Raw genomic sequence first — 72,089 nt, forward strand, 5'->3', positions numbered from 1 at the left:
TGATCTTTCTAAGCTAGCACTTCTTTACCAAGGCTCTCTGGTGGTGCTGGTTCTCAGTCGTGTCTGACTCTTTGCAACCCCAAAGACTGTAGCCCACCAGGCTTTTCTGTCCATGGGATTCCCCAGGCAAGAATACTGGAGCAGATTGCCATTTCCTTCTCCAGAGGATCTTCCAACCCAGGGATCGAACCCATGTCTCTTGTGTTGGAAGGTGGATTCTTTACCTCTGCACTCACCGGGGAAACCCTGGCTCTCTGGGTATGGTACATATTAGGCAACTATTTTAAAATAAGTGAATGAAGGAACATATGATATATAAACAGGATTTTAAAAATATTTCTCACAGCATTTCAGATCCAATGTTAAAATCATTGGTTAAGCCTGTCCTAGTGCTATCAATTGCCTTTCCTTAAAAAACCCCAGTAAAATATAGTAGAATTCTAAAATAGACAAGCTATAGAGTAATCCTTTTCAAGATGGGCCTAATGTTTCAGAAATAAGTTCATTCAGTATGTTTCAGTTGGAACATGACCAAATGTTGTTTAATGCAGTAGAAGTTGAAGTGACAAGCCATACATAGAGTTAAATATCCAAGCTAGAACGGATTCCCTCATGGCTCAGACAGTAAGGAATCTGCTTGCAGTGCAGGAGACCTGGGTTTGATTCCTGGTTTGGGACAATCCCCTGGAGAAGGGAATGGCTACCCACTCCGGTATTCTTGCCTGGAAAGTCCCATGGACAGAGGAGCCTGGAGAGTTACAGTCCATGGGGTTGCAAAGAGCCGCACACGACTGAGCGACTAACCCTAGGACGGATTAATGGGAAAAACATATCAGGGCTGGTGAGTTAGCGAACGTATTGTCAGACACTTATTTTATTAAAAATCAGTGTTATGTGCTATTTTGAAGACTAAATTAATAGAGAGAGATATGTATACATCAGAGGGTGTCCTATATATCCTCAGCCTTACACATATAAACAAACATGTACTTTCTGGGAGGATTCAGGAGAAATAATTAAAAGTGGCTAAAACTCAGAAGAGGTATTTAAAATGGGGTGAACGGAGTCAAATTAATATCCTTTTATATTTGAAATGTTAATATGTGTATGTTTTATTCTTTTGATAAGAACACAATGCATTAAAACTTTTTCTGAGCCTACCCAGAGCCTAACATAAAACTAAGTGTGTAAGAGGTACCTAATGAATATTCGATATCTTGCTACACGTGTGAAATAACTTTTAAAATGTCAAATAGGATAATGATAAGCTCAAATTAAAACTGTACAGAATAAGAATGGAGTGAAGGATGAGTAGGAGAAGCTGATTAAATGGCAAGAGTTGCTTCAGTTGCAGGATCCTGGTGATAGTTTTTGTTTTGGCAAGGAGGGTATTGCAGATAAACAAATTTGTAAACCCATTTTGTAAATGCTTCCCTAGGGGCTTTGGTGTGCCTGTCAGCAAGAGGTGGATCCTGTGGAGAACTCCAGAGAAGAAAGCTAAACAGCAATTCACTTTAATCTTGTGCTTTGCATTCAGATAAATATGCAAATGGGTTCAGTGAAGTGAACCTGGTTACAATATCACTTTGAAACTCATGTTAAATTATTTTAAATGGGCAGAATACAGACCAGCTCATGAGTTTAATTTATCTCCTTTTTGAATCATGTGGTTTTTGCCTTCATTTTAAAGTGTTCCTGATTAGTCCCTTCTAAGGACATACATGAGGGATAAAAATATTTGCTTTCTTACGCATATTTCCTATGATATATACATATATATTTACATGCATATATGTATATTTATGGGATTCCCTGGTGGTTCAGATGGTAAAGAATCTGCCCACAATGCAGGGGTCCTAGGTTCCATCTCTGGGTTGGGAAGATCCCCTGGAGAAGGCTATGGCAACCCACTCCAGTGTTCTTGCCTGAAGAATTCCATGGACAGAGAAGCCTGAGGAGCTGGAGTCCAAGAGGGTCGCAGAGTCAGACAAGGCAGAGTGACTCTGTCACACACACACACAAATGGGCTTCCCTGGTAGCTCAGACGGTAAAGCGTCTGCCTACAATGCGGGAGACCCAGGTTCGATCCCTGGGTTGGGAAGATCTCTGGAGAAGAAAATGGCAACCCACTCCAGTATTCTTGCCTGGAAAATCCCATGGACTGAGGATCCTGGTAGGCTACAGCCCATGGGGTCGCAAAGAGTCGGACATGACTGAGCAACTTCACTTTACTTTACTTTATATGTACATCTATATACATCTATATGTGTATGTACCTACATATGTACATCTGTATTTCCTATGATATATACACATCTATTATATACACTTTGCACAAATTTAAACCTAACATATGATACTGAATAGTAAGAAACATATTTGTATGTGTGTATATGTATGCATATTTATGTGTGTTTCTTCTGCTGGGTTTCACAGAGGAGAATAACATTATTCAACCTTTGGACCTCATATGGGAATCTCATTTATTTGTCTATACCTTTATTCATTCTTTTATCCTTTCTTTTATGCATGAGGTGCCAAGGGGTTTATGAAAAATAAGAAGAAAGAAGAACATAAAAAGTTACACAACTACCAGGCTGGTAGCCACCTATTTGTCAAGTTAACTGTAGCTGCCATTTGCTAAATTATAGCAATGCAGGTCTGGCGGCCCAGATGGTAAAGAATCTGCCTTCAAGGAAGGAAACCTGGGTTCAATTCCTGGGTCAGGAAGATCCCCTGGGGAAGGGAATGGCTGCCCACTCCAGTTTTCTTGCCTGGAGAATTCATGAACAGAGGAGCCTGGCAAGCTACAGTCCCTGGGGTCACAAAAATTCGGACGTGACTGAGCAACCAAAACGCACACACACAGGTCTGAGAAAGACAGTGAATTGATTGGTGAGTTGTCATTCACATACATCCAGGATCCTTCTACATAGTTTCCCAGAATTCACTTCTATAATCACATGGTGAGTTATAATCTTTCAGGATAAAGTCAGCAAATTTGTAGAGATAGAGAAAGAAGTTCTATATAGCTTGCTTTGCCAATCCAAACAAGAACATAATTGCAAGATCAGAGCAGATACTGACTGGACACAAAATGTTCCTTCGTAGGGTAGTGTGTGGAGAGTTGAATAGTCATACCCTCTCCAGCAACGCAGGCAATGATGGTTACCTGTGTCAGAAATAAGACCAAATACAAATAATTTGCTTCACTTTGTGCCACTCAAATGAGTTTTTAGCAAAAGAGGCATTAAATAAGTCATTATTTATTATAGAAATGAAGTGAGGTAGCTAGCTTATAGAAAAAAGAATTTTGTGGTATCTCACAGGGGCTGGGAAAAATTGAAGAGCTGTGCTTTGAGATGACTGGGAACTAGGGATAGTTAATGGGTTCCTGCAGTAGAAGCTTGGAGGCCTTCCTTCTGGATTGTGGACACTACAGTGTTTCCACTCCCACCATTATCTATCACAAGCCAGGAACTGACTGGACACCTCAGAACTCCGCCCAGATTTCTGAAGGTGCACACTTACTTGGTCCAGCTTCCTTCAGATGCCAACTTCTGGCCAATCAGTTACAGCCACATCACAGCACTATGATGCTGTCATCATTATGGGGAATAAAAGAAAAAAGATACTCTCAGGGGAATGTCCCAAAGAAAGCAGGATCATTGTGAGTGAACAGACCCTAAAATGCATAGAATGTACTACAAACACCTTTTAGTCTGGTTTTTTTGGTGAGTCATGACAAGGGTAGTTTTTGTTTTCCTTTCCCCAGGATGTAAAGCTTTTAGTGAAATGGGGATTATCTTCATAAAGAAACTTGTTCATCATAAGGTTTCAACCTCATGACCTACTTAATGGTATCGATCTCTTTAGTACTTAACAGTGGGAATGAGGATGAACAGTGGGAGGGGGGTAAAAGTGCCTGTGGGGAGACCCTTTCAAAGAACAGGTGGTTAGGCTTCCCTATAAAGTCAGGCAGAGTAAACAAGGGGTTGTCTACAGGGGCTCCTCACCCCTTCAGGGAGACTCTCAGAGCTCACCTTTCCTACCCTCGCGTGCTCTGTTGATAATGATGACAGTGGAACAAAAACCAATGCTCCATGATAAACGTTTTGGGTAAGGAAACTCCTTTGGGGTAAATGTTTCTTTCTTTCTTTTTTAAGATTTGCTTTTTTTAAAGAGTACTTTTAGATTTACAGGGAAATTTAGAGAGAGGTATAGAAGTTTTCTATATACTCCCTGCCCCTCACATGTACAGCTTCCCCCATTATCAACATCCCTCATCAGAGTGGTGCATTTGTTACAACTGGTGAAGCTACCTTGACAGGTCGTAATCACTCAAGGACCATCATTTACCTAAAGGTTCACTCTTAGTGTCATGAGGACTTGGACAAATGTATAAGGACATGTATCTACCATTATAATATCATACATAGTGTTTTTATCTTATTTTTTTATGTCATCAAAGTATAGTTGACTTACAATATTATATTAGTTTCAGGTGTAACAACATAGTGATTTGATTTTTTTATACCATACACATCATTATTGACTATATTCCCTGTGCTGTATGTTACAACCCTGTGACTTGTTTATTTTATATCTAGTAATTTGAACCTCTCAATCCATTCACCTACTCTGTCCATTGCCTCCACCCCTTCTGGCAACCACCAGTTTGTTCTATGTATCTGTGGATCTATTTCTGTTTTGTTAGATTTGTTCATTTGTTTTTTGTTTTTTTTGGCTTCACAGTACAGTATGTTTTCACTCATATGGGGTTATTTTTAAAGGCATTCTTGACTTAAATTCTCTTCTAAGAGAAGGAACATAACCTGCTTTGGTTTCTAGGACCAAAAATACTTCACAAGAAGAAAAGTCATTGGAAAACAGAAGAGGGCTGGTCAAGGTATTAGACCAAAGGAGCAATTCCTCACAGCCTGTGCACACAATTCTGGTAGGAGCCCCGTTAAGGCTTTGGTGATGGATTAACAGAAGTCAGAAATTCATTTTGATATATTTAGAGAGAAATCCTATTTTCTAGGCTCCTGAGAGATTAACTGATTTTTTTTTTAAACAATCACCTCTCTGTTCTTCTTCTTTTTTTTTTTTACTTTATTATTATTTTTTTCATTTATTTTTATTAGTTGGAGGCTAATTACTTTACAATATTGTAGTGGTTGGTTGGGAGGGTTCTATCTAGCTACTGTTTTGATTGCTGGAAGCTGAACTCAGATGGGCCATCAAAGGGACATTCAGATGTTTGAAGAGGAAGAGCAAATTGAGAAGATGCATCCAGTTTTAGGACAGTTGCTTTATGGTCCTCATGGTGAGTGAGATTGTGTGCTGAATAGATTAGTTGGTAAATGCTGTGAGGATTAAGGGTTAACGTGGGCCCATTTATAGTTACATAATTAGTTTCCAGTTCACAGATCATGCAGAGCAGACAGACTGGTGTTGACTGAGCAGTTCAGGTCCACTCCTACAAGTAATTTCATTATTTTTGATTATGGGGTTGCTCTAGATCCATAATCAAAGGTATTTAATAAAGAGAAATATGTCTTCTCTCTTATGCTCTATTTTGTTTCTTGTGGTTCGGGGCACTAATTATAAAATCTATTATAAAAGTTAAAGAGGTTGATGAGATGATTTACAGTAATTCTGAACCCAAATGATAATAACTGAGACTTGTGAGATTTTACGCATACTTGTCCGATCCAGGACTGACTTTTGGAGAGGTTTGGAAATGCTAACCAGGCTAGCAGTTTTGGGGGCCTGTCCACAGAGTCCTTCTGAGTTTGGTGATCATATATAAACTGGGACCATTTTAACCCTTCTATCAGAATCCCATTGCTTATAAGGTTCACAACTCACATAAATAAAATTTATGCTTAAATTGTAGTAAGTCCTGTGAAGGAAAGTTCATGGTGTTCTGAGAAAAGTGAACTAAGAACTGTGATTTGGCTGATAGGGGTTTCAGGAAGACAATCCAGTGTCTTCGGGAAGCTGGAACTTTCCTGTGGCTCAGAGCATAGCAGTTCTGTGGTCTAGGGTTTCCCGGAGGTTTAAGTTGGCCTCAGAACCTACACATGAGGACACAGTGTGCTTGGAGGGGCTGGGCTGAACACTAATTCCTCCCTCTCCTTCCCACATTGTACTCTGCTTCTGCCACCTGATTCAGACTCTCAAATCTGCCCCAGTTAAACCCCACCTTCCCACTTTCAGTGTCACTGCCCCGCCCCTGGGCAGTCCCTCTCCGTCTGTCTTCCTGGCTAATCCTGAACATGGCTTTTCTCTCTGATTCTGTAGTACTACCATAGAGGCAGACCTGAAAAGATCGATTACTTTGCTTGGTTATAGTAGCATTTTAATTGATTAGTTTCAGACAGAAAAGTGTTATATTAATTACTGACTGTGCTTTTAATTTTAAAAGTTCTTAGTCTTAAAAACATGTGATGGAGAGCAGGAGGAAGGACAGATAGAGTGTGTGGACTGGGGTGATACATAAAGACATCTGGGAAAACAGGAGGAATGCTTTGCGAGTATATAGTCTGCCACTGTTTGCATGTAGCAAGGTACGTGTGTGCTACCTGGAGACAGTACCAGGGAGAGAGGAGGGGAGTTCTACCCTCTTGGGTAGGTAAAATGATAAACATGGATGTCAATTTCCACGTCCCACAGAATTACCTGTTGCTTTGAATTCATTTAAGATAATGCTTTTACCCCTAATAAAGATCATTTTGGTGATATGTTGTTAACATATACAAGAATAAAAAGAAGGAAAAAATGATAGATAATCTCACCATCCATAGATAATCACGCATACATTTTAGGTGCTTCTGTACAAAAGTAGCTTGTTGAGAAGCTCTTTGAGAAGGAATTTCATCTTCAGTTGGACAAATGTTAAAGTGTCATATTTCTATCATACTTTTACTCTCTATATGTTTATTTAAAGTGGGATTTCTGTGAAGTGAAAGTGAAAGTCACTCAGTCATGTCCGACTCTTTGCGACCCATGGACTATACAGTTCATGGAAGTCTCCAGGCCAGAATGGGCCTGGAGTGGGTAGCCTTTCCCTTCTCCAGGGGATCGTCCCAACCCAGGGATCAAATCTAGGTCTCCCGCATTGCAGGTGGATTCTTTACCAGCTGAGCCACAAGGGAAACCTGGGATTTCTATACGTGACATTTTTAATTAAATTATTTGATTTTGTTAACTGTTGTAATTCTTGTGTTTATTTAAGTCCAGGAACTTGGAAGATCTCTTGTTAACTCTTCAGTTGATTTGAGATAATTCTTAAGTAAATTATTTAAATTTCATGAAAGTTTTTTTTACTTGAATAATGCAATTATGAGTTCAGAGAAGATGCTTGATAAGTATGAGAGGAGATTGACACAGATGATAAATATGAAAAAAACTTAAAAACAATTCAAATATATGCTGATTTACCTAGTATTCAGAGATGTACTTTATTAATATTGATTTAATCATTGAAAGGTCTCAGTATTATTTTTAACTTTACTTATAATAAAAATGGATACTTTACATTTTAAAAAGCACATGTGGATGTATTACTTCATTTAATTAATACCACAACCCATCTTGGAAGGTAACGCTCACATAATTGATGGACTCTGGGACTTTCAGAAATTAACTCCCAAATTTACATGGTTATGTGATGGACAACCCAGGACTCAGACTTGGGACTCTTTAACCAAGTCTTGTGTGCTGTTTATGCGGTATCACAGATAAGAATAAAGACATAAATCACTTGAAATGGTGCCCCCATCACACAAAAATCCCCAATAGTTGTAGATCTGATTCTTCTCCCAGGAAAAGGAACTTGCAACCAGAGTGTTTCTCCACTAGAGGGCACCACTCTGAATTCACCGTTCTGCATAGAGCCCAGGGAGATGATAAAGTGTCATCGAACGCTCTAAGCTCTCTTTCATGAGCTTTATGGCACCTGGTTGAAACTCTAAAGCTGTAGGCATAAAATGCAATGAAAAACACTTTTAATTCCAAGTGGAAAAAATTAAAGTTTTGCTTTTCCCTGCTTGGCAATGCTTTCCCTGTGATGTATATTGTACATTGTGGCACCAGTTAGAACATGTTGTTTCACTCTGAAGCAAAGCTTTTTCTTGTCTCTGATGTTTGTTGAATTGGCATGAAGAAGGAACATACCATTTCTATTTTTCAACCACATTATTTTTGTTGACCTAACAGACTCCAAGCAAATTAATATACCTTGAATGAGTCAATGGTTCTCATTTACTAGAGTTGATGCAAATTAAAGCATGAAATAATAATTTATAGAAATTCCCTGAGTCACAGATCAACCCTGGAAAAGACACATTCCTCACTTTATAGGTAATTAAACCAAGTCACAGAATAGGAAATGACATGTGCTTAATTACCCAGCTAACCTGAACCAAGGCTGACCGGGAACCCATATCCTAGGCTTTCAGGGTCCCAGGGTATTCACACACATGAGCATAAAGTGTTTCGGTGACACTGGTCCCAGAATCCTTTGGTGCTCTGATTTGGTCCCAGAATCCTTTGGTGCTCTGATTCTGTCAAAATATGTCCTTCTCCTCTTCCCCTTCTCATTTGCTTTCCCACCTGGGAAACTTCCTCTCTGGCTTTCCCTTGCTGAAATTAAATTTCTTTGTGGTAGGAGAGTTTAGAAGCTGAGGAAGGATTTCAGGAAGGAACTTAGCCTTAGCTTCATGAAGCAAAAAAAAAAGTGTGGTATTTTAAGTTACAGCAGCAGAGGCCTGCACAACATAGCGAATCAAAAGATTCTGAAAGACTACACCTCCAAGAGAAGAACAGTATACATACACTGGCATATGTGTGTGTACCTGGACTGAACAGCCACGAGGTTCCTGATGTGACTTGCCCCATATTCCTCGTCCCCTGGGGAACCGGCCAGCATTGTGCAACGTCCTTTCTCACCTCGTCTTGTCATGCTGCGTTGTCTCTGAACATTTATATTCCACCTCCTTTTATTTGTGGTTATTTTATATATGACAGCTACTAACAAACTAAGGGAAAATGATAAAGGGTCTTATTTAAATGAAAAATGCTAGACTGTAGTATAAATAAGTAAGTAGTACAGCATTCTCAGCTAAAAATGTAAAGTAGCAGGTATTTAATAATAAGGATTTTTAAAACATAAGAAACTGGGACTTCATCTCATTTTGAATTCCTCATGAACACCACTTAGAGATTCATTCAGTCACATTTTTGAATTTATATACCAGACATTTCCTCCACCCTCTACCATATATAAGAGATGATGAGAGGATTTTTCTGATTTTCCCCTAGTGCAGAAATTTGCAACAATTCTGAGGTCATGCAGTAATGCATTCATTCAATGTAGAGGTATTACATTGCTCCCAGAGTATAACACCTTGGTAGGTTTTGTGGCTGGAGATCCACAGATGGTTGATAACAGAGTCCTGTTCTCTATAACCTTGCATTGAGGGGAGGGTGTTTTTCTGGGAAACTTACATGCAAAAAAATATGCCCATGGTGTGTTACATGTTATAATTTAGAAGCACGTGGAAGGTGCTATTGGACTAGGGTGAGAGAAAACTGAACACTGCATACGACAAGTGAAGCAGACTTCCTGGAGAAGATGAGCCTGGCACTCGCAGAGACTCCAGTGTGAAGGAGGCAGGTGATGCCACTCAGGGAAAGGGGTAGCATGGGCTAGAGTACTGGGCTTCTTTAAGTTTGGCCTTGGCCCCCACGTGGAGGCCCTGAGGGTGGGATCTGATCGGCCATGGTTTCTTAAGGGGAAATTTTGGAAACATTGATGCACTTAAGGAAGCTGACCAGACAGGTACTTTAATGTTATCGAGGTCACATTCTCTGCAAGTTATTTATTAGCCTCTTTTAAAGTATTTGTTATTGTTATGTTATTTGATCTTAATTATTAAATATAAATTGGCAGGGGATCAGTCTGTTTGGTCAGGTAACAGATCATTGTTGTATCCAGTTGAAAGAAAATCTGCCTTAGCATTATGCTGGGTATTTGCCTTATGTGACATCAGGACTGGTTGAAGATAGAGATGTGAAAGAAAAGAAAGCTCAACAAAATTTAAATGTCCCTTGAATATGCTTGCATCATCAGCTGTGATGAAACACTAAAGCTAAAATATTTCTCATGTGATAGAGATCTTGACCACAGAAGTATGAGTTCAAGAAAACACAGAACACTCCTTTTGTCAGTCAGTTTTAGAGTTGTGTGTGTGTTGAAGCTCCCTAAAGGCTATTTCATGTCCAAGCAGAGCAAGACTGCTTGGAACACCTTTGGTGAAATACCATGACCTAAAAGTCAGTTTGTGACTTGCAACTCAGGAAGTAGAAGTTTATTTGGATACCTGTTAAATAGAAGTCTGCTTATGAGATTTTGTTGTTGTTTTGTTTGTTTTTTGTTTACTAAAGTAGTTTACCACATGCCAGAGAGTTTTTGATGATACAATGGCACTAAAATAAGACTTGTTTCTTGACATAATCATATTGATTAAAGAGGAAATAACTTGCTATGGGAGTTGATGCTATTTAATGTCTATATGCCTTTTGAAACCATTTGTGGAACCTCTGAAAGCATGCATTGTGTTTTTCAGGAGACATTGGCCCTGCCTATACGTAGTATGTACCCAGTCCAATTTAGGAATCTTATTGATTCCAAATATCTATGCTGGATCCTTCTCTTAGAGCTGTCCCAAAATACATGCCATAGGTCAATTTTATAATGAGGTTTTCAGGTGTCAATATCAGATTAATCTTTTCACAAGGATTGTGAAATGCCTTATGTTGATGCTTGTTCAGCCCTATCTGTCTATCTATCTGTAAATCAGTTTATTGATTTACAGGGAATTGACTTGCAAGATTTACCTTGTCTTTCTGTATATTGTTGGGAGCCACTCACCCTTCCTTCCATCTGCTTCTATTCATTGTATTCTCTTATGGGTAGATCTATGAGTTAAAAAAAAAAAAAAACTAGCTTATTTCTTATTTCTTTGTTTAAAATATGACATATAGATGTTTGTTTCTAGGCAGATGTAAAATATTAGAAATTTAGTGTTTAAAGCACTTTAAAAACTGTAGTCTTCTACCATTGCAAAGTGGTTTAACTAATGCTTTTCCAGCAAAAAGAAAAAAAGGAAAAATGGGGAAAAAGGTATAAATATGACTGTTTAATTGAATCTTTAAAAACCTCTAAAAGACTTTCCCTTATTTCACTATTTGCACCCTCATATTCCTGTCTACAGATAATTTTTAAAATAAAACTATGAAATTTAAGTATTTGACATTTGAAGAATTAACATTCAAATAATTAAAATACTAGAATTCACAAAATAGGTTTAATTAGAGTTTTAAGTAATTAAGAATGTTTACATTACATAGTACATTCTGGTTTTCTCCTTTCTTGGAGGCCAGTGATTGGTTATTGCCCTATAAGTGACTACACATTATTTTTTTTTTTTAGAATGGAAGCAGTTTACAATGGCCAATTGGTTCATTTTGGAGTGGACATTATATTATATTTTGATTGCTGTTACTCTAGTTTATATGCATGGTGCAGAATTCTAGGTGGATGTAAAATACTTGAAAAATAGTGGAAAAAAACTTATATAGCTGGATAGTTACCAATACATTGTATCATGGAAGCATAATGAACACTTTACATTTTTCAGTGGGGCCTTGCAAAATGAAAACATTTATTTGTTTGCATATATACAAGACAGTATTCCTTGAGAAAAATCTCTCTCTCCCTCTCTTTTCCTCTCCCATAGTAGAATGGTTTGTAAGCTGGTGAAATGGCTGCTCTGTAGACTTTTGGCAGCAAATTGATCCACTGTGTATAAAAATTGGAAAAATAACATATGTCCATGACAGATATATTCAGACATTGTATAGCACACCTAAGTCAACTATTCTGTCATTAATTTCTGTTTCAGCTATCGTGATCGACAGTGGACAAATAATGAAGCAGATAACTGCCCAGTTTATCTGACTTTGCTTTTATAATGATAGGAATAATTCTCTCAGATATCTCATGGTTTAGCTTTTTCAGTAACCCTCAAGAACAAATCAAATCCTCCATATTTCAATCCAAGTGATGTTGCAAGAAGCAGTGATTATTTCAGTAAAGAAAATGAATTGACTGTGACTCAGGACTGTCACTCTTTACCTATCATTCTAGAATAATTTAGCTGTTCCTCCATGGATTGTCATGAAATCAAAGAGAAGACAAGTATAATTAAGGGTAGAAGATTTGGAAAATGATCCAAGGCAGATTCAATGACTCCGAATCATTCTGATACCCTCAGCTCATGACACATAAGGTAGTGATTTTGATTTGCTCCTCCAAGGATTTGAGGAAGTTTTGGAGTATGCTAAAATTTTTATCCATTTTGAATGATGAAATACAAGTGAATGCCAAGGAAGTGCAATAGAGTGAAAAAGTCTCTGCAAAGTTGTCTTGTTCACACCCCCAAATCAGGGCTTCTGGCATTTCAGAGCTCTCCAGCCAAACTCAACCCATTGGAGCCATTTTGTTGCTGAAGGACATTTTCGTCCAAATGGGCTAACAGCTGATCCAGAATAATTGAGTTACCATTCGTCTTTTGAATATGTAATGAACAACTGATAATCTAAGGATATTTTTCCTTCCCACCCTTTTAATTTCTAACTGTGTTCTCCTGAGATACTGATTTGAGAAAGGTGAAGGTATCTCAAATGAGGGTGACTGGCAGTATCTTCAATAATTCAGTTCAAAGTAATATAGCCACACGTGTGGTCTTCCTTTGTGGCTCAGCTGGTAAAGAATCCACCTGCAATGTGGGAGACCTGGGTTCTATATCTGGGTTGGGAAGATTACCCTGGAGAAGGGAAAGGTTACGCACTCCAGTATTCTGGCCTGGAGAATTCCCAGTCCTGGGATTGAACCCATGTCTCCTGTATTGGCAGGTGGTTTTTTTTTTTTTTTTTTTAATCACTGAGCCACAAAAAAAGGTAAATAGTATAGTAAAAATTAATACCCCTGTCAGTTTAACTGAGACTCGTTAACCCGTTCCATGGTTAAAACACCACTCCATGCTGTGCTCTGACTTCTCATAAGTTAATTTCCACATCCATATCCAGGGGAAGGAAGGCACAAACTGATTTTAATTTTAAACTAATGGTGGGTAGTGGTAGGCATGGAAGGAGGAGTGAAAGAAGAGGTGTAAGCAAGTACATTGATAGAATTTTCTGAGCAGGTGTGTGATGACTGTCCATACGGCTCACCCCAGGGTATTTTCTCAAGGGAGGTAAAGAGGTTATGTGCCTTCTCTCAGCTCAGCATGCTCATGTCCCTAGGAGGCATAGGTTCGTGAAAAAGTAATTGCAGTTTTGGACTGTGAATTTTAAATCATTGTGACTAGGCCCAGTTACATCTTTACTAATCAAAATAGGAACCATCACAGTCTACACATTTTTTCCAATGAGAGATAAGTTTGCTTATTCCTGTAGTGTTAAAATCCATGGTTTGGGATTTGATGAGGACTTGGGAAGCATGTTCTGCCTCCTGCTGGCCGTGGAAGCATTTTCCTTGCAAAAAGTCGAGATGCTTGAAGAAGTGGTAGTCAGGTGGTGAGAAGTTATGTGAATATAGCAGATGAGGCAAAACTTTGTATCCCAGTTCCTTCAACTTTTGAAGCACTGGTTGTGCTGTGTGCGGTCGGGCATTGTCATGGAGAACTGGGCCCTTTCTGTTGATGAGTGCTGGCTGCCTGCATTGTCATTTTCAGTGCATCTCATCAATTTGCTGAGCATATTTCTCATGTGTAATGAGTTCACCAGGATTCAGAAAGCTGTAGTGGATCAGATGGGCAGCAGACCATCAAACAGTGACCATGACCTTTTTTTGGTGCAAATTTGGCTTTCAGAAGTGCTATGGAGCTTAGGTCTAACCACTGAGCTGGTTGTCACTGGTTATTGTATAAAATCCACTTTTTGTCACACATCACAATCTGATAGAGAAATGGTTCATTGTTGTTCTGCAGAATAAGAGAAGATGACTTCAAAAACAACAGTTTTTTTTAATTTTCTGTCAGCTTATGAGGCACCCATTTATCAAGTTTTTTCACCTCTCCAGTTTGCTTCAAATGTTGAATGACTGTAGAATGATTGATGTTGAGTTCTTTGGCAACTTCTTGTGTAGCTGTAAGAGGACCAGTTTCATTGATCCTCTCAATTGGTCGTTATCAAATTCCTATGGCTGGACACTGCACTTCTCATCTTCAATGCTCTTGTCTCTTGCAAAACTTCTTGAACCACCACTGCACTGTATGTTTGTTAGCAGTTCCTGGGCCAAATGCATTCTTGTTGTGAGTTGTCTCTGGTGCTTTACAACTCATTTTGAACTCGAATAGGAAAATTGCTAAAATTTGCTTTTTGTATAACATCATTTCTCTAGTCTAAAATAAATGTAAAATGAACAGCTAGTAATAAGTCACTAGCAAAATAAAATGAAGCGAGAAGTATGTGTTAAAATGATGTATAACATAACCACATTTATTTAAGAATATATTCCAATATCAAACAGCAAAGTTCAACAATGCAAAACCAAAATTATGTTTGCACCAACCTTTTAGATTCTTCCAAACCTTTCTCTGTAAAGGCAATGCCTTCATAGAAGGTGGGAGAAAGAGGAGGTTGCTTTTGAATGGTTGGAGCCCCACTTCTCTCTTGCAATGGCAGGACTCATAGCCTCTCCTCCCACCTGAGAGAGTGCTACTTCAAAAGTTGGCTCCTCCAAGGGTGGGTATCTCTCCCTGCCCCACAGCTGGGGTGGCTTCCTGTGGGCTAAGGCTGAATCTCTGACAGACTCTTATGGACCTCCTAGAAACTGAGGTGAATTCAAACCCTGCTTCTGCCCCTGCTGGCCACTCTCATTGCCCAGGCTAATTTTTTTTTTTTTTTTTTTGGTAATACAATTATAAACTATATCTTGGCCTGAGTCTGGGGGAGTATAAAGCAGACTTTTATCATTATGGTCATAATGTCACCACAAGGCAGTTGGGCAACCCGCCTCTTCTGGTGCTGTCCTACTCCCGGACCAGCACATTCGCTTATCCTCTGCTCTAGGTCTCCTGGTTTATAAAGGTGCTGGCAGCGGCAGAGGCCAGCCACATATAGTCTCAGTACACATTTACAGTTCTCTACAGAACAGAATTCTCTCTTCAGTAGGATGTAAATCCTCATGGCTCTCTAACAACTTGCCATCAGTCTTAGGCACCAGTGTCTCCTGGAGCATATAGTCATGGGTTTGCAAATCTATTTTTTTGGAATTGTCTTTTACAACCATCCCCTCCCCCTTTTACCTAAATAAACTCAAGAAAAAAAGCTTCACCAGCCTTACACTCTCACCAGTAAATAGCTCAGTAGATGACTTCATAGACACAACAGGATATAGGTTTATGCCTGATTCCTACTACCCTAGTTGTAATGCATGTGTGCTCAATCGTGTCGAACTCTTTTGTGACCCCATGGACTGTATGTAGTCTGCCAGGTTCCTCTGTCCATGGGAATTTTCCAAGCAAGAATACTGGAGAGGGTTGCCATTTCCTACTCCAGGGGGTCTTCCTAACACAGGATTGAACCTGTATCTCCTGCATTGGCAGGTGGATTCTTTACCACTGAACCACCTGGGAAGCCCACCAGTTAATCTATGTTGAAATGCCACCTCTAATCCCACCAGTTATGTTAGAGTTGTAATGCCACCTCTAATCCCGCCAGTTATGTTTGAGTAATCTATGTTGAAAATCTATGTTATAGAGCAATATTTCTCAAACTTTAATATAATTATGAATCACCTAGGGGAACTTGTTAAAAATGTAGCTTATGACTCAGTAAGTAAGTTTCAGATTTATCTTTCAAGCAAGCTCCCAGGTGATGCCAAGGCTGATGGCCCATGTGCCAAACTCTGAGTAGCAAGAGTTTAGAGGATGATAAAGTCTTATCCTTAATCTGGCATTTCTAGCTTTTAGGATATATTCATGTATTGACATTTCCATCTTTATATATGTAGTATTTGGGCATATTCAAAATTGTCATTCATATTTCATTGTTCCTGCATTCTGCAGGCTAGCCCTTATATAGGAATCTTATTGTCATCACTATCCTTAGTTACCATCCAGAAGAAAACATCCACACAAGCTATCTGGTCATGAACTTTTATCTCCATTTCACTATCTGCTTTTTTTTTCATTCAGTCAAGACCTTTCCCATTGTGTTTTCTATAAGCATTAAATTATTATTTAAGAACAAATACACTACCTGGCACGTAGTTGTTGTTCAGTCACTAAATCATGTCCGACTCTTTGCAACCCCATGGATTACAGCATGCCAGGTTTCCCTGTCTGTCACTATCTCCCAGAGTTTGCTCAAACTCATGTCCAAGGAGTCAGTGATGCTATTCAACCATCTCATCACCATTCTCATCCCCCTTCTTCTCCTGCACTCAGTCTTTCCCAGCAACAGGGTCTTTTCCAATGAGCCAGCTCTTCACATGGTGGCCAAAGTATTGGCGCTTCAGCATCAGTCCTCCTAATGAATATTCAGGGTTGGATTCCTTTAGGATTGACTGGTTTAATACCTTGCAGACCAAGGGACTCTCAAGAGTCTTTTCCAGCATCACAACTTGAAAGCAACAATTCTTTGGCACTAAGCCTTCTTTATGATCCAACTTTCACATCCAAATGTGACTACTAGAAAAACCATAGTTTGACTATATGGACCTTTGTCAGCAAAGCGATGTCTCTGTTTGTAAAATACTGTTTAGGTTTATCATAGCTTTCCTTCTAAGGAGCAAATGTCTTGATTTCGGGGCAGCAGTAACTGTCCTCAGTGATTTTGGGGCTCAACAAAATAAAATCCGTCACTTTTTAAACTTTTCCCCCTTCTATTTACCATGAAGTGATGGGACTGGATGCCATAACCTTCATGTTTTGAATGTTGAGTTTTAAGTGAACTTTTTTACTCTCCTTTTTCAACCCTCATCAAGAGGCCCTTTAGTTCCTCTTCACTTTCTGCCATTAGGGTGATATCATCTGTGTGTGTATCTGAGGTTGCAGATATTTCTCCTGGAAATCTTAATTCCAGTTTGTACTTCATCCAGCCTGGCATTTAGCATGGTGTACTCTGCATATAAGTTAAATAAGCAGGATGACAATATATAGCCTTGACGTACTCTTTACCCAGTTTTGAACCTATCCATTGTTTCATGTCTGGTTCTAACTGTTGCTTCTTGACCTGTATATAGGTTTCCCAGGAGACAGGTAATGTGGTCTGGCATTTCCATCTCTTTAATAAGTTTCCATAGTTTGTTGTAATCTGCACAGTCAAAGGCTTTAGCTTGGTCAATAAAGCAGAAGTAAATGTTTTTTCTGGAATTCTCTTGCTTTTTCTATGATCCAACGGATGTTGACAATTTGATCTCTGGTTCCTGTGCCTTTTCTAAATCCAGCTTATACATCTAGAAGTTCCTGTTTCATGTACCGTTGAAGCCTAGCTTGAAGGATTTTGAGCATTACCTTGCAAAATGAGTGCAACTATATGGTATTTTGAATGTTCTTTGGCACTGCCCTTTAGGATTTGAGTAAAAATTACCCTTTTCCAGTCCTGTGGCCATTGCTCAGTTTTCCAAATTTGTTGACATATTAAGTGTAGCTCTTTAACAGCATCATCTTTTAGGCTTTGAAATAGCTCAGCTGGAATTCCATCACCTCTACTAGCTTTGTTCATAGTAATGCTTCCTAAGGCCCACTTGACTCCACACTCCAGGAGGTCTGGCTCTGGGTGAGTCACCGCACCATCATGGTTATCTGGGTCATTAAGATCTTTTTTGTGTAGTTCTGTGTATTCTTGCCACCTCTTCTTAATTAATAACTTCTGTTTCTATTAGGTCATTACTGTTTCTGTCCTTTATCGTGCCCACCTTTGCTTGAAATGTTCCCTTGATAACCCCGATTTTCTTGAAGAGATTTCTAGTCTTTCCCATTCTATTGTTTTCCTGTTTCTTTGCATTGTTCACTTAAGAAGTCTTTCTTATAACTTCTTGCTATTCTCTGGAACTCTGCATTCAGTTAGGTAAATCTTTCCTTTTCTCTCTTGCCTTTCACTTCTCTTCTTTTCTCAGATATTTGTAAAGCCTCCTTAGATAACCACTTTGCCTTCTTTCATTTCTTTTTCTTTAGGATGGTTTTGTTTACCACCTCCTGTACAATATTATGAACCTCTGCCCATAGTTCTTCGGTACTGTGTCTACCAGATCTAATCCCTTGCATCACCTCCATTATAAAATCATAGGGGATTTGATTTAGGTCATACCTGAATGGCCTAGTGATTTTCCCTACTTTCTTCAATTTAAGCCTGAATTTTTCAATGAAAGCTCATGATCTGAGCCACAGTCAGCTCCATGTCTTGTTTTTGCTGACCATATAGAGCTTCTCCATCTTCAGCTGCAAAGAATATAATCAATCTGATTTTGGTATTGACCATCTGGTGATGTCCATGTGTAGAGTCATCCTGTGTGTTGTTGGAAGAGAGTGTTTGCTATGATCCATGCGTTCTCTTGAAAAAACTCTATTAGCCTTTGCCCTTCTTCATTTTCTACTCTCAGGCCATACTTTCCTGTTACTTCAGGTGTCTCTTGAATTCCTACTTTTACATTCCAATCTCCTATGATGAAAAGGACTTTTTTTTTTTTTTTTAGTGTTAGTTCTAGGTCTTATAGATCTGCATACAACTGGTCAACTTCAGCTTTTTCTTTGGCAATAATGGTTGAGGCATAGTCCAGGATCACTGTGATGTTGAATGTTTTGCTTTGGAAATGAACAGATCATTCTGTTGTTTTTGAGACTGCACCCAAGTAGTGCATTTCAGACTCTCTTGTTGACTTTGAGGGCTACTCCATTTCTTCTAAGGGACTCTGGCCCATGGTGGTAGATGTAATGGTCGTCTGGATTAAATTCGCCCATTCCCATCCATTTTAGTTCACTGATTCCTAAGATGCCGATGTTCACTCTTGTCATCTCCTACTTGACCATGTCCAATTTACCTTGATTTGTGGACCTTACATTCCAGGTTCCTAGATGATATTCCTTATGTAATGGATATTTCACAGGACCTTGCTTTCACCACCAGACACAACCACAACTGAGTGTCATTTCTACTTTGGCCCAGCCTCTTCATTCTTTCTGGAGCTAGTAGTAAAAGAAGTGAAAACTTCTATATAATGCTGGCTAGATGTAATTAATAGTTAAAAACACACCCTTCTAGACTTTTCCATAGATTTTTTTTTATGTACCTAAATGAAAACATAAGTATAGTATAGCATAGTGTTTTTTGTTTGTTTTTAGCAGTGGTGCATGGCTGGTGGGATCTTAACTCCCTAACCAAAAATCAAACCCTGGCTCATGGCAGTGAAAGCACCGAGTCCTAACCACTGGACTACCAAGGAATCCCCTGCATAGCACATTGTATACATATTTCAATCTTATTTTCACTTGGTAATATATAATGGGATACTAATGAATTATGATGCTTTCATCCTTTTAAGCAATTACCTAGTATTTCATTTTAGGAATAAGTTTGTCATTTATTTACTTCAGTTTCCTCTTAGTAGGTAAATTGTACCATAGTACACATTTTCATACTTGCTTCTTTATACTCTTTCCTAATCTCCTTAGAATATTTTTCTAGAAGTGAAATTACTGAACTGATAGACGACAACATTAATTTAATTTCATTAGATCTGAAGTTTTACAGAGTTTCATACGTATACTGGCCATTTGGATATACAGGTTTTTGACTAAAACCATATCTTCCTTTATAAAAATGACAAGAGTTTGGGCTGTTTGACCTCCTGCCCCAAGCTTTAGGGATATACAGATTCTTTGGCCTTTGTAGGTAAGTCCAGCTTCTGGAATTTTAAGTTCATAGGGTGTAATATGCAGGCTAAAATGAAAGTGTGATGTCTATGACTTTACAAACATCTAACCCATTATAACAGCAACAACAGCAACCCATTATAAAGATATTTAAAAGCCACATTTCTGTAACATAAATATTTAATGAATCTCTTGCTCCTTATTTTTTGATTCTCTCTCTCAGTGCTGCGTTTGGATTTATATTTTAATCAGACTGAGTCAACATTTAATTTTCATTCGCTTTAACTATAGTGCTCAATGAAGCAGAGAATCCATCCATCTTAACAAATACAGAGAAACACAAAGAGAGCAAATAAAAGAACCTCAGATATGCTTGTGCTGTCTCTCTCTCACTCAGAACAAACATCAGCTTGCAGATTCTTGAGTGCCTTGAGTTTCTTCTGTGGGTAGAGAAGGATCAACTCAAAAGATCAAGCCTTCCTCATACATTGTCTTTTTTCTTCCAGTTGTTGCTGTGTTTGTTGATAGTATTCCATTGTCCACAAATTCTTTATCATCCCATCAGTTGCTGCATTCTCTTAATTTCCCCCTGCACATACAAATAAGAGTTCAACACTGAATTTATCAAAATTGAGCTAAAATTTGTTTGATGATAACTCTACTTTATCTTTTTGGTCTTTTTCTCTCAATACTCTCCCCACTTTTGTTTCTTCCTTCTCTTTTCCTTCTTAATCTCATGGGCAGTATCTGCCCATGAATTACCTCCTTTTATTAATGATGTGAACAAGGAAGCAAGGCGTTCAACTCTAAAACATATTTGAAAGCAACATCTTCTAGCTTTGGCTCAGAATAGTCAACTATCAAATCACCTGCCATAATTTTAAGGTTTTCCTTAATTACCCAGGCTGTTTAGGGCACTATTTCTTAATGAGAACACTGCATTTTAGCCAGGTTAGTGTCTTGTGACATGCTGCACTATTTTATTCTCCTTTTTAAAATGTTGGCAGCATCATTGCATCAATACATATGCTATCTTTTCCCTCCTACTTTCCACCATCCCCTCCACCCTTTTTTCTTTGCCTCTCCAGATATTTTCCATCAGTAAGGTTGCAATGAATTCTGCCTATGGCATTTTCTAATCACTGACATCTGTCTTACTTTTCACTTAATGGTAGGATTCTTATTATAATATCTCTGTAATTTGATTGTGTATCCTTTGCACAATTACACCTTGCATGGTACATCAAGAGATAGTCCAGACTTATGAACTAGCTGCCATATTTGACTTCTTTTTTATTTTAAGGTATTTCTACCTCTGTAACTTACATTGAACTTTAGTTTTTTGTTGGGGTTTTGTTGCTTTACAATGCTGTGTTAATTTCTGATGTATGATCTTAAATTTTTAAAGCATACATTTTCTGTTCCTCTTCCTCTTGCGTGTTGTGATGCTGCAAATATTTGGAAACTATTATGCCTCTTTTCACTTTAGGCTTGTAATTTGTGACATGTTTTGGAGAATCTCCCATCAGATTGTCTTTCATAGGCAACTTCTTTATAACCTGATACTCATGGTTGAATATATTTTAGATATGGTTTGACCAGTACAAAACTCAGTGAGGCTCTTATTTACAATGTTCTGTCTGAATGTTTACTCCCCTTCATGTAGTCTAATATTGCATGAAATTTTTAGTAGTTATTCGACAATCTGGTTTGATCATTTTTAAATAAGTTATAATATTCCCTAACTCCAAAGTTCCTAAATGCTCTTTTACTGTTAATAGCATCTCTACCTCTGACCCCAGGCAACCAATGATCTTTATGTCACTATAAATTAGTTTGCATTTTCTGAAGCTTTGTATAAATGAAATCATACACACCTGGACAATCCATTACAAAGGATTTTTCTCCTTCGGATAATTTTTTATTTAAAGGAAGCCAGATTATCCAAAATCTGTTTGCATAATTGAATTTTTAAACCCACCTTGAGATATTTGTCCTTTAAAATTTCTTCTTGTTGGTTTCAGTCCAGTGTTTCTGTATATCAAAATGATTTTGAATCCTGAAGCTGTCATCCAAAGTATCAGATAGCTATCCTTTCTAGCTGTAAGGTTTCTGTATGTTTGACAAATGAATTTCAATACATTATTGCAGAACAAAGAATCATAAAATATTAGTGCTGAAAGAATATAAAGTCATGAATTTTACAGTTGATCAGAACAACCAACGTGCACTGGTGATGTTTTATCCACTTAATTTAGAGATAAAGGACTGACTTTGACCTTTCCTTTCTACTTCACCTACAGTGCCGTGGCAATTATTGCATCTACAACTAACTCTGACATGTTTTCAAAGACAAATAGCATATTATTTTTCAAAGGCAAATAAAGCTGGTTCTAATTCTCTCACCATCCTCTTCATTTTTCTTAAATACTTTCTGTGTGTGTATATGTGTTTAGAAACCTTTAAAATTTTTTTGAGGTATAATTCATATTCAACAAAATTCACCCATTTTGAGTGTAAACGTTGATGAGTTGTGATAAGTGTAAACATTTTTGTAAGTATTATAACAATCATTGTGCAGAATATTTTCATCACTCGAAAATTCCCTAATGCTTTTTTGCTTTCCATTTTTCTTCATGTCTGACTCCGGGCAACCACCAATCTACTTCATATCTCTATAGACTAGTTTGCATTTCCTAGAGTGTCATATGAATGTAGTCATGCAGTATGTACTCTTCATATCTAGCTTCTAGACTCTTTTTGAGATATATCCATGAGTTCTTGCATGTTCCACTAGTTTGTTTCTTTTTATTAATGTGTATCTTGTTTATTCATTCCTCTGTTCCTGGCTATTTGAGTTGTTCCCCTTTTAAGCTATTATGAATAAGGTGCTATGACCATTAGCGTACAAGTCTTTCTGCGGCAGTATATTTTCATTTCTCTTGGGTGCATTCCTACAAGTGGAACTACTGAGTCACATGTTTAATTTCGTATGAAACTGTCAAAGCGCTTTTCAGTGACTGTACCGTTCTCCAGTCCCATCAGCAGTGTATAAGAGATCTAGATAAACATCCTCACCAACACTTAGTTTTCCTTTAAATCATTCTGTGGATATACAGAAGTAACTTACTGTGGTCTCTATTAGCATTTCCTGATGACTATGGTGAGACTCTCTTGATGTGTTTTTTTTTTTTTTTTTCTTGCCATCTATTTTCTTCCTTTGTGAAGTACCTGTTCAAATTTTATCCCAGGAACTATCAATAATCTCTTTCTCTCTCCTCCTTCCCTTCTGTTCTCTTTCACCAAGTTGCGATTACATCTTGCTCTCAATTCCTTTTTTTCTTGGGGTGTGTGTGTGTTTAGAATGGCATCCACCTGCTCAAAAATGTCTTTGCTGAACATAAGAATAGTCCTAGTTGTTTCCAGTAACTGCAAGTCAGGGGTTCTACCAGTTGAAAATATTTACTGCTGGGAGAGAAGAAGCATTCTATGAAAATGTGTACAAAAAGCTTACTCATTGAACCACCGTCTTAGCATAATTTCTCATGTAAAACCAAATAAACCAAAATTTAAGAAGCAATTGAAAATTTCTGCCACATAAATATTGGTGCTTTGAATCAAAGTAAGTCAATAAAGCTGAATTAAGGGGGAAAAAATCTCTCCTGTGATTTCTTGAGCTGATTTCATTAAACTTGTTAGTAAGATGCAGTGTTCAATGTAGAGATTCTCAGGCTCTTTTAATGAATTCATCCTTTTGTTCCTAAAAGCTGAAACTCATCTTGACAGTAAACCATATTCAACATTTTCTTTGATCAGATTAGGAAGTTTAAATTTGTTAGAGATTTGTTTTGCCAACTATCTCAACTACTTGGAACAATCTAAAACATATTTTTCTTGGGAATTGCAGTATTAAAGCATAGCAGAAAGATAAGGAGGTTGGATAAGTGAGGAAAATGGTTAACCAGTTCAAGATCAAATCATTGCATTCCATATCTATAAACTTGCCAGATGACAGGATAGTAATCTCCTACCTAGTCATATGGTCTAATTTTGTTGTTGTTCAGTCACTAAATTGTGTCTGATTCTTTGTGACCCCATGGACTGCAACACTCCAGCCTTCTCAGTCCGTCACTATCTCCCGGAGTTTGCTCAAACTCATGTTCTTAGAGTCGGTGATGCCATCTAATCATCTCATCCTCTGCTACCCGCTTCTCCTTTTGCCTTCAATCTTTCCCAGCATCAGAACCTTTTCTAATGAGTCAGCTCTTCGTATTAGGTGGCCAAAGTATTGGAGCTTCAGCTTTAGAATCAGTCCTTCCAATGAATATCAGGGTTGATTTCCTTTAGGATTGACTGGTTTGATCTCCTTGCAGACCAGGGTACTCTCAAGAGTCTTCTCCAGTACCACAGTTCAAAAGCATCAATTCTTCGGCACTCAGCCTTCTTTATGATCCAACTCTCACATCTGTGAGACTTCACATCTCACACCTTAGAGACCCTGATGCTGGGAAAGATTGAAGGCAGGAGGAGAAGGGAACAACAGAGGATGAGATGCTTGGATGGCATCACTGACTCGATGGACATGTGTTTGAGTGGACTCCAGGAGTTGGTGATGGACAGGGAGGCCTGGCGTGCTGCAGTTCATGGGGTTGCAAAGAGTCAGACACGACTGAGCAACTGAACTGAACTGAACTTACATCTGTACATAGCTACTGGAGAAACCTTAGCTTTGAGTATACGGATCCTTGTTGGCAAAGTGATATCTCTGCTTTTCGATACTCTATCTAGGTTTGTCATAGCTTTCCTTCCAAGGAGCAAGCGTCTTTTGATTTCATGGCTGCAGTAATAGTCCACAGTGGTTTTGAAGCCCAAGAAAATAAAACCTGTCACTGTTTCCACTTACCACCCTTTTATTTGCCATGAAGTGATGGGACTGGATGCTGTGATCTTAGTTTTATGAACGTTGAGTTTTAAGCCAGCTTTTTCACTCTCCTCTTTCACTTCCATCAAGAGGCTCTTTTGTTGCTCTTCACTTTCTGTCATTAGAGTGGTGTCATCTGATTATCTGAGATTATTGGTATTTCTCCTGGCACTCTTGATTCCAGCTTGTGATTTATCCAGCTGGCTTTATGCATGATGTTCTCTGCATCAAGTTGAATAATCAGGGTGACAATATAAAGCCTTATACTACTTTCCCAATTTTCAACTAATCTGTTGTTCCATGTCCAGTTTTAACTGTTCTTTCTATGGTCTGATGATTGAACATTATCTAGGAGTTGCACAAATCCTGTATTGAGCATGTTCCCTGCAGTGGCTTTCCTCTCCTCATCCGGAGCCCTTCTGCCTCCCTGGTCATCTTCTGTCTTCCTACTTCTCCTGAGATACTTGGGCCTCACAAAAATGTAATTCCATCCAGGGCTGCTCTTTTAGTGATTCTGGTCTGAATAACCACATGTCTAGATTTAGGAGTAAGGGGACTAATACCACCCCCTCTTTCAGTAGACTTAAAATTTATTGAAATATATCAGCTCAGCTTTTCTCGGTTTCTCTTTGTTTCTTATTTTAAATGTAAGCAAGTCATATTCTTTTTTATTTCATTTGTTACATTCCATATAGACCACATTAAATTGAGTATCTGTATTAGTTTGGTTTGCAGTTTGTATCTTTGTATTTTTGTCTCTTGTATTAACTTCTTTTTTCCCCCTAAATCCAAACCCTTCTCAGTCCATTTGGATTGCTATACTGCATTGGACTGGGTGACTAATAAACAACAGACATTTATTTCTTGTAGTTCTGGAGGCTAGAAGTTCAGTATCAAGGCACCAGCATGGTAGCCTTTTGATGACGGTTCCCTTCCTAGTTCATAGCTGGTGCCTTGTTGCTATGTGCTCATGTGGTGGAAGGAGCAAGGGAATCTCTTAGAAGCCTGTTTTATAAAGACATGAATCCCATTCATGAAGGGTAAAACCCTCATGGCCAAATCCGTCATCTTTGGAAGTTAGGATTTCAACATATGAATTTGGTGGGGCAAGTCAGACACAGACATTCAGACTAGAGCAGTCCCTTTCCTCCTACTATATTTGGCATTTGTTCTGTTATTTTAACTTTTTAAATTGAATTAATAGTTCAGTACTTTTTCAGTTTTTTTTTTTATTTCAAAAATGTGTTCAAAGACTAAATTTTTCCTTTAAGGACAATTTTAACTACCTTGATACATTTTAAAATATGCAGTTTTTAAATTGTTATTCACTTTTAGGTTCTTTATAGTTTCTATTATGATTACTTCCTTAAATTTTTTTCTTTAATTTAAGCAGAAGTTTTTTCTGGTGTATTTTAAGTTAATTTCATTGTGCTTCTAAAACTTTTTTTCCAGTTCTTAGGCTCTGTGTGTGTGTGTGTGTGTGTGTGAGAGAGAGAGAGAGAGAGAGAGAGAGAGAAAGAGAGAGGGAGAAAGTCTTGTTTCATAAAACATAGCTTAGCATACGGACAATCTCCATAGATACCCCTTTATGCTAAAGAAAAATGTAGTTTACAACACTGAACATGTGGTTCTATACAAGTCCATTGATCAATCTGGCTAATGTATGGTTCAGATTTTCTCTATATTAACTGATCTCTTTTTTATTTGGTTGACCTACTGATTACTGAGATCTGCCCACCATGATGATAGATTTATCAATTTCCTTCTATATTTATGGTGGTATTTGCTTTATTTATTTCAAAGCTATATTATTCAGTAGCAACAGATTTCAAATTGATATACCTTTTTGGTAAACTGGATTCTTTATTAATGCCTTTGGCTTTAGGTTTTATTTGTCTGAAGGAAACTGTAGCTTCATTTTGGATAGTATTTGCCTGGCACATAATTTCTCATCCTTTTTCTTTTTATGATATGTATATGTAACTTGTAAGCAGTCTAGCACCAGAAATGTAAAAACTTTTGAGACTAATTTCCTTTTAATGAATAAGCTTAATTCATTTAAATTATTTGGATTACTAAATTTAATTTTACCCACATCACCATATTCATGTTCTCCATTTATAGTACATTTTTTGTTTTGTTTTTCTTGTTTAAGATTAAATAACTGTTGTATTTTTCCTTTTTTATTTTCTATGTGTTTGGTAGTTTTATACTTTTATTTTCAAGTTGTTAATGGCACTGTTAAAATCTCAATGTACATATTAATTATAAGACTAATCAATGTCTTGACCCCATCTTATATCAAAATAAGTAGCTTAAAAGGCTTTAACTCAAATAATCCATTTCCCAAATATCATTGTACTATCTGGTATTTTAATATGACTTTTATAATCCTATAAATTATATATTATCTATCTATCTACCTGTGTTGACACATTTATCCACATGTTTACAATCACATTTTGCTTGTCAGTGTAACTTTCATGGTAGACCTTTCTCTTGGGACCATTTTCTTTCTTCTCTTAGTACATCCTTTAGGCTTTCATTTAATGAAGATCTATTACGTGGTGAAATTCCTCAGGATCATTCTTTCCTTCTTTTTTTTTAAGCCTGAAGTACTTTTATTTTGCCTGCATTTTGGAAGAACAGCTTTTTCTGGATATACAATTTTAGGTTGACAGTTGTTTTCTGTCAACTCTTTAAATATAGTTTGCTGTTAGTTTCTGTTGGTGCTATTGAGAAAGTAGCTGTCAGTGTAAATGTAGTCTTTTTGCAGGTCTTTTCTTTCTTTCCTCTTGGTCTCCTTGGAAAACTTTGTCTTTGCTGTCTATAATTTACCATCATCATCTAGCAAAGGATTTCTTTTGATTAAACTGTGTGGTATCTGTGTACTGACTCTGATGATTCAAGTCTTTCATCCCTTTTGAATATTCTCAGCCATTAACTCTCCAAGTATTGCTTTTTACCCAGACTCTTCTTGTCTTTGTAACTCTTATCACAAATGTAATTTTCCCATCTGTTCTCTATGTTTTTTATTCATTCTTTCATATTTTTCATTTCTTTGGTTCTTGTTGTATTCCATAATATTTTATTATTCTTTATCAAAACAGATATTTAAAAAATGTAAAAAGAAACATGTGCTTTTCACTGAAACTTTCACTAAAGCATTGTTGTAATGGTAAAAGGATCAAAACAGACCAAATGCTATCACTAGAGCACTGGTTGTCTAGCATAAGTTCATATAACAGAGTACCAAGTAGTTTTATAAAAAGAATGTCAAATAGCTCTCTCTATTGCTATGAAGTTGTAAGTCCAAATAAAAGTAAAAAAATTTTAACTGTGATGAACTTATATCAGTATAATATTTTAAGGATTATATGTTGTTTCATTAAAAAAACAAAATTTAGTGTCTTAAACCAAGAATTATGCATTATTTTCTTATGTTCCAGTGGGCTTACTGGGTGATTCTTTTACTCATTTTGTCTGTGAATTGTTACATGGCAACAGCTTTGAGCTCACTCACATGTATCAGCCTCAGCTGGTATGGCTAAAAGCAAGGAAGCTTTACTTTAAAGTGAAGAAATTAAAAAGAAAGAAAAATGAAAAAGTAAAAAATGATTTTCTTTTAAGAAGCAAGAAAGATTTACAAGATTATTAGGACCAAAAAGACTCAAGAGTCAACTTGAAAAAGTTATCACTGGCCAAAGTTAGGACAATTTGATAATAAGAAAAATAAATGTGGTAAATTAAAATATAGCAAATATTTTTAAATCTATTAGTCAATAATAATAATAATTTATAAAATAATAGTGTCTTTGGTTACCTTTGGAGATCCAGTGCATTGTTTTGAAAACTGGTGAATAAAGGAATAGAATCAACCTTTTATGCTGCATTTCCTTTGTGGATTACACCTCAAGGTTATCAAATGTTGATGAGAGCATTCTCTTTATAGATGCTTTTTAGCAAATAAATGAAGAAAGAATGATTCAATTGAGAATCGTCATGTTTCAACCTCTACTGAAATAAAGTATCCAGGCAATAGTTATTAATTATTCAGACACGACCAGAAGCGATTTAGCAGCAGCAGCATTCACATCAAGAAAGAGACAAACAGATATTACATATCTGTTGGTAGAAGTGTGTGATATCACCCATAAAACATTATTGCCAAAACAAAAATGAAGTTTTGAATTGATAGTTTAGATCTAACTACTGATGTACAGCATATACAAGATATAGTAGAAACATTAAGTAACACCACAGAGGGTCAATCAATAATATTCAGTTTGTAATAAACTATATGAGATAAATGGCCCAGTTGCTTCAATAAACAGATTATAAGGAAAAGGAAAAAATGGTGAAAGAGCAATCTGTCAATTAAAATTAACTTAGCAAATGTAAAAACAAGTGGAGTGTATGGCTCTCATTAGAATCCTGATAAAAACAAATCGTAAAACATTATGAAACAATTGAAAAAAGAGGAAATATTTTTAATGGTGATAATGATATTGTGGTTATATATTTCAAGGACTATCTTTAGAGTTAAATACAGAAATGTTTATAGATTAAATGATACCTGAAATTTACTTCAAAATCCAGTAGGAATATTGGGAGTTTTGGGGAGGAGCTGTAGATAAGAGTGGATATCAGTTGATCACAGATGAATATTATTGCTGGGCAAATGGAGATTTATCATTATTTGTCATATTAGTCTCTCTACTTTTGTATATGTTTGAAGATTTTGATTAAAAAAAAAAAGTGATGGTGAGAAGAGGAAAATAGTTTTCCCTGGTGAATTTGGGCTCTGAACAGAGATATGAATAAAAACACTGTAGAGCAGAAAAGGGAAAAAAAATAAATTTTTATGGTTTCATCTCTCTATTACCAGCTCATATTTTGATTGCCTATTTCATGTCTTCAAACATATTAAATCTTAATCACACTCTGTTGTTGATAAACTGTAATAAATGTAACATGGGGAGTCTAAGTCCACTCTGTTGTTTTGGTGACCTAAGCTCTTCAAAGCCTCACTTGTTTTTAAAAATCACTTAATCAGGAAAAGAAGTTAGCATTATACCAGGTTATAGAAAAATATTGAAAACAAAATAAGGTGGCTTTAAAGTCAGAAAAAATGAGGCTAAATATTCATCACTTACCACTTGAACATATTCGTTTTCTTACACCTGAGTTTCCTCATCTGTAAAACATAGTAGTAATGCCTAGTTCAGAGAATTCCTATGAGAGTTAGTAAATAATTCATGGAAAATAACACCATACCTGCCATGCTTAAGCGCTCTAAACATGGTAGCTTTATATATATATATCTGTTTCCTGAATTGGGGAATAACATAGATAAATATCATCTTTGGGTGTAAAACCATCAAAGAATTTTTTCTTCATTTACACCCATCTCACACCTAACATGTGGACTTGGAAATCAGATAATAATGGTACATTTAAAACTGGGCTTGGATTATACAACTGACAACAAATGTTCTTAAAAACCATATCTAACATTGTGGACCAAAAACATTGAGTAGCAGAAATGAAATATACTTGTTCTTCTCATTAACCTTTCTTAAGTAGATCACTTAATTTTGGGGGGAGAACTGTAAGTCATGGGTTTGCAAAAAAGTACTAATGAATTGTCCATGAGTGTTTTCATCCTTGCTACAACTGATTTAATTCAGGGCATGGGTAGAGTATATTGTTGGTTTCTGAAAGATCATCTTACTTATAGTCATCAGAAGTTAAATCATTGTGTAGTTTTATTTAAAATTAGGGCTTTATGTTATATTCCTGGGTCGGGAAGATCCCCTGGAGAAAGGAATGGCTACAACTCCAGTATTCTTGCTTGGAGAATTCCATGGACAGAGGAGTCAGAGTGCCTTGACTCAGTCATGTCTGGATATGACTGACATGACTTCATTCTTACACTAAAGGACTACAGAGAAAAATGATTCAGTTATTAACTCTTTTAGTACACCAAAGTTGGTTCCCCAATGCTGCCTTGGCATCCAAAGAAACATTTCTGCATATATTCCATAGAAACAGCACAGGAAGAATTTACTACTTTGAAATCTACTTTGTATGAGACACACCACTGACTCCAAAGACTATTTTTTAAGACTCTCAAGGGCAGGTCTCTTTATTTTTGGTTAAATCAAAGGTTTCATCTACAAAGAAGAAAATATGAAGAATGGCAGTGCCTTTCCATTTGTCGTGCTCAGTAACAATTTTGCTGAAGGATTCATGCAACAGAATCTAGCAAATCATAAATCAAGTTTTGTCAGAAGACTTGCAAGATATCTTACTCTTGTGAGTAAGAATATTGAAACTGGAATGACTCTAAGTGAAACAGTAATTCGAGTTCAGACATACTGTTGTATGTGTTACTAACATAAAAATTCATTCTACCCACCAGCTGTTTTGCCCTTTTTTCCTTTAGAAGCCTCAGATTCTGTACTATGCTGTGCTTAGTCACTCAGTTGTGTCTGACTCTTTGTGGACTGCAGCCCGCTGACTTCTCTGTCCATGGGGATTCTCCAGGCAAGAATACTGGAGGCGGTTGCCTGCCCACCTCCAGGGGAGCTTCCTGACCCAGGGATTGAACCCAGGTCTCCTGCATCGCAGGCAGATTCTTTACTATCTGAGTCACCAGGGAAGCCCAAGAATACTGCAGTGGGTAGCCTGTCCCTTCTCCAGGGGATCTTCCTGACCCAGGAATCGAACTGGAGTCTCTTGCATTGCAGGTGGATTCTTTATCCCCTGAGCTACCAGGGAAGCCCAAGATTTGGATCCAAATAATTTTTACTATGTCTCCTTTATTTGTTTATGCTGAGACAGACAGGCAAGTCAAATAGTTCAGATATATATTTCTTGTTATTTATTCAATTCACAATATTCATTATGTACATTAGCTGTGCATAGGACCAGAGAATATTCTAACAAAATACATGGGGCTACGGTGACATCCAAGTACACAGATGTGAAAAATGTAAGCAGTCATGAGCACATGGCGTTCCAGGTGCAGATGCAGCGTCTTCTGTCTCTCCACTAATCCTGATAAGCCAGTTAAAATGATGGCTGATTTTAAAAAAATCTTCCACATATTTACAGTGACTTTCAAGGCTGACCTTTATGTTAATGTTTACTGGAGTTTGCCTCTTTGCTGCTGCTGCTGCTAAGTCGCTTCGTCATCTCCGACTCTGTGCGACCCCATAGACGGCAGCCCACGAGGCTCTCGCGTCCCTGGGATTCTCCAGGCAAAAACACTGGAGTGGGTTGCCATTTCCTTCTCCAATGCATGAAAGTGAAAACTGAAAGTGAAGTTGCTCTTTGGGAGACAGACAAATCAGGAAGACCAGATTTTGGGGGGCAGGGGGTCTCTAAGCTATTGGAAGCTACACAGTGATTTGTGGATATGGCCTCAGAAAGAGATAGTTTCATCATCTGGGGCTTTTATGAAATTTGTGGTTTAAAAACCAAAACAAATGCCGTGTGTGTTTATATATGTGTGTGTGTATAGGCGTGATCCTCTTTTCTTTATCCCACCAAGAAAAGCTAGGGCAGAATTGTCAAGCTTCTCTCCTGTATAGTACTCATCACTTTGAACTACTTCCTTTTCATAACATTTCTCTCTTTTAAAACTATCCTGTTTGAAAATAGAAAATGCCTCTGTCTGGTGACAGAGGGATTAGCTAGGGAGTTTGGGATTGAGATGTACACACTACTGTATTTAAAATGGGTAATCAACAAGAACCTGCTGTATAGCACAGGGAATCCTGCTCAATATTATGTAACAACCTAAACCTGAAAATAATTTGAAAAAAAAATCTGTTCAGTTCACTCAGTTGTGTCTGACTCTTTGAAACTCCATGGACTGCAGCACACCAGGCTTCCCTGTCCTTCACCAACTCCCAGAACTTGCTCAAACTCATGTCCATAAAGTCGGTAATGCCATCCAAGCATCTCATCCTCTGTCGTTCCCTTCTCCTGCCTTCAATCTTTCCTTGCACCAGGGTCTTTTCCAATGAATCAGTTCTTTGCATCAGGTGGCCAGAGTATTGGAATTTCAGCTTCAGCATCAGTTCTTCCAATGATTATTCAGGACTGATTTCCTTTAGGATGGACTGGTTTGATCTCCTTGTAGCCCAGGGGACTATCAAGAGTCTTCTCCAACACCACAGCTCAAAAGTGTCAATTCTTCAGCACTCAGCTTTCTTTATAGTCCGAGTCCCACATTCATACATAACTACTAGAGAAACCATAGCTTTCACTAGACGGACCTTTGTTGGCAAAGTGATGTCTCTGCTTTTTAATATGCTGGCTAGGTTGCTCATAGCTTTTCTTCCAATGAGCAAACATCTTTTAATTTCATGGCTACAGTCACCATCTGCAGTGATTTTGGAGCCCAAGAAAATAAAGTATGTCACTGTTTCCATTGTTTCCCCATCTATTCGCCATGAAGTGATGGGACCAGATGCCATGATCTTCATTTTTTGAATGTTAAGTTCTAAGCCAGTTTTTTCACTCTACTCTTTCACTTTCATCAAGAGGCTCTTCAGTTCTTTTTTGCTTTCTGCCATAAGGGTGGTGTCATTTGGATGTCAGAGGTTATTGCTATTTCTCCGTGCAATCTTGATTCCAGCTTGTGCTTCATCCAGCCTGGAATTTAAATAGAATTATTTAACCAGATCAAACCAGTCCATCCTAAAGGAAATCAGTCCTGAATATTCACTGGAAGGACTGATGCTAAAACTCCAATGCTTTGGCCACCTGATGCAAAGAACTGATTCATTGGAAAAGACCCTGGTGCAGAGAAAGATTGAAGGCAGGAGGAAGAATGGAGAACAGAGGATGAGATGGTTAGATGGCATCTAACCTGCATAGAAGTTAAATAAGCAGGGTGACAATATACAGCCTTGACATATTCCTTTCCCAATTTGGAACCAGTCTGTTGTCCCATGTCTGGTTCTAACTTGTTTCTTGACCTTCATACAGATTTTTCAGTAGGCAGGTAAAGTGGTCTGATACTCCCATCTCTTTAAGAATTTGCCACAGTGTGTTGTGATCGACACCGTCAAAGACTTTAGTGTAGTCAATGAAGCCAAAGTAGATGTTTTTCTGGAATTCTCTTGCTTTTTCTATGATCCAAAAGATGTTGGCAGTTTGATTTCTGGTTCCTCTACCTTTTCTAAATCCAGTTTGAATATCTGGAAGTTCTCGGTTCATGTACTTTTGAAGCCTAGTTTGGAGAATTTTGAGCATTGCTTTGCTAGCGTGTGAGATGAGTGCAATTGTGCAGTAGTTTGAACATTGTTTGGCATTGCCCTTCTTTGGGATTGGAATGAAACTGACCTTTCCCAGTCCCGTGGCAACTGTGAGTTTTCCAAATTTGCTGGCATATTGAGTGCAGCACTTTCACAGCATCATCTTTTAGGATTTGAAATGGCTCAGCTGGAATTCCATCACCTCCACTGGCTTTGTTCATAGTGATGCTTCCTAAGGCCCACTTGATTTTGCAGTCCAGTATATTTGGCTCTAGGTGACTGATCACACCATCGTGTTTATCTCGGTCATTAAGATCCTTTTGTATAGTTCTTCTGTGTATCCTTGCCATCTCTTCTTAATATTTATATGTATGTTATATGCTGCAAAAATTGAGTGTCTGGAAGGATATTTGCAGCAGAATATTTACAGGAATTATTCTGAAATGTTAAATATGCTTTTATCGTTTTCGTTTTATTTTATTTTTTTAAAGATCAATCTCATGTGGTGTTTCTCATATTTGTTTTACAATAAACATAGATTGCTTCTGCAAAAAACGAAAATGATGAGTTTAGGTATTAGAGTCTTTCTGTATCTTTAAAAATTATTATAAAATCTCTTATAAATGAGATATTCACTTAAAAATCATTTTTAGTCCTCATAATGTTTTAAAGGATTAAAAATGTATCCAAAGTCATGTAAGCCAGTAAATGACATAATGCGATTTGGAGTCCTTTCTTCTCAATGGAAATGTTTGTTTCTTTTACCAGTCTGATTTTAGGGGAAAATGCTAATTTGAATAATTGCTATTGGCTAATTTAAATTTGTAGGGTGCATCTGCAAAGCACAGATTTTTCCTCCTGTAGATTTTCTGAAAACTGCTTTTGCTCCAATAAGGGGGGGAGGAATAGAGGAAATGGAGGAAAATAAAAAATTATTTTTAAGTACTAGATTAGTGTTGTGTTGCTGCCATAATAAACTATCACAGATTTAGCAGCTTAAACCACACAAATTTATGATCTGACTGTTCTGTAGTTCAGGGATCCAGAGGATCCATGAGCTATGCTCCAGGTCCCATAGTATAACCTCAAGGTTTTGGACCCCCTAGGTTTTCATCAGGAGGCTTTGGGAGAAAATCCTTTGGGTTGTTGGCAGAATTGCTTCTGCGTGGCTGTAGGACTGAGGTCTGAGTTGCCTTGCTGCTTGTCAGCCTGAGGTCATTCTCAGCTCTTGGAGGATGACTGCCACTTCCTTCGAGTCTGACTGCCTCTTCTATCTCATAGCTCCTCTGACTTGAGCTGGAGAAATTTCTCTGCTTTTAAGAGGTCAGGTAATTAGAATGAGCCAATCTGGATAATACAGGCTACTTTCCATAATTTAAGGTCCATAACCTCAATTACATCTACAAAATCCCTTCATAGCCCTACCTAGATAGTGTTTGGTTGAATAACCAGGAGACAGAATCTTGGGGGAACAGCTTTAGAGTTCTTTCCACTGTATTTTTTTTCCTTCAAAACTTAGGGATAAAAGTATTCACACTCTTTTTAAAAGGTTAATGTAGTATTGATAACCTTCAGTGCTTATACCTAAACATTTGACATGTCTCAGATATTCAGAGAGATAGTTCCTCCAAATCCACACCTGGAATAGTTTTGTCTGTAGATACTTCAAAATGGATTTTTTAAGCCTCATAGGAGTGTTTATTTTCAACCTGGCTAAGAAAATGGAACACAAATATGCTATTCCCAAATAATACACTATTTCACTGAGAGTGTAGCTTGTAGAGGATTCAGGAACAAATTCCAAGGTCATAGGAGCTCATTAATATGCAAGTGACCTATTTATTGCACAGCCGTATATTTCTACAGTCTAGTTCCTGTTTCCAAGTACTTGTCTATTATGTCTCAGTTCTATGCATTTGTCTTAACCTAAACTGTGCTTATCACAACTACTCTGACTAGGATGTGTGGTCTTACTGTGGATTTGGGTTTTATGGATGTAAACTAGGTTCAAAGAGATAAGCTCCAAAGATTAGACAAACCTTAAGTTCTCTAGCCCTCTTCCTGGGAGTGTGATAAAAAAAAAATTGTATATTTTTCTTGTTCTTTGTTTTTAAATGAAATAATTTAAATTCCCTTCTTAATCTCTATCTTGACCTGATATAGACCACTTCCAAAAATGTATAACAATCTTTAAGGATAGTATATTCCCACAAATTAGTTAAAAAGTGACCCCAATTTTTCCATTAGAAATCATATCTCATTCCTTTAACAAGTTGGGCTCTTCCTTAGGAAAAATAACAAAATAGAGAGGCAAAACCTGGTAATAAACCAGAAGATGATCAATAGATATATAGATAAGGGGCAGGAGGTAAGAGACCTAAGTGGTTGAACAATACATTTTTGACAGGAAGCCTGGATAAATTTTGAAATAGACATGTGGATATTAAGAAAGTGTAAGTCGCTCCGTCCTGTCAGATTCTTTTGGGACTCCATGAACTGTAGGCTGACAAGCTTCTTTATCCATGGGATTCTCCATGCAAGAATACTAGAGTGGGTTGTCATTTCCTCCTCCAGAGGATCTTCCCAACAAAGGGATCGAAACCAGGTTTCCTGCACTGCAGGCAGATATTTTGAAGGTAGATATATATTTTTGGACAATTAGTAAATAGGGTTTTAATCCTCTGATATTTCTAAGACTAAATTGTCCTTAAGGGAATTAATGAGAATAGTAGATTGTGGTTCTGGCTGTTAAGGAATGTGAACAGAGTTTACTTTGTCCTTTATTCACTGGCAGGGGACATACCTAGTGAGGGGAGACCTACCTATCATGAAGGTGAAGGGCCATAATGCTAACATAACTGACAACTGCTGTCAGGATCTAACACATAATAGGATACTTTTTGCCTGAGGAGACATATTAGCCAGGGTCCTAGGGTCTATGAGATTTTCCAGGCAAGAACACTGGAGTGGATTGCCATTTCCTTCTCCAGGGGATCTTCCTGACCCAAGGATTGAACCTATGTCTCCTGTATCTCCTGCATTGCAGGCTTATTATTTACTCACTGAGCCATTGTGGAAGCCCCAATTAGAGAAGCCAAACCAAAAGGATGTGCATATATGTTGTTGTTGTTGTTCAGTCACTAAGTCACCATCAACTCTTTGACCCAGTGGACTGTAGCACGCCAGGCTCCCCTGTCCTTCACTATCTCCTGTAGCTTGCTCAGATTCATGTCCATTGAATTGGTGATGCTGTCTAACCATTTCATCCTCTATCACTCCCTTCTTTTGCCTTCAACTTTTCCCAGCATCAGGGTCTTTTCCAATGAGTGGGCTCTTTCATCAGGTGGTCAAAGTATTGGAGCTTCAGCTTTAGCATCAGTCCTTCTAATGAATATTTAGGGTTTGAGTTCCTTTAGGATTGACTGGTTTGATCTCCTTGCAGTTCAAGGGACTCTCAAGAGACTTCTCAAGCACCACGATTCAAAAGCATCAGTTCTTCAGTGCTCAGCTTTCTTTATGGTCCAACTCTCATATCCATGCATGACTACTGGAAAAACCATAGCTTTGACTCTATGGACCTTTGTTAGCCAAGTGATGTCTCGGCTTTTTAATATATGCTGTTTAGGTTTGTCATAGCTTTTCTTCCAAGGAACAAGCATCTTTTAATTTCATGGCTGCATTCACTGTCTGCAGTGATTTTGAAGCCCAAGAAAATAAAATCTGTCACTGATTCCACGTTTTCCTCTTCTCTTTGCCATGAAGTGATGGGACCGAATGCCACAATCTTAGTTTTTTGATTGTTGAGTTTTAAGTCAGCTTTTTCACTCTCCTCTTTCACCTTCATGAAGAGGCTCTTTAGTTCCTGTTCACTTTCTGCCATTAGAGTGGTATCATCTGCATATCTGAGGTTACTGACATTTCTCCCCACAATCTTGATTCCAGGTAGATATTTTTCTGGAATTCCCTTTCTTTCTCTACGATCTAAAAAATGTTGGCAATTCAATTTCTGTTTCCTCTACTTTTTCTAAACCTAGCTTGTACATCTGAATTTTCTCTATTCATGTGCTGCTGAAGTCTAGCTTGAAGGATTTTGAGTACAACCTGACTAGCATGTGAATTGAGTGCAACTGTACAGTAGTTTGAACCTTCTTTGGCATTACCCTTCTTTGGGTTGGAATGAAAACTGACTTTTTCTGTTCTGTGGCCACTGTTGGGTTATATATGCAGAGGAGATTTATTTTAAGGAATTTGCTTAGGTGATTCTGGTGATGGTTTAGTCACTAGGTCATGTCTGATTCCTGTGACCTCATGGACTGTAGCCTGCCAAGTTCCTCTGTGCTTGGGATTCTCCAGGCAAGAGTACTAGAGTGGGTTGCCATTTCCTTCTCCAGAGGATCTTCATAACACAGGGCTCGAACCCCAATCTCCTGCATTGCAGGCAGAATCTTTACCTTTTGAGCTGTGGACTTCTCATGATGATCATGGAAAGAAGTGCAAAATCTGCAGGGTGGGCTGGTAAGCTGGAGAACCAGGAAAAGCTGATGCTGCAATTCATGTATGAAGGCTGTCTGTTGGCAGCATTCCCTCTAGCTCAGAGGAGCTCAGTACTTTTGTTCTTTTTGGGCCTTTAATTGATTGGATATGGCCCACCTACACTATGTAGGACAATCTGCTTTGCTTAAAGTCAACTGATTTGAATGTTAATCTCATCCAAAAAATATCCTCATAGAATCACCTGGAATAATGTGTTACCGTATATCTAGACATGGTATGTAGTTAACAGGTTATCATATAAAATTAGCCATCACAGGGGATTCCAAGTTTGATCTTTTGGGTGTTGTGGTCTGAATTCTTATACCTTTACAAATTAATTTACATCATCATAAAAATAATGTTAGTGCTATCTGTGTTTTCTAGGTTTAGGTTTGATAGAATAACAGTGGAAAGTATATACAAGTTATTTCAAATCCATTATCAATACTAATGTCTCTCATCTTCAAGTACCTATTATGTGCTAGGTACTGCACCGAGTGCTTTATACAGCAAACTTACACAACAGGTAATATTACTCCCACTTCAGAGATGAGCAGTTTACAGTAATTGATTGATGTATGTAAGAAACAGAGTTAAGTAGCAGAGAGGAAACTTCCATGCCTTCTCTCTTGGAATATCTCATTTTTATACCGTGTCACTGGGCCTTCTACCTAGCAGCTCAGTCTCTTATATCTGTTTAAAAATCCAGAGATTGGCTCTTAACATCATAGCTTAAAGAGGGCAGCACCATTCTATATTTTTATTACAACTTGAATTCAATTAAAATGGTTAATAGAAATTGAAATGTTTAGAGAAAATGTTTCAAGAGCCTGATTATTATGCAACAGTCCTTAATTGTTAGCTGAAAATAGGATACATTTTAGCATTCTCAGATGGTTCTTATTTAATTAATATGAATAACATCACTGCCAACATTTTTTGAATAATTGTGTGTATTCTACATAAATGGTTGCAGCAAAGGTGCTGTCAGAACAGCAGACTGATTTTCTCTTGTATTGGCAGAAGCACATCTGATTTAAACTTTAACTCAGGATAAGCTGGCCAGGCTACTGTCTTGCTGAAATTCTGTTAAGGTCAGTGCTCTGTATCTGCCCCTCTGGTTTCACTGTCAAGGACTATGTGACAGTTCCCAAGGAATGGAGTCTGAGTAGTCCTGTAATTTATTTGTTCATTTCATCCATTTATGAAAAGAAACAAGAGCAACAACCATTTGGGAAAGGATTTACATAATTTAATTAAATGTGATCACTGCCTTCCTATCTCGAAATGCTGATGCAACTGATAACATACCAAATGTTTTAGTCACAGTCTCCTATCTTCCTTGAAGTTCTCAAGCACACATGATGGGAGGGGTGATTTCAGTTGGATATAAGAAGTGATCTTATATTCTACCAAGAACATATTCTTGCATTATCCATCAGTCCTGACTGTTAGGTGTAACAGACACTACTGGTTGCCAGCTCAATCGGCTTTCCTCCTTCCTTGCTGGTTTAGCTCTGATTTTCCATTGTAATTCAGGTATAAAATGTGATTTTTCCAAAGTGAATCATACTAATCCCATTACCTTTATTTCACTGATAGGTTTTGTTATTATTATTCAATCACTAAGTCATGTCCTATTCTTTGTGACCCCATAGACTGCAGCATACCAGGCTTCCCTGTCCTTTGCTGTCTCCTGGAGTTTGCTCAAGTTCATATTCATGGAGCTGGTGATGCTATTAGGGAGGGGAATATGAACAAGTCCTGGCTCCTGAAATGTAAGGAATTGGCTGGAGGACTTTGGGTGAAGGATTTATTGTTCTTAAAATAGGACACATGGGAAGAGATGTGCCCCCCTTTTCCCAATGAATCTTGTTATATCTCCATGAATGAGATGCCTGAACAGTGGTAATCACTTAGTGACCATAAAGGAAGTTATGTTGAGTGACTGACACATTATTGATGTTAGAGTAAAAAAGATTCTGAGTTCTTGATATGTCAATGAGCCACTTGAACAAATCAATCCTGGAGCTGTCCCTGCTATCTCATTATTTGAGATTAAAATGTGTCCTAATTTCTTAACCTACTATATCAAGGCTTTTCTGTGATGTTTGCCTTAATGTGTTCTTACTGATAGGATTGCCCCTTCTTCCTTTTGGTGGTTGTGTCCTTTGAAAGAGGTGTACCTTGCTAACTTGGTTTTTCTCCCGGTGACCTTACCTCTGAGTGTTGGTGAGTCACGCAGAGTCTCTCATTTCTAAACAGGCGTGTGTCGTGGAGGAGGTGTTACATGAAAAGAAGGCTCGTGCTGCACTGTCAGACTCGCGCCCAGGAGCGCCTCTGGCACGTGTGCAGAATACTGGCCAAGAATAGTTACGGATGAACCCTTACCATCAGCTCCCCCTCCAGTACACACACAGAAATGTGTACTCACAGAGAGGGAAGAATACTCTCAGAGAACCAGCTGCTCCTCAGTTAAAGCATATGGCTAAAGACATTCACGATCCTACATGTGTTGGAAGAAGGGACAATTGTTGGTACTGATGAATAGGACCACAAAAAGTATGCTATGTACATGGTATCACCTTTATTGTAGATAAAGACCAGGACAAAGTACTTGACTTTTCTATGAAAAACATGGTACTGTTGACAGTGAACTCAAGAATCAAACAACTTATCCCCCTTGGGCCAGTGAGACTTGCAGTGTAGATGGACCCAAGACCACTCATGATTCTGGTGGGCAGTTTCACTCCCATGATCAGAAAAAGAATGGAGTTGAGCTACTGCTATTGACTGAGCTGTGTGCCTCCTTGAAAGTGTGATTTCCTAACCCCCAATGTAGTGGAATTTGGAGATGCAGCCTTTGGGAAATAACTAAGTTCAGACAAGGTCATGGGGAGGAGAGACACTTTTGTGAGAAGAGACACAAGGGACTTTGCAGAGAATGCCCACAGGGTATATTATTGTGACTTCTCTTCCCAAGAAGGAAACTTCAGTAGTGAAAAAGATACACCCATCATGAAAACTGTGTTTCTCTTCTCCCTCTAGATGTGAATCTTCATGGGAACAAGCCCTGAAGTTAGCAGGGTGAGGGAAGAAATGATCCTCCTTCCACAGTTCAGTAATTCTGCAATTAAGTTTTTCTTTTGAATGTTTGTTTTCTGTCTGTTTTGGTGAAAATGGTCCAGCTGATAGGCAAGAGAGGGTGGTGAGTTTGTCTAGTGGGGGGCCCTGTTTGGTGTTGCTGATGCAATTAGCGTCATCTAGATAAATGGGGTTTTAGTCTAATGAAGTTGAACTCATTGGTTTTGAACTTAAGGGCTGGGGCTCAGGTGAATAATAATAGTGTGGTGACCCAGGTTATTCACAGCAGAGTCAGGGCTTCAAAGTAATAACCCAGTCCCAAGAGTCAAAGATGTATTCTTCAACCTCCACATAACAGGCTCAGCCTTCCATTATTATATTTTGAACTCTTTGAAGAAGCCAAGCAAGGAATGAAATTTACTAAGCGTAAAATATATTTTGTTCTTCCATTCCCGTGAGTTTATTGCTAGATGTCTCCTAGTCTTTTATTAAGAATTAATATGAACATTTTTATTTGCCAGCAGATTGGTATGTGAATGTACTCTATATCTTTGGTTTAAAATTGTCCAGATTTCTTAATGAAGTATTAAGAGAGTGCTTCATGTATATGTTCCAAGAAAAAAGAGAAACCCACATTTATGTTTTCATCTTAAAAACTTTGGAAAGTATAAATAGGATTTTGCCAACAGTATTTACCTCTGGGAGGGGGATTGAGTTAACTGAGAGTCAGGGCAGAGGGGAAGTTATATTTTTGACTTTATGTACTTCTATCTAAATTTTCTTTGAGTTCTATTATGATTGATTTGTTCTTCAGGAAGAGCACTAGAGAGTTACATGAAAAAAACAGATTTTGGTATTAGTGGGAATTTCAATAACTCCCCATTTGTTCTATTCTAGAAATTTATTACTAGTTAAAAATAAACGCCCACCTGAAGAAAAGTTTGGAAAACAAACACATCAGGATTTGACTTCTCGTTCTGTCTTTTCCTGTTTACTGTCTTGTAAGCTGTTGAATTTCTTTGCATTTCCTTATATGCAAAGTAAGGGTAATAATAGAGCATTTCAGAACTTTTGTACTGATTAGAAATAGTATGTGTTACAAGGTAGACATTGATGAAGCGCTGGTTATGGAACTAGAGGCCAGGTCATGAACTGGTCATGAACTGCCACATGTGGAGCTAGTGGAGATTCCTATTTGACTGGGGCAGTCATAGTTTGCCCAACTATTCCACTGTCATTACTGTTAGCACCCCTTCTCATTCTCAGATGCTTTGCACTGAATGATAAATAAATTACATGGGTGTTCTGTTATAAGCCACACTAAGGAGTTTGGACTTTATGCCAAAACTTGAATGAGATACTGAGGTGAAGAGTGTGCCCCAGGGGTAGTATGGCTTTTGAAATTTTCACCAGCCACAGGGAATGTCTATATATTGTTGGTTATATCTGCTTGTTTCAAGAGTAAAGAGCAGTGCAAGCCTAGAAGAAAGAGACTCAAATGGTCTAAGGAAGCACTGAAAGATGAGTCTGGTGATGGAAGGAGACAGGTATGAAATGATGCCATTGTGGAGCTGATCTTTGTACAGTTGCCTACCTCTCTTCTGCTGCTGATTTGTTTGCTTTTTTAATTTCAGTACTGACAAGTATAAAGCTGTTTGAATATTCCCACAAATTCAGGTTAAATTGGATCCACTAGCTAATACAGTGTTATTATTAGAGACTGAATCATTCACTCAGAAACCATTATCTGATACATTTCAGAAATAAGCACTTAGTAGATGTGCCACTTTTCCTGTTTTTATTGCTAGATGAAGTTCAAACATCCAAGGGTCTTAGAGCATGTGAATTAGAGGGCAGGATCATCCCTATGCACATAGGCAGACTTGAAAGGGCATCCTCAGGAAAAGATTTAGACTTAGAGACAGAGACTGTCTCTAAGGGACATTAGCAAGTTCTGCTTTCAGAGTTTGCTGAAGCAGGGAATACCCTGTGTGCAAGGTGGCCATGTATCTACTTATGGAGGAGTAAAGAACCAGATTCAAGCTGGTTTTAGAAAAGGCAGAGGAACCAGGGATCAAATTGCCAACCTCTGCTGGATCATCGAAAAAGCAAGAGAATTCCAGAAAAACATCCATTTCTGCTTTATTGACTATGCCAAAGCCTTCGACTGTGTGGATCACAATAAACTGTGGAAAATTCTGAAAGAGATGGGAATACCAGACCACCTGACCTGCCTCTTGAGAAACCTGTATGCAGGTCAGGAAGCAACAGTTAGAACTGGACATGGAACAACAGACTGGTTCCAAATAGCAAAAGGAGTACATCAAGGCTGTATATTGTCACCCTGCTTATTTAACTTATATGCAGAGTACATCATGAGAAACGCTGGGCTGGAGGAAGCACAACCTGGAATCAAGATTGCCGGGAGAAATATCAATAACCTCAGATATGCAGATGATACCACCCTTATGGCAGAAATCGAAGAAGAACTAAAGCACCTCTTGATGAAAGTGAAAGAGAGAGTGAAGAAGTTGGCTTAAAGCTCAACATTCAGAAAACTAAGATCATGGCATCTGGTCTCATCACTTCCTGACAAATAGATGGGGCAACAGTGGAAACAGTGGCTGACTTTATATTTTTGGGCTCCAAAATCACTGCAGATGGTGATTGCAGTGATGAAATTAAAAGATGCTTACTCCTTGGAAGGAAATTATAACCAACCTAGACTGCATATTAAAAAGTAGAGACATTACTTTGTCAACAAAGGTCCGTCTAGTCAAGGCTATGGTTTTTCCAGTAGTCATGTATGGGTGTGAGAGTTGGACTATAAAGAAAGCTGAGCACCAAAGAATTGATGCTTTTGAGCTGTGGTGTTGGAGAAGACTCTTGAGAGTCCCTTGGACTGCAAGGAGATCCAACCAGTCCATCCTGAAGGAGATCAGTCCTGGGTGTTCATTGGAAGGACTGATGCTGATGAAACTCCAATACTTTTGCCACTTGATGCGAAGCACTGACTCATTTGAAAAGACCCTGATGTTGGGAAAGATTGAGGACAGGAGGAGAAGGGGACGACAGAGGATGAGATGGTTGGATGGCATCACTGACTCGATAGACATGGGCTTGGGTGGACTCTGGGAGTTGGTGATGGACAGGGAGGCCTGGCGTGCTGAGGTTCATGGGGTCGCAAAGAGTCGAACAAAAATGAGTGACTGAACCAACCAACTAACTAACTAAAGAACCAGATCAGATTCCATTTTCTGTTCCAGTTATTTTTAATCAAGGGATGTATCAGTGTTACCCAAGGAACTTTCAAAAAAATAAAAAACAAAAAAAAAACACACACATGCTGGAGCACCAAACCAGATCTACTAAATTCAAATGGCTGGATGGAGGGGCAGTGAACCTTGAGTACCTTCCAGGTAAGTCTAACATGGACCCTGGGTCAAAAATGAATCCCCTAAGCCTGTGGTTCTTAGACTTTTGGGTGAACCAGGATGACCAGAAAGGCTGGTCTTACTCCTACACTTCAGATGCAAGTGTGTAGGGCAGAGCTTGAACGTATGCATTTCTGTCAGGTTCCAAGTAATGCTGATACCACTCTCCTGCCTGGACTTTGTGAATCCCTTCTCTGGGTTCTACTCCTCTTCACCCCTGTCCTCACTTTTCTAGTGAGGTCTTAGTCATTTCTTACCTGGACTATTATTTTAGGTTTATATCTTGTATACCTTCTACCTCAATTGCTGCCAAAGTGTTTTTTCTAAATAAAAATCTTATGGTGACTCAATACCTTAAAGTGTTCCTTGGGGTCCCCACTTTATTGATACAAACATCATTTATGGAATAACACTCTGGCCTCTGCTAGTCTCCCAGCCTCACCTCTCACTCTCCAGCCCTGCTCTGTTGCTTGCTTTCTTCAGAGGAGACTTGAAAGTGTGGTGGTGGTGTTTTTATTTCTGCTGCGGCAAAGCAGTTAGAAGCACAGACTTCCAGGGTTCCTATTCAAACTTCTACACTTCTATTTCCAGCTTTTAGTCTTGGACAAGTTATTTTTTTACCTCTGTTTATTCCCATCTACAAAGTAGAGTTGGCTATGTAGTTCCTATGTCTTTGGATGATATGCAAATTAAATAAGTATACATATGTATATAGCATTTGGAACAGTGCCCAGAAAGTAGATGTTAGTTAGTTAAATATTAGCTGCTGTGGACCATTTCTTTCAGGGAACTGTTTACACATCCCTGCATACCAGTTTTCATGACACGTTGAGTAGACAGTCCTGTATTTTCTATATGAACTGTTTATTTCCTTGATCTTGTAGCATTTCCATATTCACACTAGTAGTTCTCCTCTTCATTCACCTATGAGCCTATAAAGAGTGGATTTTATTGGTGTTATTCTTTGATGATCTTACGCTTCAAGAAATGTACACTGTAGTCTCCTAGCTACAGTACCTAAAAATGCTGGTTGAGTAATCAATTTGTTGAACAACCAATTGTTGACCGAACCACTGGGTCATGAGATTTATAGAGGATGAGCATGAGGGTTATGAAACAAGAGAAAATGTGCTACCTGAAACAGGGGCACCAGTGCCACATGGAAGAGAAGCTGGTAGATGTTTGTTCACTTTTTCTTGTTTCTCTGAAAGTGCATATTGACCATTCAAAGAGTCTATTTATTTTTCTTGAAAGAAATATAAGAAGGAAAAGTCTTAATGAAGAGTTGAACAATCAAGGATAGTTGATGTTTTTGTACAGGAAATAAAAAATAACTCAAAGAGATTGGGATAATTTGTTTTTAAGCATAGTATATATATATCTGTTGGATCATAGAAAAAGCAAGAGAGTTCCAGAAAAACATCTACTTCTGCTTTATTGACTATGCCCAAGCCTTTGACTGTGTGGATCACAACAAACTGTGGAAAATTCTTAAAGAGTTGGGAATACCAGACCACCTGACCTGCCTCCTGAGAAGTCTGTATGCAGGTCAAGAAGCAACAGTTAGAACCAGACATGGAACAATGAACTGGTTTCAAATTGGGAAAGGAGTATATCAAGGCTGTATATTGTCTCCCTGCTTATTAAACTTCTATGCAGTGTACAGTATGTGAAACTTCAGGCTGGATGAAGCACAAGCTGGAATCAAGATTTCTGGGAGAAATATCAATAACCTCAAATATGTAGATAACACCACCCTTATGGCAGAAAGCAAAGAAGAACTAAAGAGCCTCTTGATGAAAATGAAAGAGCAGAGTAAAAAAGCTGGCTTAAAACTCAACATTCAGAAAACTAACATCATGGCGTCCGGTCCCATCACTTCATGGCAAATAGATGGGGAAACAATGGAAACAGTGACAGACTTTATTTTCTTAGGCTCCAAAATCACTGAAGATAGTGACTGTAGCCATGAAATTAAAAGACTTGCTCATTGGAAGAAAAGCTATGACCAAATTAGACAGCATATTAAAAAGCAGAGGTATTACTTTGCCAACAAAGGTCCATCTAGTCAAAGCTATGGTTTTTCCAGTAGTCATGTGTGGATGTGAGAATTGGACTATAAAGAAAGCTGAGCATCAAAGAATTGATGCTTTTGAACTGTGGTGTTAGAGAAGACTCTTGAGAGTCCTTTGGACTGCAAAGAGATCCAACCTGTCAATCCTAAAGGAAATCAGTCCTGAATATTCCTTGGAAGGACTGATGCTGAAGCTGAAACTCCAATACTTTGGCTACCTGATGCAAAGAGCTGACTCATTTGAAAAGACCCTGATCTTGGGAAAGATTGAAGGCGGGAGGAGAAGGGGATGACAGAGGATGAGATGGTTGGATGGCATCTCCTACTAGATGGACATGAGTCTGAACAAGCTCTGGGTGTTGGTGATGGACAGGGAGGCCTGGTGTGCTGCAGTCCCTGGGTCCCAAAGAGTTGGACATGACTGAGCAACTGAACTGAACTGACAGAATATAGGCAGTAATATGCAAAATCTAAATGTTGATAAATTTTTAACTAAGACTCAGACTAAATCATACACATTTCCCTTACTTCAGAAGCGCCCCCCCCTTACCTGTCATTCTGTCCAGAAGTGGTTTATTTCCATTCTATCCAGAAGTGCTTATAATAAAGCACTTTTGTCTCTTTTTGAATCATACATAAATGAAATTATACCACAGATGCATTCTTGCCTGGAAGGTTCCTTGCACAGAGGAGTCTGGCGGGCTATAGTCCATGGGGTCATAAAGAGTTGGACATGACTGAGTACTCATCCACACATGGGGCTTGTGTGGCAAAGTGGTAAAGAATTGACTTGCCAAAACAGAAGACACAAGAGACACGGGTTCAATTCCTGGATCAGGGAAGATCCCCTGGAGGAGGAAATGGCAACCCACTCGAGTATTCTTGCCTGGAAAATTCCATGGACAGAGAAATCTGGTAGGATACAGTCCAGGGGGTTCACAAAGAGTCAGACACAACTGAGTGCACACACACACACACACACACACACAACAGATACTTGTGTTTGATGTCTTTAGTTCCTCATTTTGTCTAGGAAATTTAGCCATATTTTTGAGTGAAGCAATAGTTCATTTGTTTCATTGTTGTATAGTTTCTTTTATTAGAATATACCATAATTTATTCATCCATTCTGCTGTGATGTATGTTTGAGTCATTTCTAATTTGTTGACATTTGCAAATAATGCTACTATGAATGTTCTTATAACAAGCTCAGTAGTCAAATTGTCTGGGCACGGTATGATAGACAGATACTAAGATGACCTTTGTTGGCAAAGTAATGTCTCTGCTTTTTAATATGCTATCTAGGTTGGTCAGAAAGAGTCGGACATGACTGAGCGACTGAACTGAACTGAATTGAACTGAGGATGACCTAAATGATCTCTGCCTCATGGTAGCCATAAGTTTGTGTAATATATCACTTCCCCCACTCCCAACCCCACATAAAGATTGTACTTGTAACTTGTCTTAACCAGTATAATATGGAAAATTTATATTTGCCACATCATATTGACAACCCCTTTGATTAGGCTACATCATGAGGCAAAGATGATCTGTAACTCCTGTGGTTATATATACTACATAAAACTGTGTCTTAGGAGGTTGGAACAAGAGGTACTACTTGGTGGTTTAATGTACTGAATAACCATGTTGAGAAAGCCTCCCTGGCAAGGAACTCAGGGCTTCTATTTTCTGTTTTTTCTTTTTTTTTTTTTTTTCTGTCAGCTGTTATAATGCAGCTTTTGGGTATAGTGCAGCTCTTGGGATAACATGTACATTTCATCCAAATTATTACAATTATTGGTATAAAATTGGTCACAATAGTTTCTTATCTTTTTGACATCGGTAGCATCTGAAGTAATGGTGGCTTTTTTATCCCTGATCTTGATCATTTGTGTTCTGTCCCCTACTCTTTGACCCACCTCCCCACCCTGACACAGTGTTGTTAGACTTTAAATTTCAATTAATCTTCAAAGCCTTTGCTGATTTTCTCAACTTTATGTTTGCTTACTTTTTCATTGGTTTCTGTTCTTATTTTTATTTCCTTTCTTGTTTAATTTGCTGTTCTTTTCATAGCTTCCTCAGATAGAAGCTCAAATTCTTCTTTTCTACATGTGAAAAGTGAAAGTCACTCAGTTACGTCCATCTCTTTGCGAGTCTATGGACTATACAGTCCATGAAATTCTCTAGGCCAGAATACTGGAGTGGGTAGCCTTTCCTTTCTCCATAATGCTATAAATTTTCTGCTAAGCACTGCTTTACCTACATTTTACAAATTTTAGTATTTGAAAGACATTTTACTTTCCCTTGTATTGGTCATTGACTCAAAGGTAATTTAGATGTATATTGCATAATTTCTAAATATTTGAGATTTTAAAATTCAGATTTCTATTATTGTTTTTGGCTTACTATGTTCAGTGAATGCACTGTTTATGATTTCAGTTTTCAAAATTTGTTGAGATTTATTTAATGACACAGCACATGTTCTATTTTCATATACATTCTGTGAGCTTTTGTAAAATATCTCTGCAGCTCTTCAGTGTAGTGTTTTGGTTAATTAGGTTATTTTTATTAATCAGTTTGTTCAAATATTCTATATCCTTACTGATTTATTTTTTTTTTTACCAGTTTTTACCTTAATTGCTGAAGAATGTATTCTAATATCTCCAAAAATGATTGTTTCTTCCAATTCTTTCAGTTTTAATTAAAAAATTTTCCCTAAAAGTCTAGTTTTTCACTACTGATATGCTGTTTACATTGGTTATATATTTTCCCAGTCTATTGACTATAAAATTTCTGTGTCCTTATGTTTAAAGTGTGTTTTCTGTAGAGAGCACTTAGTTCAGTTTTATTTTTTTCTTGAATATTATAGTCCTTTAAATGGAATATTCAGTCTATTATGTTGATAAAACTACTAATATAATTGGGTTAAATCTATAACATTTCTGTTGTTTTTGTTTTTTACTCACAGGTTCTTTGTTCCTTTCTTTTTATCTTGATTTATTTTGTATTTTTCAAATATTTGAAAATTTTCAGTTTTCCCTTCTCTGTCAGTGTTACCATTCTCTTTTTAGTGGTTAGCCTGGAGACTATAATGTATTTTTGACTTATTAGATCCACCTTAAATATGTCGTGTTACCAACTGCCCCCAAAATACAAAGGCTTTAGAGCACTTCAACTCCAATTATCCTTTCCTCTCTTTGTTATGTTGCTGTCATGCGTTTTTATGCAAAATATATTTTAGAACCTCTAAGTCATTATTACTATTATTTATGCATTCAGTACTCATCTTCTGCCAGTGTGTTTAGCCTTTTCTTTCTTTATCCCTTTTTACATTATTGTGTTTCTGTTTGGAACCTTTTTTTTCTTTTTTTTTCTGCCTCAGAAACTCTCTTCAGTGTTCCTGCTAGTGATAAATGATTAGCTTCCTGAAAACCTCTTAATCTTATCCTTCATTTTTGAAGGATAGTTTACAAATGTAGAATTTTAGGTTGAGAAGCATTTTCTTTAAGCATTTTAAAGAGATCTTCCCGTTATAGTTGAAATTCTATCATTTCTGTGGAAGAATTAGCTGTCAGTCTATTTTTGCTCTTTCAGTATGTATTTTATATTTCACATTGGCCTCCAAAGAGAGCTTAATAATTCATTGTTGGTTAACTTGATTCCACCTTTTTATTGGACTAAATGAAAGTGGTGCTTTTTCAGTACTACCTGGAATTTACTGGCCCATGAACAGCACCAGACTATACATTGAATTGCAAATTAGTAGATCTGGTTTTAATTTTTGCTCCAATTAGCTAGTTATGTGGCTATAAGCAAATTAAGACCTCCATTTTCTCATTTGTAGAGTGAAATTGTGTGGATGTATTGGATAAAAAGACCTCTTTCTCTGTCAGCTGTTTGTGATTCTTGTCAACAGTACACATTTTTTGCTGAACCCATGGCAGGCAAAGCATGAGCTAAGAGGCTGGAAGAAGATGTAAAGAGCTGTAGGAACTGCAAAAACGTTTATTCTCTCCTAACTGACGCAGTAGCTGTAGCAGCAGCCATAACACAACCTTCTCTCCTGGCTAATGTGGCAACCATACCAACCAAACCACAAGGCCTTTCCAGGTGGAACTTATATGTGCTTATACAAAATAGCCCATGGCTAAGTGAGTACCTCGTGATGTACATGTGCCGTGCTATAAGTGATCTCAGCTGTTACATAATCATTATAAAATGTAGGGCAAGAGTGAGAGTCTGTGGGGTGAGAGAGCTTGACCACGGCATCTTGGCTAATTTGCTCTTTCCCTACACTTGATATGTGTGCATCTCCATAAGGCTACTCACAATGTGGCAATTTGCTTCTTCCAGAGCAGTGACAGAGAGAAAGAGAGAAAGATGAAAGTCATAATCTTTTGTTACCTAGTTTTTGAAGGGATATCCCATCACTTTTACCATTTTACCATTAGAAGGAAGTTGCTAGGTTCAGTCCACACTCAAGGGTGGAGGGTACAGAAGATCATGGATATCAGGAGATGAGGATCTTTGGGGCTCATTTTAGAAGGTGCCTGCCACACTATTGGAATGAAATTCAGATCATTTGAAATGTTTAGTCTTCCCATTCAGCTTGGTAAGGGGAAGGAAAGTAACAGCAAGGAATGCCAAATGGAAATTGTTTTGCATACATTTTCATGTAATGCTCATCAACTTTATGTATTAAATGTTTTTAATCCATTGAAAATTATGGAAGAAGTATGTAGCCTTCCCCAGATACCCTACCCCTCCCCTTAAAACCCTCTGTTAACTCCAAAGCTTAACAGATTGTATGTTAAGCTTTGTTAGTTAATCCCTGTTAATAAAAGGAATTATTACTTTAAAAAATAAACAAGCAACTCTTTTCTAGATAACTTTAAGTTTTAGAAAGGATGTAGTTCTCTAAGCTTCCCCAGGTTAGGAGGGTAGGACAGTATTTGCCACACCTGGGCAATTCAACTTCCCAGCACAGAATTGTCTCTGAAAAACAGAAGAACTCATTAAAATTTCTGTCTCTGTGATTACTTACAACATCTGCTTTGTGCCTAGGGTCCTCCCTTATTCTTAATCTGTCTAGAGTTTAAATATTTCTTTCTGCACCTGTTATCAGATAAATCTGTGACTCTCATCAGAGAGATGTTAATTTATTCCACAGAAAAGCAGAGACACCTATGCTCCTCAGAGGTAACTAACACTGAAAAGGGAGCACAGACGGTCCTGTCCTTTTGTTCTCTGTTTGTATAAGGCAAATAGCATGGGGAATTTAAAATGCAGGCATACTTAATTCAAATTAGTCAAAGTATGCTTAATTATAAGGAACTGACATGCAGACAAATAAGGCCATTTAACAAAAGTTTAACTGCTCAGCCTTGTACTTTGTTATGTTTAGGGACCCGAAAGAGCTGTTGAGAACGAATCAGTCTTTCTGGATGGATATTATCTAATTTTGCAACTCCAAGAATGCTTTGGGTTGTAAAAATCTTGAAATCTATAAACTATCTTTCTAGAAAGACATACATATTCACTTAACACATTTTGGAAGTTTCATAGGCCTCTATTAGTCTATACATGGACTTCCAACCAAGAAGCACTGCTACAATAGAAAGAGGAAATTTTTAAAATCAGGACATGCTTGCTGAAGAGCTGTATATTTGAGAAATGTTTTTGAAACTTCCCTGAGAGATATCAAGTGCCCTCATATGGCGACAGTATTGTGTACTAAAGAAAGTATTTCTGTTGTAGTACCTCTCAAGCTTTGTATGAGAAGGAATAATCTGAGAAACTTGTTAAATGTGTGCATCTCTGGGCCCTATGACCAGTATTGATTCAGTAAATCCTAGGCAAGGCTCAAGAATTTGACTTAAGAAGGGCATAGGAGTTACTAAATTGGTGGACCTGGAGCAAGCTTGGAGAAAGGCCTTGGAGCACCTGCCACTAAACCAAGTATCAGGGTCTTTGCCCCACCTGGATGAGCCTGGGAGCTGTATGTCACTGTGCCTTTTTCTCCCACGGCTTTCTGGAGGGTTCTTATTCTGCATGTGAAATATATCTCAAAAAAGTCCAGTGTAACTGGAGGCATAAAAACGGGAAAAGGTAAAAAATAATAAGCCTTGAGATCTGTTGCCTAAACAGCTTACTGATACTGGACTCTAGAATTAAACCAAAAATCTCAACATTCAGAAAACTATGATCATGGCATCCGGTCCCATCACTTCACGGCAAATAGATGAGGAAACAGTGGAAACAGTGACAGACTTCAATTTTTTGGGCTCCAAAATCACTGTAGATGGTGACTGCAGCCATGAAATTAAAAGATGCTTACTCCTTGGAAGGAAAATTATGACCAACCTAGCTGCTGCTGCTGCTGCTAACTCGCTTCAGTCGTGTCCAACTCTGTGCGACCCCATAGACGGCAGCCCACCAGGCTCCGCCGTCCCTGGGATTCTCCAGGAAAGAACACTGGAGTGGGTTGCCATTGTCTTCTCCAACCAACCTAGCATATTAAAAAGCACAGACATTACTTTGCCAACAAAGTTCGGTCTAGTCAAGGCTATGGTTTTTTCGGTAGTCATGTATGGATGTGAGAGTTGGACTATAAAGAAAGCTGAGCGCCGAAGAATTGATGCTTTTGAACTGTGATGTTGGAGAAGACTCTTGAGAGTCCTTTGGACTGCAAGGAGATCCACCCAGTCCATCCTAAAGGAGATCAGTTGTGGGTGTTCTTTGGAAGGACTGATGCTGAAGCTGAAACTCCAATACTTTGGCCACCTGATGTGAAGGGCTGACTCATTTGAAAAGACCCTGATGCTGGGAAAGATTGAGGGCAGGAGGAGAAGGGGATGACAGAGGATGAAATGGTTGGATTGCATCACCAACTCAATGGACATGAGTTTGGGTGGACTCCGGGAGTTGGTGATGTACAGGGGTGCCTGGCGTGCTGTGGTCCATGGGGTCGCAAAGAGTCAGACATGACTGAGCGACTGAACTGAACTGAACTGAACCCATCAATACCCAGGAAGACTTCCACCACATAGCAGCAGTGAAGTCTTTTGGGACAGACTCGTCTAGGTGGCTAACGTGTTGGGTGCATGAGCTTGCTCAGGTTTCCTCCTCCGGTTTGGTAATCAGGAATGAGAAAGGGGGGTGAGAGTGGGGTTAGGAAAGATTACTCCTCTTAGAAATGAATGGTGGGGAAAAGCATTCTACCCAAGACATCTTTGGTTCTGCCAGTGATTTGTTTTTTTAACTGTGATTATTTTCTTGTATTTTGATACTTCTAATGCTATTAATATAATAATAACATGTTATATTTTTCCCTCTTAAAGGTCTCACTTTAAAAAGACACTCAAAGCTGAATTTCCCTCTCTCTTACTCTCTCTCTTTGTCTCTCTCTCACACACACAGGCACACACAGAGACATATACACACACACCACAGATATACAAGACAAAGTCAGGCTGGACCTACTACTTCCCTTCAACATAGTTCATATTGACAGTATACATACTTTTTTATAAGAAGTATGTACATTTAGGGGAGGAATTTGGAATTGGCTGAATTGCATTTAAAAGTATTATTTACTTGAAGAGCCAGGAGAGCAGAAATTAAAATGTAATTTCATAGCTAAGGCATACAGTTTTGAGTAATGCTTGTTTTATTATTATGTAAATTCTTCATTCTTACAAAGGTTTTTTAAATTACAGAAATGCCTTCTGAAAATATCTAAGATATTAGACTCATGTCTCTCAGGAACGTTCATCAAGAATGACCATAACTGTGATTGATAAGAGAGGTGATAACACTTAGTTACCAAGCCATTTGAAATTAGATGTGGGCTTCTGTGTGATTCCGATCCTGAACACATGGATGATTTTGCACACCCTCTTTCCTTGCCTGGGCCTCTTTTTTGTATGGTATATTATTAGGTAGAGTACATTTAATATTATTTTTTGCTTGTTCTTTAGGTGTATGACTTTTAGACAGAATCATAGCAAACCTATTTCATAGACATAAATGCTCTCCAAATCCCCTTGCTCGTCCCTTTCCAGTCTCTGCTAGCAGTGTGGATCTCTGAACGTCCATATGGTGGTTGGGATCGGAGTAGACCCAAAATGGCAAATTGGTTACAATCTAGAGCAGTCAGATTCATTCAAGGATCTACAGTGTTGTTCAGAGTTTTTACTCCTCCAGTCCACACACACACATACACACCACCCATGGAAAGAGATCAGTCACCCAGATTGTACCCTCAGAGATGTCACTAACCACTAACTAACACATTTGCCATGATTCTATTACTTAATCTCTCTGAGTTTTGTTTTTCTAACCTAAAATTTCTAAATTGTCTCAAAGTCCTCTTCTAGTTTTGTGATCTAAGGGTTTTCTTCTGGTAGAGCCACCTGTTTTAAATTCCTGGGACCATTGAGACTTTCTGGAAAGAAGTCCATGAGTCTCCATAATTAGGGATTTCTCCAGGATCTGGACTGATTTGGATCTGACCCTTTTCATAAAAATACTAACATTGTTTTGGGGAATGCCACAGTTATACAAACATCTGTAGCTCAGTTGGTAAAGAATCTGCCTGCAGTACAGGAGACCTAGGTTCAATCCCTGGGTCAGGAAGATCTCCTGGAGAAGGAAATGTCCACCCACTCCAATATTCTCGCCTGGAAAATCATATGGACAGAGGAGCCTGGTGGGCTACAGTCCATGGGATCGCAAGAGTCAGACATGACTTAGTGACTAAACCACAGCTACACAGGTTTTGTCTTCCTTCCTGTATATTGATATGTCTCAGGGTTCTTACTGATCAAAGATTCGTAGTTGATTAGGTGATCCCTGAAGCAGGGGGATAGGAAAAAGCAGGTAACAGATCAACTGAAGTATATGTAGGTCATAGGAAATAGGGATGGTGGAGGGTGAATAACTGCGAGAACACAAACACTGGGACTGGGAAAGTGTCTCAACTTTCCCATCACATCACCCAGGGGACCTGCTGAAGGTGAATGAGTCCCACCCAGACCGATCGAGCAAAGTTGGAGGTGGAGTTTGGGCTGGGAGCAGGGGGTGATCTGCATTTTTAAATATCTTGCAAAATGTATTTTATGCACATTGATATTTGAAAATTGTAAGGCTAGATGTTCAGCAACCAGAGAATTAAAATAGTGGGAAGCAGGGAAAAAGTATCAAAGGGAATAAATAAATGGAGTATTAAAATACAGCAAGTAAAACCTGGAAGGAGAGTCCTCCAGCTCTGCTTGTCTGGGGCAATTTTTAGCACCCTCCAGGACACATACCTTCTTCTGCTAGACTCTTACCTCGTCAATCCTTGTGGCTTGGAAAACACTTCATAGCCTACCTATTTCAGTGGTAACTGTGTTTCCTTCTATACATTTTATTAAATGCTGGTTTCAAAGTCCCCCTTTTCTGTGAGTCTGTAAAATTCCTGGCAGGGGAATAAAATCAGCACAACTGCCTGTTAACTTCAGTATGACAAGAATAGTTCCTAATTAAACTCTTATGTCTTTGATTTAAAACTCCATTTAATCAAATTATTCACCAACTTAAGGCAGTTGTTGATTACAGGGAGAGTATACCTTGAATCTTTGTGAGTTATAACTCCCTTCCAGGACTCATCAAGCTTCTCTAAAGGGGTACAACATGTGCTTTCTTAAGGAGAGCTGAAAATCTTTCAACAGCTCACACCTTCCTCCTTGAGGCTCTTTCTTAAATCATGAAGGGGCTGGCTGAGTTCCAGGTGTAGACTATCATTCTTGCTTCCTGTATATCAAGCCTGATTTCAGGGCCTGCAATAGCTACTGAATGGTTTGAGGATGGATATAAAGGCCACTAGACTTCCCTTGTGGCTCAAATGATAAAGAATCCGCCTGCAATGCAGAAGACCTGGCTTTGATCCCTGGGTGGGGAAGATCCCCCAGAGGAGTAACTGGCTACCCACTGTAGTATTCTTGCCTGGAGAATTCCATGGACAGAGGAGCCTGTTGGGCTACAGTTCATGGGGTCACAAAGAGTTGGACATGACGGAGCAAGTACCACTTCCACTACTTTTTCACATAAAGACCACTGCCTCTAGGTTGCTAGGAAGCTAGTTGTAGCAAGCAGGTGATATGACCCTGAGGTACCTGATGGCACTTCGCTTAATCTGGTTGGCAGTGAGTCCTTTGGGATCTGTTGCTCTTTGAGGTTTTCCTACTTCAGGTTCTGGTCCCAGAAATTCCTGACTAGAGATAAGAAGTCTACTCAGGAGTCTTCTCATGTCCCTTTTCTTTCTTGGGCTTCTCCAGAGACTCCTCTTTCTATGCCTTCCTACTCAAGGTTGCCTGTTAAAGTGCAGGTTCAGAGGAGAGGGTGGTGGTAACTGTTCAGAGGAAGTGTTCAGGAAAGGGCAGCTGGGGAACCCATCCTATGAGTCTTGGCCCAGCTGGCTGCTGGTACAACTATTTGGACTCAGTAAACAATGCTGCCATCTTTGAAATTGGGCTCCATGAATGTGTCAGTGCAGTACGGGTAATACTCCTCCCTGGGTGTTTGTCAAGATGCCATAGTTTGACTGAGAAGCTAAGAGGAGGGGTAACTCAGAGTCCTTTTGTTTAAAAGATGTAGCTTTTACTAGTTGCTTTTAAGACTTGTTTTGAGAGGCTGGTCAAACTGCCTAACTATATTGACCTCATCACCTATCAAATCAACTTCTTGATGTTTGCACAAAAGATAACATAAAACATGAGTGACTTGAATTCTTGCCTTGCCACTGTCAGCATCATTTTAGGTAGTCTGAGTAATGTCCAGCTCCTAAAACTTAACCAAATGGTGGAGAGTGTTGTGAATAATATTCAAGTTGCTTCATTTTTGTTTTCTACCCTTGAAAAAGTCAGTTATTATGATAGTTCAAAATATGACGAGTACTTTCTGTAAGCTTAACAATCTAATTATGAGAATCAATTGCCCATAGAATAGAGTAAGGGATGCAATATGGTAACAATTACTTTTTCTCTGTCTTTTGAAGCAAATCCTATTTTCCACCAAGTTATAGATGAAGAAACTGAGACTTAGTTTGAGTAATTTGATGCAGTACAGTTGATAAGTAGCAGTATTTGGATTAAAACCTAGATTTTTTTTTAAAATTCATATTCTTAACCTGGATCTGTGCCACAGATGGGGCTTCCCTGTTAGCTCAGATGATAAAGAATCTTCCCCCAGTGCAGGAGACCTGGGTTTGATCTCTGGGTCGGGAAGATCCCCTAGAGAAGGGAATGGCTACCCACTCTAGTATTCTTGCTTGGAGAATTCCATGGACAGAGGAACCTGGCAGGGTCAGGCTCAAGGGGTCACAAAGATTGGATATGACTGAGCCACTAGCACACACACTTGCCGCAATTAATTTTCATAAATCTCTGGAGAAACCATTTTGGGATATTTTTAAGTTTCCTGTGGTATTAACCTAATAGATACCAACTGGCCCTATGTAAAGCTTCTTCAATTCAAGAAGTGGTGGAAAATGGCACAAAAAGCATTGCTACAATGTGCTAGCTCTCCTTCCAAGAAACCATCTAATCACTAAGGTGACAAAGACTTGTCTGATTGCATCTGGATGATTCCTGACACATTGATATATGCCATAATTCTACAGTACAGTTCATTGTCTGCCAACAGTTCTGGTATTCTGAGAACTAATCCAACTATCATTCCAAAAAAATGTTCCTATACCAGGTGAGATGTCTCACAGCTGCTACTGCCCTACCATGACTCCCTACTTCAACTTCTTCAGCTGGTTTATGATTAATGTCTCAGGAGGAGGAATGTGAGAAACAAAGTCATTCAACCCACCCAGATTCCATTTAGTTCCACTCTGTCCTCTCAGCAGAGACAAAAATTCACTCTGAGATTGATGACTGGCAGATAGAGGCATGGCTAAATTTGAGGCTACTCCTCACCTCCAGTTGCCCTGTGGGTGATATCTCAATACGGATTCTTGGCGTTCTGAGAGGAATTCTAATAGTGTCCAATTTTGGGATGTTATTCACCTTCAAGTTGATATCAACATTGGGAGTCTAATTGTTTCAAGGCTCTGCATTGATTCAGGTGTAACCATGTAGACTCCAAACACAAAATTGACTCCTTGACACGTCCTTATTGATTTCAGTGGGTCAGTTACATGAAGCCCACCTGTCAATTCCCAGTTATGAAGTACTAGCCAGGCTCTTTAAATATCTAGCTGACTTGGATATAGTCAATGGAAAGATGCTGCTTCTACCTTCATATTCAGTTCAGCTCAGTCACTCAGTCGTGTTCTGCTCTTTACGACCCCATGGGCTGCAGCACGTCGGGCTTCCCTGTCCATCACCAACTCCTGGAGCTTGCTCAAACTCATGTCCATCGAGTCGGTGATGCCATCCAACCATCTCATCCTCTGTCATCCCCTTTTCCTCCTGCCTTCAGTATGTCCCAGCACCAGGGTCTTTTCCAATGAGTCAACTCTTCACATTAGGTGGCCAAAATATTGGAGTTTCAGCTTCAGCATCAGTCCTTCCAATGAATATTCAGGACTGATTTCCTTTAGAATGGACTGGTTTGATCTCCTTGCATTCCAAGGGACTCTCAAGAGTCTTTTCCAACACCACAGTTCAAAAGCATCAATTCTTCAGTTCTCAGCTTTATTTATAGTCCAACTGTCATATCCATACATGACTACTGGATAAACCATAGCTTTGACTAGGCAGACCTTTGTCAGCAAAGTAATGTCTGTGCTTTTTAATATGCTGTCTAGATTTTTCATAGCTTCATTTCAAGAAGCAAGTGTCTTTATTTTGGGGCAGCAGTCACTGTCTGCAGTGATTTTGGAGCCCAAGAAAATAAAGTCTGTCACTGTTTCCATTGTATCCCTATCTATTTACCATGAAGTGATGGGACTGGATGCCATGGTCTTAGTTTTCTGAATGTTGAGTTTTAAGGCTCAAACCAAATCTGGTGAGTTACATTTCTATTCTTTTATGATAATCTGGCATTATCATTCTAAATGTCTAAGTCTAAGCCCACCTATGTTTCAACTACAAATTACACTCTAGTTCTATATTGCTTGCCATCTCAAGGCTACTAAAGCATCAACAGAGCTAGATTCTTCAAACAAAGCTTGCTCTTTCAATAGATCAAGCAAATTGTGGGTATAGTTGTTGAGGCATCCATAGGTTTTGACCTGAATATCATTGGCTCTAGATAAGTTTGTGTAAACCACTCTTACCAAGTAGAGTCAAGTTCAGTAAAAATACAGAGTTCTTAGGAAGAGATCAGTAGCCATTTGAGGCTGCATAGAACAAGTTATATTTATGTTTTTTCCCAGGTGTTAGGACAGGAAGGGAAAGAATAGCTAAAGCTATATTATATATATATATATATATATGTACTATATATATATATATAGTTAAAACTTGTGACTATACCTTTAAATTAACTGTTTAACATGTGTGTCAAGGAACTAAGCACTTTACAATTTTAATATGAGAGATCTTTTTTTTTAATTAAATGAGAGAAGTTAGCAGCTATTAATAACTAAGACAATTGGCAAATTAGGTTTTCAATCAGTGTCTCTGTCTCTCAAACCGTATTTCCTAATTAAAGAATTTAGGAGAGTTCTCACCATTGGCTGCAAGAAATGCCATGTTCTTTTTTTTCTCTTAGGGAAAGAAGAAACTTCTTTATACTAAAACTTTGTCTCCCCTCTTGTATCATGTTTCTCTTTTTTCTTTTTACCCCGACCTTGTCATTTGGAATAAACCTAGTCTATTTGCTCTCCTAAGAAACTATACTTTGAATCTTATCTAAGGCTATTAAACACTTTAACTGAAGTGAGCAGTTTCTACATACAAGTTTTAGGAATTTGATTTCACAAAATAAAAAATAAGCAGTTAAATAATTAATGTCATATCCCTGCCTGATTTTTTGTTACTATGCTTTCACTTCTGTGAAGCTTCTAGATGAGTATTGTCATAGTTGACTGTTTATCTGCTAGAAATATAATAAGGATTAGAGCTCTTTGCTGTCATCTTCTAGGTGGTCTCCTCTAGAAGGTAATGTCGACATTTGTAACTGCTGTGAGACTCAAACCTGTGAAAAATCACATCCCTCTCTGAAACTGGCTCAAAGCCACTGGGAGAAAGCTGAGTGGTCAAGGCAGAGTAGAAATTTTGTAAGTCAGCAAAGATGTAAGAGTGTTAAAGGCAGTGTCTCTCAACCCTTATTTTTTTTCATAGTAACTTCCTTAGAGATTAAAAATTTAAGTTCTAAGAAAAGTTAAATACTAAGGAATAAGAAATTTTCAGGCATTGGGACTTCCTTGGTGGTCTAGTGGCTACGACTCTGAACTCTCAATGCATGGGGACCGAATTCCATCCCTAATCAGGGATCTAGATCTCATATGCTGCAACTAAGAGTTCTGCTGCTGCAACTAAAGATCCCTTGTGCAGCAGTGAAGATCAAAGATCCCAAATGCTGCAACTAAGACCTGTAACAGCCAAATTATTAAATAAATACCTTTAAAATAATTTTAAAGAAATTTTCAGATATAATTGACCTTTAAAGGGCCACGACCATTGTAATAAAAACTAACTTTGGCCCTTTGGGTATTATAATGCTTTTTCTTGAGGATTTGTGCTATAAGCTCAGGATGATTTGAGCCATGTTCTACTAAAAGAGGCCATCTGACCTGTACCAAATTCAAGAATTTCTAGGAGAGAGATGGAGGCAGCTGTGCTTGTTGGATATCTCTTCACCACCATGAGTTACGACACCAACAGTAGTGCTGGTCAAGTGGCTTTCGCTTCATCCCAAGGTTGATTAACCGTAAAGTGTAGATAACAAAGATTGTAAGCATTCTGGCATTAACATTTTACAAAACCCCTAGTTGAGAAGAAGGAACCAGGAGCTGTATTGCTATTGGCTTTTGGAGTTGGAACCATAACCGTTGCTGATTTCTTTACAGCATTGCTGTACAGAAGACTGAAGAAACCAACTTGAGTGTTATCACTATCCTAATAAATTAATATACAAAATAAGTGGCAGTTCCATTTCAATATTTGTGTAAGACTTCTCATATAAAAACTATTTCTGAAACTAGACAAGAAATCATAACAGATCCTAACAGCCCTGGATTACAGGGCAATTCATCTGCAAGTATAGCTTCAACAATTCACATTTTAGCTAGAATACCTTCTTGTTTCCTGGAATTCTATCCCCTTACCCTCTCCCCACCCTCGAAGTCTTCCTTTAGCTTTTAGCTACTGCCTCCTGGAGGTTTAGGTCTATGCAAACTGAGATAGATTTGTGTGGATATACCTGAAGATGTGTGGATATTCCTGTGGTATTGGAGAAGACTCTTGAGAGTCCCTTGGACTGCAAGGAGATCAAACCAGTCAATCCTAAAGGAAATCAGTCCTGAATATTCATTGGAAGGACTGATGCTGAAGCTGAAGCTCCATTACTTTGGCTACCTGATGTGAAGAACTGACTCCTTGGAAAAAGACTCTGAAGCTGGGGAAGACTGAAGGCGGGAGGAGAAGGGGACGACAGAGGATGAGATGGTTGGATGGCATCACCAACTCAATGGGCATGAGTTTGAGCAAGCCCAGGAGTTGGTGATGGACAGGGAAGCCTGGCTTGCTGCAGTCAGGCTCGCAGCAAGCGAGTCATAGAGTCAGACATGACTGAGCAACTGAACTGAACTGAACCTGAAGATGAGCTTTGTGCATAGTCATTGTCTTCAAATGCCTTAGACTAAAAGATATGATTGTTGATTTTCGAATCTCATTTCTAGATGGTATCCATCATCTCTCCTCTGGCCTTGATTTTCATCACAGTATTAGGGCCTGTGTTTCTCAGAATACCAGGTGTTCATCCAGAGATTGTGGTCTACTAGATATAGAATAACAAATGGTGTGGGGAGGGAGAGTAGGCAATAGGAAGTGATAAAAGGCAGAACACCAGAATCATCTGAAAGGCTTTTTCTAAATACCATCTTTATCTGCCAAACCAGTGGCCAGAGCTGTCGCTCAGTACCGATAGTTGAATAGAGTAATTGGACCAAAGGGAAAGAGAAAAAACCTTTAGGAGTGCATTTTATATTTGAGTTGTAGAAAAGTCTTCAGTGCCTTTTCAAATTGAAGCTCTGAGGAGGGAAAAGTAAGCTCTAAAATATGTTAAGTACTTCCTTTAGCTAATTGTCCTTATGTGTAGGGGGAGAAGAAAATAGTTGTCTGCTAACTATGGCTCCCTGGGAGAACAGCATGAATGTGGCCCTGATGATAGCCTTGGCTTGTGCTCTGCTGGGGAAAGACGATAAGCACAGTGTTCCCCCTTCAGGAGCATGACCAAGAATTCCCGTAGGGATTCTTGTTTACACAGGACACCTGGACACAAGTTTCTTAATTTTATAAAGAGAATGCGTGAAAGACAAGTTTGTTTATTTCTGCTGAATAAGGAAACTACTTTTAGATGAGCGTACTCTTTGTGTTAACTAATTTTCATTGACCATTTCTCAGTTTGACACCTGAATGATTTTGCAAAGTAGAACAATAAGCTTATTTTAATGTGAAAGCATTACTTTTTAAGACAAGGCTGTAATTCACCTTTAGAAACAGTCTGCATATATTGTAGTAGGTCGCATGCAAAAGCAGCTTAGTGCACAGAAATATCAATTAAGGACTGGATTCTATGGCCAGAAATGAGAACCAAAATAGAAATAAAAAACTGGGACCAAACAAGCCAGTTCAACATTCTGATTCTGGCTTCAATATTAATATTTTAAAATGCCAGAAACTTTGGGGGTGGCTCTAAAGTGTTAGCAGGCAGTAGAAAAAACATTTGAAGTGCTGTTAAATCTCAGATTGCTGAGCCACTTTGCCGACTTTCAGATTTAGGAGGGCTGAGCTAAGGCCTGATAATCTGCCTTTCTGAGGAGTTCCCAGGTGATGGTTATGTTGCTGGTCTGGGGACCACACCTGGAAACTGTGGTTTAGAGAGCTACAACTCTTGAGAGGCCTGGTCTTAGTAAGAACATAGGTCACATCTGATGAAGAAAGTGTTGATTAACACTGATCACAATTATTGCTGTGTGGGAATTTCTGCAGCATTACGTGCCTCTTCTCGTCTTTTAATGAGACGCTTTACTCTTTTCCCTTTCATTGCAACTCAGTATTCTCTTAGCTACTGGTATGAGAGCCGGGTACTTTCCATCTCTAGTTCTTATTTTCATATGAAAACTTGAGACTTGGCACTTCCTCTTCCATCCTAATGTTTTCTGGGTCTAATGATACTTAGGGTCTTTGGCACCTTCTCTTTTGAAGTAAGCTAGCATGCCTTCATAGATTTCATTTATCTTTTTAGCCTCTTGATGATATTATCAATAAAATAACTTCTTTTCCCTTTGGAACTCTGACACCCTATATTCTCTAAGGTGTGTGTCTTGTGACTAAAGGAAGTTTCATTAGTGACTTCTTCTAAATGCATTTTTTTGGCATCCTAATATTTGCATTACTAACAAAGCAGGACCCTAAAAACTATTGCTGGAAATTCTACCTCAATATCCCATTGGTGAACCCCTCACTTACTTCAGATTCCATAAAAATGAGGCTGACACTTAACAACTGTTGGTGAAAACTAAATGATGTGCACATTATCCCTTATCCCTTCTAACCTCTATAAAAAGAAGGACACTGCCTTCCTCATTGTATGGATGTCATTTTCCCTACAGGCAGTCCATTGTCCAATTAGTTGTAGTTCTAGCAGCAAGATTATAAACCACATGTTATGGAATGTGATTGACTTCAGCCAATCATGTTAATCAAATTCTTATTTGCCATTAATTTGTCTAGGGGGAAACATGTGTCTCTCACTAGTGACATAAGGAAATCTTAGGTCTTTTGGAGATACATTTTCTTCCCTTAGGGTATGAAAACAGCTCTCCTCTCTCCAGCCCCTTTATTTCTACTTGAATACTGCTCTATGAAGTTATGTTGCTTGGAATCAGTGAAGCCACCCTGTGCTCATGATGGAAAGGAGAGGCAATGACAGAGATGTTCACTCAGAGTCCTGACATCGCTGAGCCTCTGAATCATCTCTGGGATTGCTCAACTTTGGGCTTGTTTTCATTTGAGAAAATCATTTACTTAAGTCACCTTTTAAAAAAATAATTGAATCTGAATCAATTTTAACTGGTCACTAATGAAAAGTTATTAGGTCTTTGTTAAATAGCAAATCCCTGGCCACTTATTTTCTGGGTTTGTTTTGGAGTATGGCCTCTGCTTCCCCAGAGGAGTAAAACTTGGTCTTCTACTTTGATAGGGGAGCAGATGAATTACTCCTGGCCTGGACTCAGCAGGGACAGTGAGAAGAGTCTGGCTTTCTTGAGCCCTAATTAGTCTTACCTGGTTCACAGCCTCCGAAAGTTGCCTAACTGATCTTTTTAATCACCAAGTGCTATGGCAATTGCCATAATATTATGGCAGTGCTAATATAATATAGGGGCTTCCCAAGTGGCTCAGTGGTAAAGAATCCACTTGCTAATGCAAGAGAGATGGGTTCAATCCTTGGGTCAGGAAGATATGCTGGAGGAGGAAATGGCAACCCACTCTAGTATTCTTGCCTGGGAAATCCCATCGACAGAGGAGCTTGGTGGGCTGCAGTCTGGGGAATCACAAAAGAGTCAGACAGAACTTAACAACTAAACAACAACAGCAATACAATATACCTCAGCTCAAATAGAAAGAACTCTCCAGAAAGAAATGTAGTAAGAATTTTATTTGAGATGGTTCCAAATTTTCTGTCCATCCTAGCATAAGTTAGGGATGGGAATGGAGAAGTGAAAGGGGGGCTCCTTATGTTATTCTGTTCAGATCATCACTGTAGCTGTAGCACTAAGATACCTTTTAGCTCTGGACATACCCCTTCACAGATTCTGTCAAACAGCCCAGGACTCCATGACTTAGTGTCTTGGCCTACTCAACTGGGTGAAGAGTGAATATTCTTTATGCAAGGACCATTCCCCAGCTGGGTGAAATGTCTGATCCACTTCTACTTTGATATGGAGCCTGAAATTTTTCTCACTGGTCACTTTTTTAGACTTAGAAGTTGTGTCCAGAAGAGGTGGGGAAGGGGTGGACTAGGGGATGTATACTTTTTTCTCTTCAGAAAGGGAATCACAAATTACTCATATTAGGACATTGTGGCCATGCTAATGGATTAAATTCCTTTAGATTATGTACTTGTGCATCATCCAGAATGGAACCAAGGACCAGTGATCTACTTTTTAAAGAAAGCCCGGAACATGAGCTAGTGCCATTGCTATCTGGTTCTTGGGAGATGTAGTTTATGAACAAGGGGTTCAAAATAGTATGATTCCCCCTGCCTTGTGTCAAAACTCAGGGATGATCCCAGTTGTGGTGTGTGTTATATATTGAGTTCTCTCATCACTCCTGATTAGGATTAGGCTCCCAGGCCAATCACCTTTGAGCAGAAGACCAAGATTCTCATACCTATCTGACCAACAGAATCAATTAGTCATCTTATTAAAATACAGATGTATAGGTTCCATCCTAGAGCTACTAAATCAGAATCACAGAATGCTTGGGAATTACTGTTCTGAGGAGTTATTTTTAGAATTTAGCTTCCATTTTCTGTGATTCTCAAGTTTAGATGAATTCTAAGGAATGCAATATCTAATATGACCCATTTTTATGAAGATGTCAGTCTGGATGATGACTAGGCTACTATAGAATATTGTGTCTTAGTTTCATGCCCAGATTTCCTTTTCCTCAGAAGGCTCTTCAGAGGCAGAGAAAGGTACAATAAAAAAGTTGGCCTGTGGAAAGGAAAGTTACCTTTATGGAAAGGTGAATAGGTAACAGGTTTTTATACATAAAGTGAGAGGTGATCAGGTAGGAAATATACCAGTTTATTGGCTATAGAGATCTGTCAAGGTGAGGCTCTGAAGTTTCAGCAGCAGGAAATACAGTGTAGGTGAAGGTTTGGGTAGAAAGTGAAAGTGAAAGTGTTAGTTGCTCAGTTGTGTTAGACTCTTTGCAACCCCATGGACTGTAGCCTGCCAGGCTCCTCTCTATCCATGGCAAGAATATCCATTCTCCAGGCAAGAATACTGGGGTGGGTAGACATTCCCTTCTTCAGGGGATCTTCCTGACCCGGGGATCAAACCCAGGTCTCCTGAATTGCAGACAGATTCTTTACCATCTGAGCCACCATGGAAGCCCTTTGGTAGTATTCAACAATTTAGTATTGAGTGCATTGTCTCTTCAAATGGACATTGACTGGCTGAGGGAAAACAGTGCAATTTGTTATGGTAATCCAGCTAGTTGGATTAGGATGGCAACTGTGATGATTGAAAGCAGAGAGCACATGAAAGACTGTTAACTGAGAGACAGTAACTGATTATAGGAAGCAAGAGAGAAAAGCACAAAAAAAGACACAATTGCCAAATCTTGGGCTTTAGGGGCAATAGAACACCATTAAATGAACTGGAAAAGATATTTGATTTGGAAGAGAGAAAATTTAGTTTTTGAACATTATTAAAGAGATACTAGCAGTAGCCAGGTGAACAAGCTGTGTGCCTGACTGAGGCAGCATGAAGGAGGTTGTACCTAGAAGACAAGTTTCAATCTATGTTTTGTAGGAAAAGCTTGTTGACTGAGACACAAGAAACCCTTTATTTTTGAATGACTAGTAAGCCTGGGAAAGAAAAAGCAAGTGATTTTAATGAGTTTATTTACTGCATTGAATTTTGCTAGAAGAGAAAATGGTTTTTATTTTGGTTTTATTTTTTCCAGTCAATGTATTTAAACATTCTCTGGATCTCATTTCCGTGTCCCTCGACGACATCTTATTATGGATTCTATGATTTCACTTTGATTATTAAAACAATCTTGTTCTGGTCATTAAAACTCTGCTAGGTACTAAAATCCAGTCCTATATGACATGAAAATGGAATCTCATATTTAGATCACATACTTCTCACCCCTTCTGATCCTCAGGAATGCATGGAAAAGGAGCATAATCTGTTTTCTTACATGTTTTGATTTTTCACTCTTCCTCTCACTCCAGCCCCCAAATGTGAGATAATTGATGTTGAGGTAGGAGGACAGATGGGTAACAGACAAAGGAACTAGTGTTTTACCTGGTTGATGTTTTATAGTTGTCTGTTCAGCAGGAACTCAAAGGGTAGCTGTCATCTGAGCACACTTGGAAAGATTCTGCAGCTCAAAGATCTTACCTCTAAACATTTTTAGGACATGGAAAATACCCTCTCTGACTTCAGGGTCTACCCTACACAGGAGCTGCCCAGACAAAGCAAGTTCAGTTCAGTTCAGTTCAGTCACTCAGTCATGTCTGACTCTTTGCGACCTCATGGACTGCAGCATGCCAGGCTTCCCTGTCCATCACCAATTCCTGGAACTTGCTCAAACTCATGTCCATCAGGTCGGTGATGTGATCCAACCGTCTCATCCTCTGTTGTCCCCTACTCCTCCTGCCTTCAATCTTTCCCAGCATCAGGGTCTTTTCAAATGAGTCAGTGCTTCGCATCAGGTGGCAAAAGTATTGGAGTTTCAGCTTCAGCATCAGTCCTTCCAATGAACACCCAGGACTGATCTCCTTTAGGATGGACTGGTTGGATCTCCTTGCAGTCCAAGGGACTCTCAAAGTCTTCTCCAACACCACAGTTCAAAAGCATCAATTCTTCGGCACTCAGCTTTCTTCACAGTCCAACTCTCACATCTATACATGACCACTGGAAAAACCATAGCCTTGACTAGATGGATCTTTGTTGGTAAAGTAATGTCTCTGCTTTTTAGTATACTGTCTAGGTTGATCATCGCTTTTCCTCCAAGGAGCAAGCGTCTTTTAATTTCATGACTGCAGTCATGATCTGCAGAGATTTTGGAGCCCAAGAAAATAAAGTCTGTCAGTGTTTCCATTGTTTTCCCATCTGTTTGCCATAAACTGATGGGACCAGATTCCATGATATTAGTTTTTTGAATGTTGAGTTTTAAGCCAGCTTTTTCACTCTCCTCTTTCACATTCATCAAGAGTCTCTTTAATTCCTCTTTGCTTTCTGCCATAAGGGTGGTGTCATCTGTGTATCTAAGGTTATTGATATTTCTCCCAGAAACCTTGATTCCAGCTTGTGCTTCATCCTGCCCAGTGTTTCCCATGATGTACTCTGCATATAAGTTAAATAAGCAGGGTGAAAACATACAGCCTTGGCATACTCTTTTCCCAATTTGGAACCAGTCTGTTGTTCCATGTACAGTTCTAACTTGCTTCTTGATCTGCATGCAGATTTCTGAAGAGGCAGGTAAGGTGGTCTCGCATTCCCATCTCTTTCAGAATTTTCCACAGTTTGTTGTGATCCACACAGTCAAAGGCATAGTCAATAAGCAAAAGTAGATGTTTTTCTGGAACTCTCTTGCTTTCTCGATGATCCAACGGATTTTGGCAGTTTGATCTCTGGTTCCTCTGCCTTTTCTAAATCCAGCTTGAACACCTGGAAGTTCCTGTTTCACATACTGTTGAAGCCTGGCTTGGAGAATTTTGAGCATTGATTCGCTAGCATGTGAGATGAGTGCAACTGTGCGGTAGTTTGAACATTCTTTGGCATTGCCTTCTTTTTGGGATTATAATGAAAACTGACCTTTTCCAGTCCTGTGGCCACTGCTGAGATTTCCAGATTTGCTGGCATATTGAGTGCAGCACTTTCACAGCATCATATTTTAGGATTTGAAACAGCTCAACTGGAATTCCATCACCTCCCCTACCTTTGTTCGTAGTGATGCTTCCTAAGGCCTGTTTGACTTTTCATTCCAGGATGTCTGGCTGTAGGTGGGTGATCACATCCTGGTTATCTGGGTCATGAATATTTTTTTGTATAGTCCTTCTGTGTATTCTTGCCACCTGTTCTTCATATCTTCTGCTTCTGTTAGGTCCATACAATTTCTGTCCTTTATTGCAAAGCAGCGTTGAACCAAAAGCATGTGAAAGTCCAGCTTGTGTCCCTTTACTGCTCATCGCTGCCAACCAGCATCACCACAAGGTGGGCTGATGATGTCTGAGCCTGACCTCATGTATTTTGCTGTTCCAAAGGGCAGAAATACACATCAAATGCCCTCTCTTTTTGCCTTGCTCTAGAAACCTCCTCCTGTCAGAACACTCCAGGCCAGAAATAGGCATTAGTCTCTATGCTATTCTGTCTCTAAGTTTCAGTATCAGATACAGCTCTCCTAGTGTATGGACTTATGCCTGTTATTTTCTGAAACTTAGCATGCAACCAGTTGGGGAATGAGGTGCTGGTTCTTACTCCAGACCCCTCATTATCTTGAGGGATGGGAATCTGGGGGTCACTGTCAGGTAGGACAGAAATGCAGTAAAAAAAAAAAAAATTGTCCCTACCAAGGTCCATGGTTCCTTGAATTTATGTCTTTCTTTTGAATATCTAGTCTTCTGTATGGTCTGAAGGTAGTAGGAGGATGAGATCCTCATTCCTGCATTGTAATAAATCTTGTAAGGATAAGCCTACTGATTTTTCTGAGGAAGGTGGGCATATCAATTGCCTATTGTCCAAAGCTCTAGCTAAAGATCTGAGATAACAGGGAAAGCCCCCTTAACCACCTGCTGCTGCTGCTGCTAAGTCACGTCAGTTGTGTCCGACTCTGTGTGACCCCATAGACACCAGCCCACCAGTCTCCCATCCCTGGGATTCTCCAGGCAAGAATACTGGAGTAGGTTGCCATTTCCTTCTCCAATGCATGAAAATGAAAAGAGAAAGTGAAGTTGCTCAGTTGTGTCCAACTCTTAGTGACCCCATGGACTGTAGCCTACCAGGCTCCTCTGTCCATGGGATTTCCCAGGCAAGGGTACTGGAGTGGGTTGCCATTGCCTTCTCCGCCTTAACCACCTAGTATAGGTTTATTCTACAAATGACGTTTACTGGCTCTACTAAGTAACAGGTACTGTTCTAGGTACTGAGGATCCCAGATAGGGTCTTTGCTTTCATTGAGGTTGCATCATTCCTGGAGAGTTGGGGGTGTCTAGAGGAAAAGATGATAAAAAAAAAATCAGAAAATAGCAAATTCTTATCTGTGTTAACTATGCAGAGTTAAAATGGGCTCTATCAGGTGACTGGATGATTACTTGGGAAGAGATAGGGCAAGCTACAAAAGCTACATTTTTTTTTAATTGAAGTATAGTTGATTTACAATATTGTGTTAGTCCAGGTGGCTCAGTGGTAAAGAATCTGCCTGCCAATGCAGGAGACCTGGGTTTTAGCCCTGGGTCTCAAAGATCCCTTGGAGAAGGAAATGGCAGCCCACTCCAGTATTCTTGCCTGGGAAATCCCATGGACAGAGGAGCCTGGCGAGTTACAGTCCATGGGGTCGCAAAGAGTCAGACATGACTTAGTGACTAAACAACAATAATGTATTTCATTGTTTTTAATGGCTGAGTAATATTCCACTGCATACACGCAACTCATCTTCTTGATCTAATTGTTGATGGTCATCTGGGTTGCTATTAACTGTTGGTATTCACTTGATCAGCAGTGGCCTTGGGAATAGTTAGGGTTACATAATAGGACTGTGGTCAGCAAACACAGTGAGTTATGTTGAACCTGCCATTTGTGTGTATAAGTTTTATTGGGAATTGGTCACACCTGTTTCTTAACATACTGTCTGTGGCTATTTTTACATAACACCTGAACAGCTGAATGATGAGCAGCCTTACAGAGGACTGTATTGT

The 72,089-nt window shown here is 38.7% G+C and overlaps 1 non-coding gene across 1 annotated transcript; it reads left to right on the top strand.

Annotated features, from left to right (window-relative positions):
• Nucleotides 1-2,029: 2,029 nt before the first annotated feature.
• On the top strand, nucleotides 2,030-2,101 carry TRNAC-ACA (transfer RNA cysteine (anticodon ACA)). The gene has a single exon. It is a non-coding gene; the product is annotated as a tRNA-Cys (tRNA).
• The last annotated feature ends 69,988 nt before the right edge of the window (nucleotides 2,102-72,089 follow it).

Source organism: Dama dama, chromosome 18 (genome assembly GCF_033118175.1).
Source record: "Dama dama isolate Ldn47 chromosome 18, ASM3311817v1, whole genome shotgun sequence".
Lineage (NCBI taxonomy): Eukaryota > Metazoa > Chordata > Mammalia > Artiodactyla > Cervidae > Dama > Dama dama.